At 43.9% G+C, this 72089-nt stretch overlaps 2 protein-coding genes and 1 non-coding gene across 4 annotated transcripts in view; 1 reads left to right on the forward strand and 2 right to left on the reverse strand.

Moving 5' to 3' along the window:
• Nucleotides 1-9197: 9197 nt before the first annotated feature.
• Nucleotides 9198-52126, reverse strand: SMYD1 (SET and MYND domain containing 1). Its single transcript, XM_027129102.1, has 9 exons — nt 49868-52126; nt 34599-34775; nt 31831-32044; nt 29114-29244; nt 23827-24016; nt 16952-17044; nt 14743-14906; nt 13419-13587; nt 9198-12194 (listed from the first exon to the last, which is right to left on the reverse strand). The coding sequence occupies exons 1-9, from the start codon at nt 50002-50004 to the stop codon at nt 12036-12038; spliced, it is 1434 nt and encodes a 477-aa protein (XP_026984903.1). The 5' UTR covers nt 50005-52126; the 3' UTR covers nt 9198-12035.
• A 7283-nt stretch (nt 52127-59409) lies between these two features.
• The window catches only part of KRCC1 (lysine rich coiled-coil 1), a 19480-nt gene continuing 6800 nt past the window's right edge, over nt 59410-72089 (forward strand). The window contains exons 1-3 of one of the 2 annotated variants that reach the window (XM_027129106.1): nt 59410-59543; nt 68847-68953; nt 69317-69489. Coding sequence is in view for 1 of the 2 variants with exons in the window: in XM_027129105.1 (XP_026984906.1) it covers nt 68949-68953 (5 nt within the window). In the remaining variant the exon portion in view is untranslated. The remainder of the gene's footprint in view (nt 59544-68846; nt 68954-69316; nt 69490-72089) is intronic. The other variant, XM_027129105.1, reaches the window with a different exon arrangement.
• TRNAG-UCC (transfer RNA glycine (anticodon UCC)) lies at nt 64004-64076 on the reverse strand. The gene has a single exon. It is a non-coding gene; the product is annotated as a tRNA-Gly (tRNA).

Here is a 72089-nt window from a genome sequence, read left to right on the forward strand (position 1 = left end):
AAATTCCCTCCATGCTGCGGGCAGAAGCAGAATATGGGAGAAGAGGGATTTCTCCAAATGGCACCTTGTACCAGGCTCTGGTAGCTGTGATGGGTTGAGTTGCATCTCTCCAAAGCTCACATGTCGAAGTCCTAGCCCTCACTACCTCAGACTGTGACCTTATTCAGACATAGTCGTTGCAGATGTCATCAGTTAAGTTAAAATGAGCTCATACTGGAGTAGGGTGGGTCCCTAATCCAATATGGCTGGTGTCCTTATAAAAAGGAGAAATTTTTGAACACATACACCCACAGGGAGTCTGCCATGTGGAGACGAGTTATGCAACCACAAGCCGAGGAACTAGCAGAAGCTAGGAGAGAGACCTGGACCAGATCCTTCCCTACTTCTTGCAGAAGGAGCGTAGCTTTGGTCACCTTGATCTTACACTTCTGGCCTCCAAAACTCTGAGATAATAAATGTCTGTTGTTTGAGCCGCCCAGTCGGTAGTACTTGGTTACAGCATCCTTAGCAAATGAACACAGAGCTCATTTCCCATACCCAAAGAGCTACCAAGCTCAAGCATCTCTACCTTATATCTTTCAGCTCTCAGAACGGTGCCCAGACCACAGAAAGCTCTCAACAAAGATGCTTTAATGAATGAATGAATCTGTCACCTTTCCCACCTTCCCTCTTTTGGGGTTGAAACCCCGTTACTCGTTACTTGCATTGTTTCACAGGCCACTATGTCATCTCCCTGCCTCTCTCTCTCACCTGCAAATCTCCACCCCACAAATTGTCATCTTCCCTAAAAACAGCACTGATCGTAATGCATTGCCTTACACATAAGGGTCAAACTCCTCAACCTGCATTCAAGGCTCCGTAACAGGGATCAGTAAACTTCTTCTGTAAAAAGCCAGAAAGAAAATATTTTCAGTTTTGTGGACCACCCAGGCTCTGCCACAACTCCCTAATTCTGCTGTTGTAGCACTGAAGCAGCCACAGAACAATACCCAAACAGGTGGGCATGGCTGTGTTCCCATGAAACTTTATTTATGAACACTGAAATTTAAATTTCATATCATTTGCCTATGTCATAAAATGTTGTTCTTCTTTTGATTTTTTTCAACCATTTAAACATGGAAAACCATTCTTAGCTCCCACACCATATAGAAACAGGTGGGGACTTCCCTGGCGGTCCAGTGGTTAAGACTCCGCGCTTTCACTGCAGGGGCGTGGGCTCAATCCCTGGTCAGGGAACTAAGATTCCTGCACGCTGTGGCAGCTGGATCTGACTCATGGACCATAGGTTGCCGAACTTTGCTCCATTATGTCCTGTCCCACCTTATCTAGCTTTACACCCTTCCTATAATATACACTGCAATCGAGTTAAACAACCTCTCATTCCTCTCATAATTTAAGTGCCACCTCCTCCAAGAAGGCTTCCTAAACTGCACAGCTGAAAGTACTCTTTCCCTCTCTGGCTTTTTATCTGCACCAGTCTATTGGATGAAGTTCTTCCTTCCTTGCTCTATAGTTTTCCTCATATGTTAGCCCTCCTTCTTCCATATGGAGCAGGATCTTGGGGGAAAAAATGGGAGACAATTATTTCAGGAACTAGGGCAGACTTAAGGAAAGTGCTTCAGAGTTTCAGTAAGAACTCAGAGTTGGAAGATACAGGGGGAAATACAACTAATAGGAGACTACAATATGCCATTCACAAAATAAATTCCAGATGAACTAAAGAGCTAAATGAATAAATATGAAATATTAGAAATAGATATGATGATAAATAACTTGAAGTATAGAAGACCATCTTAAACAAGGTGCAACATCCATGAAGGGAAAGATTAATTCATTTTACCACCTTACAAATTTTAAACTTGATATGAAAGAAAGACACTGTAAACACAGTTTCCAAAAAGAAGCTATAATGTGGGAGAATATATTTGTGGCTTACATAACAGAGGTTAATAGACAGAATATAAAAACCTCCCCCAACTCAATAAGACCAACAAGTCAATGGAAAAGTGGGTTGAGGACATATACAGGGAATTCACAATATGAAATATGCTTAGTCTCACTGTTAATCACAGAGGAGAGATGTAAGATGAGATATCATTTTACAAATCAAATTAGTAAAATGTAAAAAGATTGACCACATCCAGTGTTTGCAAGGATGTGATGAATGGCTCTCCCATCAGTTGGTGGAGACGTAAACTGGTACAGCCCATTTGGAGCACCACTTAGCAGTATCCGTTAATATTTTCAATGCGAATTTCCTAGCACCTAGCAATGCCACTGTTGTACATCGCCCTAGAGTTGTGTTTAAACACATGCACAAAGAAGCATATAAAAAATGCAGCAGCTCCAAACTGGAAACAAATGTCCATCAGTAAAAAAAGGATTAGATAAACTGTGCTATGGCCACACTCTGAAATAACCTTTGGTAGATTAAATGGACGAGTAGATCTATATGTACTGTTAATAGGACTATCTCTAAGACCGAGCATTAAAAAAAAAAAAAAAGTAAGTTTCAGAACAATATCAACAGTACAATATCATGTAAATTTTATTAAAATACGAAACAAAATTATCTATTTATATAGATATACAGATATGTCTATGACCATGGATGGCTGGAACACCAGATAATAGCCATGACTTCTGTGGCAGGAACAGGAATTGGGTGGGAGGTCAAGAGAGCTTTTTGCATTATTTTTATTGTTTGAACCTTTTACAAGGAACTAATTTTGTGGAACTACTTTTTTAAAATGAGCAATGACGTTTTAAAAAGCAGATGATTTCAAGTAAAAATAGTGGGCTTGAAGGCACAGTTCTAGTTAACTAATCCATGATTTTGGACCTCAGTTTTCTCATCTGTAAAATGGGCAATACAACACCTTCTCTCATAGCTTTTGTAAGGATCCCATGAAATGATGCCAGTACCATGCAAATAAAACATGTCATCATTGCCACTTGGATTCTTAGGGAACTGCGGTTGGGTTTGACATTTAGACTTTTAGTAGCAGAAGCTCTGTTACTGCCCAGAGAAATTAACCTCTGTGAGCAGATGAAGCACAGAGAGGAAACGAGGTTTGCTTAGGACCACCCAGCTGATAAATGGTGCACCTGACGTTCTTTGACTCTTAAGACACAGGAGGCAGAAAGTAGTAGAAATAAGGTCTTCTCCTCAGCAAAGCCTCTAGGGATCTGACAAACTTCCCAAAATCTCCTCCTAACTGGGAACAGCTCTGGATTTAGGAGGGTGTTGTTTGTATGTTTTTGCCTGAAAAGGAGAATTTATTTTAAATGCTGAATTTGGATTTCGTACAGGTGCCTAGAGAAATCTGGGCCTGAAGCCTGCTTTAAATAAATTGAATAAACGGCTGTTGATGGTATCAGCTATTTTTAATTGGACCCCTAGTCTCTTCTGACCCCTCCCTCTTCCCTCCGCCTGTCCTGTGGGCATCCCACTACCAGAGACGGCTCTTCCCCTGTGACAGCGGATTGACTTGTAAAGAGTCACTTTTAGTGTCTATATCCACACAAAAGTAGACATTTCTGTTGTTGTTGTTTCAACTGATTGTCATTAGAATAAAGAAAGTGATTTTTTTTTGTGGGGTGGGTTAGGGGGTTGAATATAACAGCTCATACTCAATCTTCAGACCATTTTTTCTACATATACTAGAGGCATCTTGACCATCCTATGATTTTCTAGTATTTCTTACCAGTAAAACACAGAGATGTGGAATTACATGTATCTTCTCTACAACCTAGACTCATTCAGCCAGATCAGGGCTGGCCAATGCTAAGCTCTGAGGAGACAGTAATTCCTGGGAGACGTGGTGTCTAGCAGGGAGACCAACCCATAATCCACACGGCGACAGTATGATCCGTGCCGTGATGCTGACGTGTACAATCACCAGAGCCTGTCTGCCTCAGAAAACGTCTCAGCGGAAGTGACGTTTCAGCCGACTCTCAAAGCATCTGAGTGTGTTTGCTTGGCAGGGAGGTGTGGTATAAATGGAGGTTTGGCAAGAGATGAGGCTGAGAAGGACACAGAGTCTCTGTCATGAATATTCTCGTAAGGAGTTTAGACTTGACCCTGGAGACCGTAGGGAATCATTGAAGGGTTTTCAGCTGCAAGAGGAACATGATACTAAAGGCACTGTAGAAAAATTATCCTGGCCATGGTGTCGAGGATCAAAGAGAGGGCCACGGCTGCAGACAGACCATGAAGAGACAGCGGCGATGGTCCAGGCAAGAGAGGTTGGGGACCTGAACCAAGGCAGTGCCTGTGAGGATGGAGCAGAGTGGAAAGGTTCACGAACATTTAGGAATTAGAGTCAATGGGATCTAGTGACTAGGTGTGAGAAGTAAATTGGAAAGATATATGTCAGGGAAATGCTGTATGACATCACTTCTATGTGGAATCTACAAAACACAACAAGCTAGTGAGTGTAACAGAAAAGAAGCAGACTCACAGAGAGAAGAAACTCGTGATTACCAGTGGGGATGAGGCAGAGGGGAGGGACAATATAGGAGTGGGGAAGGCAAAGGTACAAACTATTATGTATAAAATAGGATATATTGCACAACATGGAGAATACAGTCAGAATTTTGCAATTACTATAAATGGAGTATAACTTTTAAAACTTACTCCCTATCTAGTGAATCCCTATATTGTACACCTGTACTTATATAATATTTTACATCGACTATACTTGAATTTTTTTAGAAAAGAAAGATACATGTCAGGGATGTATCAGCAGGAAATAAGCCTCACTCAAAAGGGTTTTCTTGATGAGAATTTAATGAAAGCACCATATACAAAGGTGTGGTTTGAATAAGGGGAGCCTACGGGGTAGGTGAGGCACCCAGGGACCCGCAACCACAGAAAACCATTACCACCCATGCGCCTGAAGCGGCAACCTGGAGGACAGCATTACTGGAGCTCAGTGAGAGCTGGGACCCTTCGAGAACCACCCAACAGGCGCTGGTTAGGCAGGGAGGGGCCAGGGAAGAGGGAACATGGTGGGGAATAACACCCACCTCTCTCTCCTTCTACCATCCCATCTCCTGCCAGTGCCTCCCACTGGCTGAACAAGAAAGCAGAAGTCAGCCCTCCTGGGCGCAGAGCCGGGCAGAGAAGGGTGGAGAAGGAACGTAGGGAAGGGAAGATGGAGACAAACTAGCACAATGGGAATTCCTTTAGCTGCGAATCAAAGGAGCCCACTTAGGACTTCCCTGGTGGCGCTGTGGTTAAGGATCCGCCTGTCAAGGCAGGAGACACAGGTTCAAGCCCTTGTCCGGGAAGATCCCACATGCCGTGGAGCAACTAAGCCCGTGAGCCACAACTAGTAAGCCTGCGCTCTAAAGCCTGTGAGCCACAACTACTGAGCCCACATGCCACAACTACTGAAGCCCACGCACCTAGAGGCTGAGCTCCACAACAAGAGAAGCCACCACAATGAGAAGCCCGCGCACCGCAACGAAGAGTAGCTCCCTCTTGCCGCAAGTAGAGAAAGACTGCGTGCAGCAGTGAAGACCCAACACAGCCAATAAATAAATTAATTAAAATTAAAAAAAAAAAAAGAAACCCACATAAACTGGCTTAGGCCAAAATTAAAGGTGGGACGGGGTAGTTCACAGACTCATGTAACTGTCAAGCAGGAGTGGATCCAAAGCCTTACAAGAACGTCATCAATACTCTCTCTCCTTGTCAACTCCTTTTTCTCCCTAGATGCCAGGTGTGTTCTCCCAGAACTTTCCAGGCAGCAGTGAGTCTGACTACCAGCATCTCTAGGGTCATAGAACAAGAGGTTTTATTCCCAGAGAAGGGCAGGGACTCCTTCTCCAGTTCAGAAGGGCCCCAGCAAGGGGCCGACTGCCTGGCATGGGTGGCATGGGGTACTGGAGGCAGCTAGGACCAGCTCCTGACTCAACATACAGCTTGGGAGCTTGACACTGGCCATGGTGAGAATAGTTACACTGAGAAAAATCAGCGAACGTTACCAATCAGGGTTCTTCTTAACTTAGTTGCCGAATGTTTACCAGCAAACCATTGTGGGTCGGGAAATGCTGCACCATCATAGGTTCAAGCTGGGTGAATGAGGAAGGGAAAGACGGTAAGTTGGACATGGCTGTCAATGTGATGGATGGGAAGGAAGCTTCATTCTCCTCGTGCCTGGAGATCAGGATGCGAGTCCCAAGCCTTCTGCTCAGAGACTTGCTGCTGTGTCTGCATGACTGGTCTGAGGTCTTGGTAACAAGACTGCTGTGCTAGGCAGAATGATGGCCTCCAGAGATGTCCCCATGCTACCCCCAGACCAGTGACATGTGGCAAAAGGGATTTTGCGGATGTGATTAAGGCGAAGACCTTGAAAAGGGAAGATTATCCTGGATTATCCCAGTGGACCCAGCGGAATCACAAGTATTCTTGTCAGTAAATAGGAAGGCAGGAGGGTCAGAGAAGGAGTGGTGTGTTGTTGACTGGGGGCCACAAACCAAGGAGTGTGGGCATTCTAGAAGAAGCTTTTAGAATCTGGAAAAGACAAGAAACAGATTCTTCCCCAAGGGCCTCCATACAGATTCCCTTCTGCATCCTTGAGAAGTAAGCCCTGATCAATCTTCCCAAGCAGTGGTTATATCTGGCCTTTAAGACACATGTCTGTCAATACACAGGTGAGGCAGTGAACAAGTGGGTTAGTCGGAGGGGTAGTAATCAGAGTCTTAGACTTGTTTGTGAGGCCCTGCGGGATAGAGGTTTCCGAATGCAGAGCTCACCCCAGCTGAAGTAAAGATTTCTTTAATGGTCTTTCTAAGTATCTGTTCTGCTACAGTTATGTAGCAAACCCCATATTTATAGATTGACAACACTACAAATTAATGTGTTCTTCTAGAGTTAAACTGATTACCATGATGTAAATATTCCCACTGTGGCTAATGGAGGGCTATCAACATGATGCTGATAGATGCAGAGGTGGGAAGAAGTGTATGCGGTTGGCTATTTCAAGCTGGTCCAGCATACCACTGCTTGTCTCTACCCTTCACCTCCACTTTCTTGGTAGGAGAAGGCACACCCTGATAGAAGCATGGTTGGAATGCTCATGGACCACTGACGATGGGCCAGGCACTGTTCTAAGAGCCTTACATTTTAAAAACGTAATTCTTTATTAAAAATTAATTAATTTATTTTTTATTGTCGGCTGCGTTGGGTTTTTGTTGCTGCGTGTGGGCTTTCTCCAGTTGCGGTGAGCAGGGGCTACTCTTCATTGTGGTGCGTGGGCTTCTCACTGCAGTGGCTTCTCTTGTTGCAGAGCACAGGCTCTAGGCGCGCAGGCTTCAGTAGTTGTGGAACGTGAGCTCAGTAGTTGTGGCTCGCGGGCTCTAGAGCACAGGATCAGTAGCTGTGGCACACGGGCTTAGTTGCTCCGCGGCATGTGGGATCTTCCTGGACAAAGGCTTAAACCCGTGTTGCCTGAATTGGCAGGTGGATTCTTAACCACTGTACCACCAGGGAAGCTCAAAAATGTAATTCTTATAGCAACACTATGTGATAAGCAGAAATAAGGAAACTGAGGCATGGATGAGATAACCAGTCCAAGGTCATCTAGCTAATATCAGGAGAGCTGATATGAACTTAATTTGTGTCAGTGTCCATAATTTTGAGAACTACACTGAAGTATTCTCTAAAACTGCACTGTCTAATACAGTAACCACTAACCACATTAGCTATTATAATTGAAATGAAATAATTAAAAGTTCAGTTTTTCATTCATATTAGAAACATTTCAAGTTCTCCATTGTCACATGATGCTAGTGGCTACTGTATTGGCCACAGATAGAACACATTTCCATCATGACAAAGGGTTCTATGAATAGACTGTTGGAAGGAAAGAAGCCACACTCATTTGCTTGGAAATACAGAAAATTTAATGGCCTCTGTGGACTGCAATAACATAAAAACTCGAGATACACAGTTTCATGTCTCTTCTGCTCTGATCTAAGCGAATTCATTCACTTATTCATTCATTCATTCAATACACATTAACTGACCACCTACTAGGTCCCAGGACCTGTGCTAGGTTTGGGGGATAGAAAGATGAATAAAGGAACGAAGCTCCCGCCCTCCAGAGCCTCATGATCTGATGCTGGAGGCAGACAAGTGAAAAGGCAATTATAGGGCCATGAGGGGAGTGTGATGATGGGAGACTCAAGGATAATAGGACAGACTCCGACAGGCAGCCAGCTGACTCTGAGGCTTTCAGGGAAGACTTCACAGAAGGGGTGATTTCCAAAGTGGGTGTTGAACGATGAATACGAGTTGGCAGGTTTCAGGTATTTTAGAGAGAATGTTTCAAAACTCAGAGAGGCACAGAAGAGCATGGACCACCCGGGGACCCGTGACTGAAGGGACCTGACTAACGTCTCCGATGCGGTAGATACTCAGGAAGTGACTAGAAGTCAATGTTATCCTCAGGGGTGGAAGGAGGGCAGCGCTGAGCAGGAACAGGTGTCGGGGTGGAGAGAAGGGAAAGAGAAAGAGCTTCCTTTTGGACACGCCAAGTTTGATGGGCCTGCAGAATGTCCAAGAGGGTATGCGGGGCTGAGGGTATGCGGACCAAGGTCAAGGGATACAGGTTTAAGGACATCAGCCTCACGGCAGTGATTAAACGAAGGGCCTGGCCGAGCTCATGGGGGAGGGTGTGCAGAGAGAGATGAGGACAAACTGAGAGTGACCCGAATGAACAAAACCAGCTCCAGGAAATGCCAGGGGCAGGAGAGAAACGGGGCCAGGGGAGAAACCTCATTAGAGGATCATCGCAAAGGATGTGGTGCCCGGAAATCATGGGCTGTGATGCCAACTGAGGCAGAGAAGCCAAATCACACGAGGGCTGAAAAGTCCCCCCAAGAGTCAACCGTGGGAAGGGCCACATTCATGGACTCAGGAAGCCAGGCTGCAGTGGGTTCAGGAAGAAATGGAAAGTAAAGGAAGGCAGATAATAACTGTGGGAGACAAAGCCTTTTTTAAAAATACTCAGCCTTGGGCTTCCCTGGTGGCGCAGTGGTTGAGAGTCCACCTGCCGATGCAGGGGACACGGGTTCATGCCCCGGTCCAGGAAGATCCCACATGCCGCGGCGCGGCTGGGCCCGTGGGCCATGGCCGCTGAGCCTGCGCGTCCGGAGCCTGTGCTCCTCCACAGGAGAGGCCACAACAGTGAGATGCCCGCGTACCGCAAAAAAAAAACAAAAAAAACAACTCAGCCTTGAAGATTATGATCAGAGTTTCCCCAGCACATCTATTAACTGCTTTGAAGAAGCCAGTAGACGGAGAAATGTGAATAATCCAAGGTGAGAAGGAATAAACGGGAAGCAGGGCCCCAAGGACCTAGGAGGGGATGGGGTCCAAAGCACAGGGGGAGCATTTGGCTTTGGAGGAGAGGGGCTCTCGTTCCACTGGTGTGAGGCGGAAGCGGGAAGGATGAGCACAGACACAACATGTGTGAACGCGGGAAGAGGAAATTGAGGAACCCCATCTCCTGGCCTCTGGGTGAAGCAGGAGATGAGGTTCTGCTGAAAGCAGAGGACTCGCTCGAGGACAGGAGTGAGGACCTGAAATAACCACTGGGCAAAGGGAGAAGCACAGGGAGCACGCCTGGGCTGCACCCCAAGGCCAGCTGAGGTTGGAGAAGAGGCCGTGGATGCGCCAGAGCTGAGAGGTACCATTTTCCTGGCTGTGCTCAGACCTCCAGGTGCAACAGAGGAACAAGACAGCTGAACTCATCCAGGCCTGGACTCTGCCGAGTAGGAAGGGGGGATGGGCAAAAAGAAAAAGAGGCTGATGCCTTGGTTATCTGGAAGGATGTGAAGACAGGAGGAGGGGGGACACACTGGAGAAAATACGATGCCATCTAGCAATCAGGGGTGGAGGAAAAAGAGAAGTGAACAGATGGGAAGCAATGACCAGAGAGTCAGACATCAAAAATGAAGAAATTGGGAATTCCCTGGCGGTCCGGCGGTTAAGACTCCGCCCTTCCACTGCGCGGGGGCACAGGTTCGATCCCCGGTCGGGGAGCTAGGATCCCGCATGCCACAGAGGGCGGCCAAAAAATGGAGGAATTATGGGGGATGACAGTGTCCAGGGTGTAACTAAGAGAGGGTTTTAATGGGGGAAGTGGAAAGACACCTGGAATTGAGTAAATGAAGAATCTGTAAAACAAGTGGTTTAGATGGTCTGTGAAAGTGGACTTCGAAGACACCGAATCTGAGGAAGAGGGGACAGAAAAGAAGACCTTGAATGTGGGGGAATGACCAGCGGTGTGGCAGGTGACAGTGACAAAGAAGGGAAGAGGTTTGGGGGAAGGTTTCATATGAGGATAGAAGAGAGACCATTTGAACTGGCACAGTTAGGTCCCTGGCAGAGGGCTGGTACCATCCTTACGTGAGCTTAGAAGAACTGTCAGTCTCCCTGTGAAAGTTCTGAAGAAGCAGGTGTCCTCAATGAAGAGCCAAGTGCCAGGTGCCAGTATTCCGCACAGAGGCGGCACCTTTGCAGAGTTTTTGGACAAAGTTTTTGGCACATTGGCAGAGCTGTTGGTCAGGTTACAAGGGAGGCAGTGGATCATTCTGAGGACGAAAGGGAGGAACTGACACTTTAGGCACAGATGACAAATATGGAGCCTGATGGGATCACCTGACCTCAAGATGTTAGCTAGAGCTCTGGGGTCAAGGGTGGCCCCAGAGAGTAGAGAAGACTTGGTGACGCTCTCAAATGGGGGGGGGCTTTTGTCCAGGATCCCCCAAAACATTCGTGAGAAGTTTGGGATCCCAGAAGATAACAGGCCAATGGGACAACTAGATTGGTTGATTCCCAAGACCCACACTCTTGGGTGGAAACCAGAGCAGCCTCCCAGGAGATGAGGGCAAGTTGGTCACACTCCCAGAGAGGTCCTCACCTAGGTGTGCAGAGTCCAGACTAGACATTCCTTCTGGTAAGGAAAGCAGAGGACCCAGGGAATGGACAATGAAAGAAATCAAACAAGGGAAGTCATAACTATGCATTACTAAAAAATAGAGATTTACTGGGGGCCAGTGATGAACTCTAAGCTGGTAAAGGCCACCCAGGCACACGTGACAAAATAAAAGACGCAAAAGCCAATTCCGCTGGACCCATGATCATCAGGTATGTGGGTTTCCAAGTTTCTCCCTCAACTTCACCCTGAAGAGACTTCTCCAATCCTAGGAGGCCAATGGTCAGAAAAATCTCAGCTATTATCCAAGTAGCCCCACGTCACGGGAATCACAAGGCTTGGCAGGGAGAGTGTGGAAAGGAAACACTCCCCCTCTGTGTTCTAGAAGTAGTTTCAGAATAATGCTGGGAACCCAGACTTTAAACTGAGGCCTCAAGTGGTTTGGGCAAAGCCCTCCTTCTGCATACGTGCCCTTCTGAAGAAGTTTCAGTTCTCTGAGTAGGACCTGAAAGGCCCAAAGACAGTCTCTTCTTCATAACTCCACACTCGCCTGAGGAAACTGAACATCACCCATCCCAGTCAGCAAATCCCGAATATTCCAGAGACACCTGCACAGATAGGTGAGTGGCCACCTGAGACTCCAGGTACCTGCCACCCTTAGCTCAGATGTCATCTCCTCCATGACACCCTCACCACTACACACACACACACACACCAGACACATGCCCTCCACTGTACTCCCTCTCTCCATAGAGTTTACCATTGCATTTATTATCACACTGTGCTTTAATTGTTTACATTTTGCCTCTCCAGCTACATTTGGAGCTTCTTTATCCCTATAAATATTTATCGCAATAAATATTTGTAGGAGGAGTTGGACTGGTCTGGGATAAGGTTAAATTGAATTGAACTGAGTTGAAATGAACCGAAATGACACTGGGAAAAAAGAGTAGGACATTCCCGCGGCAACAAGGCTGAGCGTTACGCTGATTTCCTCATCAAGGGTCTCCCCAGAAACCCACCACCTCCAGAATGTCTCCCCAGTTCCCCAGCCACGGCGCCCCTCTCCCACCAGGCAGGTCCTCATTGCTTCTTGTGGAACAAAGCCGGCGCCGGCTCATTGCTGGGTTCAGCCATGACCTGCATGGGCTGGTTGTTCAGGGCGGCCTCACGCATCTTGTGGTACATGAACTCGTTCTGTCGGAACATGCGCAGCTCCATCTCCGTCTGCATCCGCATGGCCTGTGGGACGCGGATACACCGAAAACAGTGAGGACAAACCCCCAGGATGTGTTGGTTTCTGACCTACCTTGGCCCTTTTGGAAATGACAGACTATGGGGTAAGTGGCTCCCAGCCACTGAGATTCAACTGTACCTCCCCAGAGGACACACACACACACTCATACACTGCGAGTCTAATGTCCTGGCCGTGGACTCCATTTGTTAGGAAGAGGGAGTCAGACCCCTGAGAGAGTAGCTTGAGGGAATGCTCTCAGCGGAGAATGTTTGTTCTTAGGAACTGCTAGGTGGGAAACTGGATTTGAACCCTGGTTCCTGAACTTAAGTCCCATCAACACTGTGGGACATCAGGCAAGTGACTTAATCCCTTCAGCCCTCAGTTTCCTCATACACGAAATGGGTGAGATTCCCTTGTACTTTACAACGGCCGGGAAGATTACTATTTCTATGTGACACACAGAAAAACCCTCATTCTCCCGTATGTTAATTCACGAAATATTTATCAAGGGCCAGGCTTCGTTGAGGGGCTGAGGTTAGAGCAGTGAATACAATGACAAACACTTGTATTTGACAAGCTTAATGTACTGACATACATTCTATGACACCAAAGTCTGTCCTCTTTCCCTGTACTACTGCCTGAGGACAGTCCTCTGAACCCCGTCACTTTCAAATAAATCAGCCCTCGAAGCACAAAGCCAGCCAGCAGCTATGAAGAGCATGCCACTCACCAGACACTGTTGAGTGCTTTTCACACATCAATTCATTGAACCTTTGCCACAACCTTACCCTTTTTTCTCCATTTTTCTGATGAGAAGACTGAGGCCCACACACTCAATATTTGTAGCCACAAAGCTGGAAAGTGGTCCAACTGGAATTGGATCCCAGCAGTCTGGTCCCAGAGCCTGTGCTCCCTGACTCTACTCCATGTGGCATGTTTTCTAATGTACGTGCTACACACACATGCACACCATTAGGTTTTCTCAGTCCAGGCCTGGAGCATCCCAGGGTTCAAGCCTCAATGTTGCTATCCACTCGCTTTGTGACCAAGGACAGGTTACTCCCCTTCTCTGGGCCTCAGTTTGCTCAGATGTAAAACAAGGGGAGAGGACTAAGCATTTCTGAATTCCCTTCTGGCCTAGCAGGCAATCTAGGGTCTTTCCAAAAGCAGAGTCTAGCCCTCAGCTTCCATCTTCAGAGAGCCCAGACTCGACCCAAGAAGCCACTTGCCTCTAAGTCCTTGGTGATGGGGTGGGAGGGTCCGTGTGTCACCAGGAGAATGGCGTAGGCTTTGCAGATCATGCCGTGCCCCACCTCAATGTTGCCAGCGTGCCAGTTGGTCAGCCCTGCCCGCATGATGGCCATGCCCAGCTGGGCATTGTTGGGGTGATACAGCTTCCTGCAGGGGCAGAGCAAGTAATGATGACACATATTCCCAACCTACCTTTTATCTGCACAACATTTGACAACTTATAAAGTGACCTCACTGATGAAGTCCATATACTCTCCCACCAGCGCTGTGAGGCGTCAACCATCAGGGGAGACTAGGGCACACAGAGATGCACTGAGATGCCAAACACCCCACGCAGTGAGGCTGCAAGAGCTGAGGCTCCGACCTAGGCTACTGAGGCAAGTCCTAATGGGGAACCGGGGTCAGGATTGTACTTGGAACTTGAGTACAAGGAGCTGGGGGCCTTCAGCCCTCCTTTGAACGGGCTAGGAAGTTCAGGGGAAAAAAAATAATTCGAATGTCCTTCTCGGGACAGGGTTGTATCTTCACCTCCTTGGCACTCTCTTAACAGGACTTCCTTTCGCATGGTGTACAGGTTTCCCAGATTTTGTTTATGAGTAACATCCACTCAAAAAAATGCAACTTTCTTACGCCAACATATTCATTTGGCCAGAAATACAAATTCACATGCCCATGTGGACACATAAGGCAAGAGAGGACATTAGCAGAGGGAAGGCAAAGGAGCTGCCTTTTACAATTTATAAGCAAGAATGGCTGACACCTCTTTTTTTTTTTTTTTTTTTTTTTTTTTTTTGCACCTTGCTGTGCAGCATGTGGGATCTTAGTTCCCAAACCAGGGATGGAACCCATGCCCCCTGCAGTGGAAGCACGGAGTCTCAACCACTGGACCACCAAGGAAGTCCCTCTTTTTTTTAAAAAAAAAATAAAATCTAAAGCTGACAAGATTGCCTCTGTTGATTGTTAGGGGGGAGAAACTTTTCTAAGCACTTAAAATCAAGCCAGATTTAGCCTTAAGGAAACCACAAGCAGAAGATGCCTCCCAAATGATAGACAAGCTGGAGGATTTGGGGAAGACCGGGGATGACAAATAGATTTCATCTCAGGTAGCAAATCTGATTCTTTGGACATTATTGCTCAGAACACCACGATACAAAGACTCAGTTATAAAGAGGACAGTTATCAATTACTGATGCCTGCTGTGGGCGCAGGAGGGAGAGGTAGCGACATGCGTGCCATCTCTTTGCCATCCCTGGAATAGACACATTTCCAGGAGACTACCTGAGACCCAGGATCGTCACCTACATATAGCCGTCCACCATCCTCCTGGCGTAGTGTGAGGCCTCCTCAAAGGCCTGCAGGTAGGAGAGGACCTCGGAAACGGTGCTCAACAGCCGCAGCGTGTAGATGTTGGTGTCGGCAAACACTGGCTCCTGCTTCTGCAGGCACTCCCGGCATAATTTCACAACCTAGGAGACACAGGCCCTGTCTGTTATCCCTGCCCCAGAGCACATGCTTGACTCACATATGGGAGCATCACGATGGCATTGGACGCTCACTCTTCGAAGCCTGAGGAAACTACCGGCAGAGAAGGGAAAGCACAAGTTTGTGATCTGAATAGCAAAATGGCCCTGTTTGGCTAAGATGTAGGGATGGCAAGGGTAACAGTGGGAGACACAGCTGACATGGCAGAATGAGGAGTTATCACAGAAGTCAGCAGGGAGTTATGAAAGCCATGTTCCTACATATATATGTACTTCTTCTCAGAACAACACAATGAGGTAGGCACTACTAATATTCCCATTCTCCCAGACGAGGAAACTGAAGCACAGAGCGGCAAGTGCTTTGCCAAAGTTACACAGAAAGTGAGCAATGGAGCAAGTATTCAAATCAAGCAGTGGAGCTTTATCTTAACCATCATTCCCATGATTCTGCATCCTGGCTGTGCTCTGGAGTCATCTGGAGAGCTTTTATAAATCCCGACGTCTGAGTCCTACCCCAGACCAATTGAAACTGAATACCAGGGGGAGGGACCATGGCATCCTTCACATCTGCCCCTGGGTGGCCCTTATGCACAGTGAGGTTGGACAGTCATGCCCTGCTCGAAGGGTACGGGAGGGATTGGCAGAGAGAGAGGCCAGGCGACCCATCAGGAGGAGACCACATGGGTCCTGGTGAGGAAGAAGACGGGCCCGACCACAAGCGGCTTTATAGTCGGGCTTTTCCAACTGATTCATGTGTAGACGTATCTTCAGTTACACCCTACAGAGTCAGATGGTCTCTAGATTTTAGTGGTTCACAGTTCTCCCCTCCTTCCCTTGCCACACTCACGGGAGAAATGTCACACAATTCTTTCCATTTCAAATGCGTGGAAACCAGTTTTCTCTGAGACTCTCCCAGAGGCCCATGAGGCAGCCAGGTAGGGGCGTGGCAAACTGTGAGCTGGCAAACAATCTATCCTGAAGACAATCCTTGTAAGCCCATGAGCAGCGTCCAGCCCTGCACCCGACCCTACCAAGCGTGAGCAGAGAAGAGGACAAACGAAGAAGACGACAGAGGAATGGAATCCGGAGCTCCAGCTCCTACAGCGAGCCTCTGCCATAGATTTTCCGGACTGTACAGCAACACTTTGTTCATGGGACTCTCTCCCCGCAAGCTGACAGAACTCCCGGGAGGCAAGGAGCATGTCGTGTGTTGGTCACCCCAGTAAGGGCTCAAAAGTGGGCAAAGAATGAGTGAGGAAAGGAGGCGAATGAAGATCAGAGAAAAGCAGATAGAAACGAACAGAAATTAATCTCCCACCTTGCCATGCCCTCGTGCCATCCAAACCTAGCTACCAAATTGTCTAAAGAGCTTGGGGGGAAAAATACTGCTTCATGGTCCCTGTGTTCTGTTGCAGACTAGACGGATCACACCTTAGGGGGTGAGACACGGGAATCTGTACTTCCAACAAGCTGCCTTTGTGAATTCAGTGCAGGCACGTGCTCTGCAGGTCAGTGTTGGCCGTGGGTCTCAACTCTAGGTGCCTGTTGAAATCACTCGGGAGCTTTACAAATCTTGATGTCTGGGTCCCACTCCTAGAGGTTCTGGAGGAATTGTCCTGAGCATCAGGATTTTTTCAATGATTCTTGTGTACAGCCAGTTGAGAACGCCTGGTGTTTCTAGAGCCAGGGTTGAATGCACAGTTAGTAGATCTGGACACTGTAGCCAGGACGCGAGAAAGCAAGACACCCACTGCCATTTCCATTCCTCCATCCCTGATATCACAGACACCCCCAGCCCCAGGACATTTGTCAGGCTGCCTGTGCTCTCCTCAAACCCAGTTTCAGTGAGTTGCCGATGCAGGGGACACGGGTTCGTGCCCCAGACCGGGAAGATCCCACATGCCGCGGAGCGGCTGGGCCCGTAAGCCATGGCCTCTGAGCCTGCGCATCCGGAGCCTGTGCTCCGTAACGGGAGAGGCCACAACAAGGAGAGGCCCACGTACCGCAAAAAAAGAAAAATGAATTCTTACCTCGTGGTACAAACCCTCAGAGCGAGCCTTGTCAATGTTTTCGAGCGTATCCTTGGAGAACTGTATCATCTCCTTCACCACCTCCTGAGAGGGCTGGGAAAGGGAGGGACATTCAGTTGGAGACCCCCTTGTGAGGCAACCCACTGCATCTTTGAACAGCTGCCCCCTTTGACATTCACTGTAGTACAAGATTAATGCCTTCTTCATTGAATGCTTCAGTTCTGTAAATGCCATGCAAGGTCCCTATAGCTCAGGACTTCCCTGGTGGTCCAGTGGTTGAGGACAGAGGCCGGGGACTTGACCAAAAAATATCATACTCCAGTTTGCCGTTGGAGCTCATTAAAGAGGGCCCTGTGGCTATGGGCTGTCAACCCTTCCAAGTGTCTCTGCAACCAGTCCCTATTTCCCTGTCTAGACCAAAAGGATATCCATGAGAGAACTTGTCAGCCGTGAAATCTAGACCTACCAGGCTCCCTATGTTTATGTTTGCCTAAGCAGTCTAGTGATCTTGTTAAAAAAAAAAAAAAATGAGGTTTTGATATTTGAGGTACCATAATTAAGAAGCCAGTTCCCGTGAAGGCACGATAATTTTGAAGAAAAAGTGCCAAATTTCTCAAAGACCAAAGGAAAAGTTTGCTTGCTATGTTTATCCATATCAGAAGCTCTTTTCTGGGGGGACTTCCCTGGCGGTTCAGTGGTTAAAACTCCTCGTTTCCACTGCAGCGGGCACAGGTTTGATCCCTGGTCAGGGAACTAAGATCCCGTGTACCACGTGGCAAAAAAAAACCCAAGAAACTCAACAGCAAAAAAAAAAAAAAAAAAAACTAAAGAAAGAGAAGTTTTTTTCTGAAAAAAAGATTTTTTTTTTTTTTTGCTTGGGCAAATCTAACTTTTTTCCAAAATAAAAATACCTTTATTATTTATTCTGACTGTAAAATTAACATATGCAAACTGTAAAAAATTAAAACAGTATGAAAAAGTACGGAGAAAACAGTAGAAATGCCCAGAACCCACACGAAGATGGACACAGCACGTTGAGGAGTATTTTCCAGTGAGTATACAGAGGAAAAATATTTAAACTATGTAACAACTGGTATAGGAAAGGCACCGACCTATCAAAGGCACAGACACATCAACAAAGAGTATGTCTGTATGACTGTATCAGTGTGTTCTGGCTGAATTGCAGTCCTGCATGTACACACATGCATGAGGGTGTATATGTCAATAGCATCAATCTTTTTCTAACTGGAATAATAACATATTTCTGTCTATTGCCTACTTTTTTTCACTCAGTAGATTGTGGATATTTTCGCATGTAAATATAAAAATACCTATATCGCCTTTTTAGTAACTAGAGTTTTCCACCGTACAAAACTAGAACAATTTAATCAGTTCTCTGGTCGTCCAATTTTTTCACCACGAAGAATCGGGATCAACAGCTGTGTTTATATCTGCTGCTCACATTATTTTGTGAGGTCACCATCACTAAACTACCAAAAAGTTACAGGAGAATGGGCATCTGTTCCCTTAAAAATACAGCCCCCTAATACGTGGAGATCAAGGGTCTTCCCTCAGGCTCCCAGCCTGTCTTGAGCCAGTTCCACAGTGTCCATCTTGTAATAGGAGAACCCGAACCCAGCACAGCTTGCCTCAGGGTCGAGATCACTTAGGGAAGTGGGATTATATTTATGCTTCTCCCCACTTCACCTACTTTGGCTTCTGCAGAGTTCTTGATCATCCCTAAAATTCTGACTACCTTCCTTTCCATATCCTTCTGTATCTGGGCCTCCCTGCAATTCTTCTGTATTTGTTTCTGTACTTGTCTCACAGCCCGGCTCCAGCATCTGATGCATCCATCAATGCTCTGAGTTCTTCTGGCAGGTCTCACTCCTGACTTAACTTTCACCTTGACCTTTGATTTGTCTGAGATTCCTGGCTTCTGGCTGCCTTCCTGCCTGACGACCCGAATGTTGGCTTCCCGCCCGAGCGCTACTCAGCATTCTGCTAGTTAGCAGACCATGCCTTGGTCCCAAGACCAGTCATTTCAGCGTGCGTCTGCTTTCCTTAGCCCGTTGGAATCAAGCACATTAGTGAGAGGAGTCCATATCTTGCCTGGTTGTGTAGAGTTCTGTGACTGGTGGTTCGGAGGTGTGTCACCCATCTATCAAACGTACATCTTTAGTTTCACCTATAGTTTGTTGCCCAAGTGTTGGCTCATAAAATCACACTAGTCTCCAACCCACTGTACGTTCCATTGTCTTTAAAACTCAAAATACTTAGTGAATCTTCTGGGGTAATCAATATCTTGTAGGGTAAATTCAGGGAGTACCAAGCTGTTAGGTGTTAATGAAAGCCTTGCTCAGTTTGATGTTGTAAGGAAGAGTGTTACTTTAAGCTCTGGAAGGGAATTAAATTTTTTCAAGGAGGCAACTGCCAATGTTCTCAAAACAACCTGGCTGAAAGGTTATTAACTGACACATGCAACATGGGATAAAGCTATTCGGAGAAGGGAAATGGGCGGTTCCACTTGGCTCCCTTTTCGGAGTAAAGGCAGGAAAACCTGATCTGCAGATAGGATGTAAGGAAGCCCACAGAGAGAGGCTCCCCTCTCGAGGAGCACACCACAACTAATAGAAAACAGGGAGGAAGAGAAAGGAACCGGAGGAGAGGGGTAGAAGCCAGAGGAGGAATCAAAAGAGGAGGGGAAGGAAAGAGGGACATTAGCTCCCCAACCTTGAGAAACTGGAACATTCCTATTGTAAAAACCATAGCTGAAGGCTGGAGAGAGAGAGAGAGAGAGAGAACCAAACAGCCTAAACAAGGAGGGTCCAAAGCTACAATCGGGGGAAATTGGTGTTATGGTCTCATTTTTAAAAAATTTGGTTTTTATTTTTATGCAGGTCTATATGTGTATGTTTTTATTATATTTATTTAGTTATTTATAATATATACATAGGAGTCAGAAACAATTTTGATGCCAATTTAAGGTTTGAAGATGAGTCACAAAGGCTGGTGTATAGAAAGGAGCTTGTCAGGCTGGGATAAAGCATTATTTAAATGAAGAAAGAAGAGCAACTGTGATGACATCGTAGATAGAAAAGCTTGAAGGAACTGTTAATAAGTTAGTCCAATGCTCCACTTTACAGATGAGGAAACTGAGACCCACAAGGAAGAGACGTGCCCAAGCTCAGACATTCAGGGTCACAGCCAGAACTAGAACACAGGCCTCCTAATTCTCCAGTATTCTTTCCACTACAATATAATGGCTTTTTATTATGCCTTCAGATGCACTTGCCTTTAAAAAGTCATACTCAATTCTTTTCTCTGCTTACTTGTTTTGGTTGAGTCATTTTTATTTTGAGTTATTTCTTTATTTTAACAGAGAAACCCAATGTGATATAAAAATAATAGACAGTTTTCGCTTTGAATCAAGGTCGGTTCAAGCAGAAATCATCGATGTTTTTATATCAAGAGAGATGTCAGCTCTGCTAATTCAGACTGAAAGATGTCGGCATACAGTCACCAGCTGGTGAGCGTAGCTAAAGTGAAGGGACAGGAGCTAACAGCCACACATCACCTATTTAACTATTGGAGTTGCCAGGTAAATATTGAAAAATTTAGAGAAATGACTACACAGTTGTTTCACTTAATTTCTGAAGGGAGAAAAGAGGGTCTGGCCTCTTTGAAAAATTAGGTAGTGGTGGAAGCAAGTTATGAAAAAAATACTCAGGGCCAGGCACCAGGAGGGAAGGCTGGCTGGCTTGCTGATAAGACACATATTATCCTGCAGGTTCTGGAAGGTCAGGGTGAGGGTGGACACAGTAGCTTATTCTTTTCTGTAGCTCCTGTGGTACTGTGTTCAGTGCCCCACACATAAGTGTCAGTACATATTTCCTGGAAAACAGAACATTTGATTCTGTGAAAATGGGGTTGTTCCTATAAGGAACACATTCCTGCTTTGTATCCTGCCTGGGAGGGATGACTCTCAACTTCTCCACACTAGGCATCGTTGATCCACTGGTTACAGATTCCTCCTCCTACTTCTGTCTGTTTGGAGACTGACTCTGCTTGCACATCCAGGTGGGGTGAGCGAATTTGTGTCAGGGCATGTGTCCCTTTTAATTGAAATAATTTAATAAATTTAATTTTCAGAAATGGTAGCATACACAGTGTTATGGGTTGAATTTCATCCCCCCCAAATTAAATTCCTATGTTGCAGTCTTAACCCCCAGTACCTCAGAATCTGACCTTATTTAGAAATGGGGTCATTGCAGATGTAATTTGTTAAGATGAGGTCATACTCAAGTAGGATGGGCCCTTAATCCAACAGCACTGGTGTTCTTAAAAAAACAATGTCAGGTGAAGAGAAAGAGACACATGAGGAGAAGACCATGTGAAAAGGCTCAGGGTCAGCTACAAGCCAAAGAAAGAGGCCTAGAACAGACCCTTCTTTCACAGCCCTCAAAGGGAACCAGCCCTGCCAAGACCTTGATTTCAGATTTTAGCCTCCAGACCTGAGAAACAATACATTTCTATTGTAAGCCACCCAGTTTGGGGTACTGTGTTACGGCAGCCCTAGGAAACGAATTCGTATGTCAATGTTCAGCCCCTTAACTCTTTTCCCTTAAGAAATAGAGCTCAACTATTTACAATTACCAAGACATGGAAACAACCTAAATGTCCATCGACAGATGAATGGATAAAGAAGATATGGTACAATGGAATATTACTCGGCCATAAAAAAGAATGAAATAATGTGATTTGCAGCTATATGGATGGACCTAGAGATTATCACACTAAGCAAAGTAAGTCAGAAAGAGAAAAACAAATACCATATGATACCACTTAGATGTGGAATCTAAAATGTGACACAAATGAACTTATCTATGAAACAGAAACAGACTCACAGACATAGAGATTTGTGGTTGCCAAGGGGGAGGGGGATGGGGGAGGGAAGTATTGGGAGTTTGAGACTAGCAGATGCAAATTATTACATGTAGAATGATAAACAACAAGGTCCTACTGTATAGAACAGGGAACTATATTCAAAATTCTGTAATAAATCATCATGGAAAAGAATATGAAGAAGAATATATGTATGTATGTATAACTGAGTCACTTTGCTGTACACCAGAAACTAACACAACACTGTAAATCAGCTATATTTCAATTTTTAAAAATAGTAAATAAAAAAAAGAAAGAGAGCTCATTCCATGTCTGTACACAAAGATCTACCTCATTAGTTTATTTTCTTAACTTAAATATTTCCCTATTGGTGGTTATTTAGCTTTTTTCCAATATTTTGCTGTTCCCAACAATGCCGTAATGTACTATCTCTTTACACATATATTCCTATGCACATACGCAAGTATATCTGCAGGGTAAATTCTTAGAACTGCTTGGCCAAAGGGTAAAAAATATTATATATTGAGAGTAAAAATAAGTTAGTGGCAAAAGAAGCCTCGAAGAGCCTGAAAATGAAAGAGAGGTGCATCAAGTGGGGGAACAGAGCTATCTGGACAGTAGCACTGACACCACTGGGTAATGAAGTCATTGAGAGGGGTCCCTCCATATGAACCTAGAAGTCAGTTTTGCTTGTAGCCTTTGCTCTAACCAGAGACAAGTTTCTGCCCACACTTAGGATGCAGAAGTTAATTCAGAAGTATATTTGTATCTTAAATGCTCTGGTGAACTGTGAATTATATAGAAGTGCTGGGTTAGCCTCCCCGAGGAGAATGGCTCCCGGTTAAAAACCTACGTGTGATTTTTCAGACCTGACCATAGGCAATTCCAAAGGCTCTCCCTGGCAGGCCTCACGGGTGGGGGGAAAGCTGCCCTCCCCACAGGGGATTTGGTGCAGGGCCAGAGCACCGCAGTCTGTGAAGGGAGATGCAGCCAAGGACTCAGGTCCCCCGGCAGGTCATGCTCTTCGCATATTTGCATTCCTGGACCAGGTGCCTTCGTTCCTAAGTCTCTCGCTCTCTTTTATTTTTTTTTAAATTGAAGTATAGTTGATTATCTGAGGTCTTGAGGTCTTCTTCAGGAGCCTCTACGAAGGCCTGCTTATTGTGAAGGGGGCGCTGGGGGACATCTCCCTTGGTAAGACTTCCAGTGCTGAGTGGTCTCACCATCAATTAGGCAACAGTTACTCAGGAATTAAGCATATTAAGCAATCCAAACATTGCCCCATCTCCCCATTGCCCATTTCCATGGGACTAGGAATATGTTTGTGATAACCCGACAACAAATCTCTTTGCCCATCTGGTCTCTCTATATGGAATTCTCAGCATCACTTAACCTGCAAAGGGGCAAGAAGAGGAACTTAAATTTACTGAGTGTCTACTCTCTATGCGTCTCCTTTAGCGTCTACTCTCTATGCCTCTCCTTCAGTGTCTACTCTCTATGCCTCCCCTTCAGCGTCTACTCTCTACGCCTCCCCTTCAGCGTCTACTCTCTATGCCTCTCCTTCAGCGTCTACTCTCTACGCCTCTCCTTCAGCGTCTACTCTCTACGCCTCTCCTTCAGTGTCTACTCTCTATGTTTCTCCTTCAGTGTCTACTCTCTATGCCTCTCCTTCAGTGTCTACTCTCTATGCCTCTCCTTTTACATATATCATCTTGCTTAATCCTCATAACAACCCCTGTAGCAGGTGCCATCATTCCTATCTTACAAATGAGAAAACAGAGTAACTTCCCCAAAGTCAGACACCTGGCAAGCAGTGGTACCAGGACGCTAGCTGGGACCCATCTGCGTGCTCTGTCCACCACCCGCTCTGTCCACCAGGGCAGTGGCACCTTGGTTAGCTGTGGAATCTGCCCTCGCCTGGCTCCTGGGGAAGATGCCCAGAAGCACCCCAGTGGTGGGGCTGCCTGTACCTTTGGGTCGTCTTTCACACCCAGGAAGAGGTCGTCCTTCAGCCCTTTCTGGCAGTGCTCACACGTACAGTCAAAGTAGTACTGCTTCTTCAGCTGCTTCTTGCGTTCTTCGCTGACGTTAAGGAAGTCGATATAGGACACGGTCAGCTCCTCTCCTTCTGAGATCTTGCCCAGGGCCCGGAGTTCAATTCTGGAGCAGGGTAAAGGAGAAGAGTCCATCAGATCCGGGGTGGGATGTACGCTCTTCAAGGTTTCAAGAAGTTGAGTCTCAAAGACAACGACCTCCACTAACACTGAGAAAACTCCATTCCCCCCCAAAGGGGGAGATGTGGTGTAAAGGACAGTTTTCTGGAGAGTTCTACTCTACTCATTATAACAATCAAATCTGCTCCATTCAGCTAATTGCTCTGGAATCAGCTCAAATAGACTCCCAGTAGAGGTCTGGGCTCCATCACAAAAGCACACAAAGCTTCCACGCCTGCAGGTCTCCCAGTGCATTTAGCTACTGATTGTCTGTAACAAAGGAATGGAGAAATAATAAGGCAAAAACTCCAAACAAGAGAAGCCTTGACAGTCATTTCTGGTTAGTTTGGAGACTGCTTCTCTCAGAAACACGCACATTCAGTTACCCAGAAGCTTGGCCCGTTCTGTGTCTAATTATAAGCCCCCTCTTACCTTAACCTTTGGTCCAATGGTTCAGACCTAATTTATGTGAGGAGACTTATGCCTAGAGATCTCTGAGGCAAATAAAGGCTAGCTCTTTATTAGCCCACTGCATTGTTCACTTTTGTGTTTACTGGGGGACATGGCTTTGGGGTTGAAGGTGGTTAGTGAGAGAAGATGACATTGTAACCCCCTTCCAGCCTAGACCTGACCCTCCAATTACTTACAGCACTACACACCTCACCATGTGATAGATACAGAATGTACTGAAGACAAAATCCCACTGCACAACTGACACCCAGCTAAGCCAAACTAGCTGAGACCAGCCTGTGGGCCTCTCAGCCATGCATCTTCCACCCAGGAGTCCAGAAACTACAGAAAGAGTGGTGAGCCCGGCAAGCTGGATCCTAAGCTATGCCCCTGTATCCCCCCAACATCAGGGGGCCTCCCTGCCCAGAGGGAACCCATCACCCAGAGAGTGAGGGGCAGGATGCAGAGGGCTGGGAAAGCATCTACAGAGAAGTCCATGGTCATTTCCTTTACCTCCCAGAGAGGCTGATTCAGATGCCACGTGAAAGGCAGGAGAAGATTCCAGCACCAGAGAAAGGTCCCAGTCAGAGGGAGCCCCTTCCACGTGCTCGGAGGTGACAGCCAAGCGAGGAACAGCAGTGACTTGCATGTCCAGGCCCCTGAGGTGACCGCTTAAGGTTAAAGAACCTTCTCTCAAAGTGGGGTACACTGCCTTGCCCAATATATGTGATAATACAGGATAAGTAAGCAATTCTGCTCCCACTAGCCCTTTCACAGAGGCAGCTCACTATATTGACATGTCCTCGTTCAACAGTGAATCAGTGACCAGTTGAGTTGGCCAGTAGCTTTGCTTCGCACCAAGGTTAATCCATTTCCCACAAGGTCTCAGAGTATCTCAAATTATTTCAATGATATGAGAGAGTTTTCAAAACCAAATTAATGTCAAGTCACTTAGGTATAAGAAATGTACATTTATATGCCCCATTTTACCTAACCTGGCACCGGGAATCAGGGGAGGAATAGTGACCACTATTCTGTTTTGGATCCCAGACCTCTTCCATCTCTAATGCTCTGCAGTTCTACAGTTCAGCCAATTGAGCCACAAGTAGGCAACTTAAGTATTTCTTGTAGAGAGGTCAGGAGCAGAGTCCAGGGCCACAGAGACTTAGAATTAGGAAGGTCCCTAGACACGCTCTCACCTTGACCTTTGCTCTACAAATATAGAACCAAACGCCCAGGAGATGATGTGAATCGTCCGAAGTCCCTCGCAACGCACATCAACACAGACTCAGGTGCACCGACCACTCCTACCCCTGCCCTCCCAAGGCCCAAACTTCCACACAGCATTTTGTTGTTAATCCGAAGATCATTTCAAGTACTTTCAAGCCCACCTTGAGAAAAAGGCCCACTGGGGCTGTGGAGTTGTCATTAAGAAAAGTCCCAAGTAAAATCTAACCTAAACCACTAATTCATAGTTGGCCAGAAGCAATAAAGAGAATACTATGAATAAATATTTTTCAAAAACATCACAGTTATGGGTACCATTTTCAGAACCAGTCTGAGTGAGAAGTTGGAGGTTATAAACAAACACAGAGTCCTTGGGCTTCCCTGGTGGTGCAGTGGTTGAGAGTCTGCCTGCCGATGCAGGGGACACGGGTTCGTGTCCCGATCTGGGAAGATCCCACATGCCGCGGAGCAGCTGGGCCCGTGAGCCATGGCCGCTGAGCCTGAGCGTCCGGAGACTGTGCTCCGCAAGGCAGAGGCCACAACAGTGAGAGGCCCGCGTACCGCAAAAAAAACCCCAAAAAAACACAGAGTCCTTTAGTAGGTCAGTAATATCAACAGTGCTCATTTCACGATAAGCAGGGTTTAAAGGGAGAGTGTGGGTTTTTGCTAAGATGATGTGGACTGGAAAGGACCTTCACGCTTTGAGGTTGGAGGAGAGAGAGAAATGAGGAGTAAGAGAGGGAAGCATAGGCACAGCAGGTAGTGGGTGGGTGAGGAACAAAATGATTAATATAAATGCATTAAACACGCAGCATCCAACAAAGACAAGATTCTGGGGAGCAGAAGGACATTACGGACAGACAGCCAAGGAGTCTCGTGAAGGGGCAGCCCCAGCAAACCAGGCAAGTGAGGGAGATGGGTCAGAGCAGCAGGGATGTTTCCAAAGACTGACCCACCTCATCTGGGTGTGAAACATGGATTTCACTGCCTCATGACTGAAAAACAAAACAGACACCCAAATGGAAATCATTACCATTGGCTTATCCCGTACGGCTAGCAAGGGTGCACAGCACTCCAGGTTATGCCATCAAAGCTTTGGTCATCACAACCATCTCTATCCCAGCCGCTCCTAGCTGGGCTCCCTTGACAAGAGGCAGCCTGCTATAGTGGAAAGTGCACTGGATTTGGAATGAGAAGTTCTGGGTTCAAAGGGATTCAGTCTGGACAAGTTGCTTCACTTCCCTGGGCCTCGGTATTCTCATCTGTAACCTGGTAATGAGACCGTCATGAGACAACGCATTGAAAAGTAGAGTGCTACAGTATTTTTCAATGGCAGGGCACAAAAAGTATGGGAACCATTCATGAAAGATGCTCCAGGTTGCCTAGTCCTGTTTGAGCGCCAAATCGTGGGCAAATTGGGCTTGGAGTACCCCTTCAGAGCCTTGGGGTTTTCTGAGTGGTACACTAATAAGGGCTTCAACTTAGAGTCCCCAGCTGTGTGGCCACCAAGAAGCAGCATCAGGCGATCTTTGGATGATTCAAACCCTGGCTCAGCTTTCTCTTCTACTGAAATAAACCTTCCTTCAGGCATTCTTTTCCAAAAGAATAAAATAAAAGTAGAGTGCTAAGAAAACACATGGGAGGCTATTATTGTCCCACTAACAAGCATCTTGGACAAATAAGGGTGGCCTCTTTGAATGTCTATTTCGGGAACAGTTTGAACTGTGTCTGGAGACCCATCACACAGGAAGTATGCAGAAATTACTGGGGTTAGAATTGGGCTCCTAGCACCGCGTCCAGTGTTCTTTCCACTATGGCAGGCAGCTAGACAGTGACTGCAGTCACCTCTTGCACAACATCCAAGAAGCTCGGGTACAATGTGGCTGCTTGAAATTAGTGGATGCGTGGAAGCCAGAGCGGGCACTGGTGATGATCTGAAGAAAGGGCCCCCGGGTTCTTGTGGCTGCTACATGTGGTGACAAGAAGAGCTCTGGGTCACCGCCACTTAGGGGAGTGGTGTCCAGAAAGACCAGCCCCACATGTGAATCTGATCTTCTCTGCCAACCAGGGTAACTCCAGACACCAGCTCCTCTGGGGAGGATTCCATGAGGTCCAGGCCAGTGACCCCAAGAGGCTTACAAAGGGAAATACAAATGCTGGGGAAAGATAATCATCTGGGTGCAAAATGAACTGTCCTGTCTTGAGTGACTTTCTCAAGTGCTACTGTCATGCACGCCCTTGCTTCCAGAAATAGGAAGGAAGAGGGAAATCAGAGCCCTCGCTCTATTGGAACTTAAGCTTGACTCTTGGCTGAGAACCAGAAACCATTATCTTTGGGGGGAAGCCTGCTCCTTGTTGATGGCTTAGAGTCAACTTGCACCTGTCATAAGAGCTCGTCTCTAAGAGCAAAAGAAATATTGTTTAGGCCTCATTCCCCCAAAGCCCCCCAGCCTAAGCCATGGACAACGAGGGGCTCATCCTGTTTGCTGACTCTTCTCCATTTGCGTTCCACCCCAAATTCCATTCTCTGCCCTTCTGTCCCCTGACCTGTGCCTTCCAGGGGCGCAGGGCTGACCTCTGAGGGCTTCATCACCCAGATTCCTTGGCCCTCTGGCTTCTGGTTGGGGTTTGGCCCACGGGAGGAGATCAGAAGATGGGAGGAGAAAGAGGTTGGGGTATTTAGTCTCTTGGCTCTCCCTCTGCCACACCACGGTTCTAGCAGTGGCTGGTTTCTCTACAGGTACAGCCAAGCTGTTGGAGTGGCGGGGGTGGGCAGGGAGAAAGGGCCCCCTCCCATGGCTACAGCTCTCACCAGCTGCAAGAACCGTACTTCCTCCATTGCCCCTCCAGGTCAAAAGGTGGTAATGGTTTCATTCTGTCACTAGACCCTGGACATTTCACCATTCTTTGTCAATTTCTTCGACTCTACCCACACTTCCGTCAATTGTGCTTTTACTAACTTCTCTTAGGGTAACCCCTGCATGTGCCTTCTGACTTCTGCTGGGAACTTGACTGTTCCTGCCAAGCGCCTTCTCAGTTGATGATGTTCTGCAATGACCTCTAGATAGAAAATCTCAGGCTTCAAGTTCTAAATTATGTAGTAGTTAGAGGTTTATCTAACATATCTAGGCAACCTCAAGAAACATACAGAGACTCCAAAATTACTCACGTGGAATTCTTTGCCATCTTCCTCATTATGTTTCTCCTATTCACAATTATTCTAGAATAAAATTTCTATGTTCTGTCCATTTGGAGTCCATGCTAGCTCAGGTTCAACAGGTTACTTTTGGTTTAAATCAAGGGTAGAGACAATACCATAAGGTCTCCCCATCCCCAACATACCAACCCAAGTTGAAGACATACTCACTTGCCGTTGTTAAATATGACCGTGCAGTTGGGCCAACAGTCATGGTTCACCAGGCCCAGGTTGGGGAAGATGCCCACACCCACTGCCTGCAGGCCTCTCTGGTCACTGAGCGTGAAACCATTGCAGTTAATCTACCCAGGGGAAAAGAGGAGAGTCAGCTAACATAGACTTGGCGCAGAACACCCTCCAGCTGTTGAAAGTTTTTTAAAAAATAGAAAACCTGGTCTCATCCTGGAAATGCTTAGAGAGTCTGGAAACGAGACAGTCAGTCTCCTGTTCTCTGTGTGACTCCAAATGACCCTCAAGATTAGCACCGTGGGAGAGTCTCCTATTTGCTAAAATGCACCACCACCTTGAAAGTTTTGGGTAGCTGTATTCTAAAAAGGCCCCAAATGGGAATTCCCTGGTGGTTCAGTGGTTAGGACTCAGTGCTCTCACTGCTGGGGCCCCAGGTTCAATCCCTGGTCGGGCAATTAAGGTCCCACAAGCCGTGTGGCACAGTCAAAAAATAAAATAAAATAAAAAAATAAAAAGGCCCAAGATGGAAATGTTGGTTCTGAGAAGTTTCTCCTTTTTCCTGTATCTGGGTCTCACGAGTCTTCCCCAGCGTCTATCTTGGTTTCTCTCTCTGTGCCCTTCTCTGCTTTGCGTGTGTGTGTCTCCTCTGCTACCTTTGACTACTCTCAACTCCTATAACTATTCATAAAATAAAATTAACATCTGTTTTTGTGTCTGGTGGATACCTTGTACTCCCTGTCCACAATTTTAAAATCTGATGAGTGCAACATTTATTTCTGAATGCCAGGCATATCAAATTGGTTACTGCTTATACGGCACCTGATTTCTTTCTTTTTCCTTAAAAAAGGTTATTTTTTTATAGAAATAGATTCCAAATGTCTGCTCTCAGGGTATAAAAAAATGTATAAGAATAAATATTACCTAGGATACATTAATATCTGCACACAAGTTTCTGCCAAATGTAAAAATCATATATATAAATACATGCTATCCATAATATTTATAACACAATATACATTTATTGATATATACTGATCTGTATAGCACATAGCTATTTGTTATTGATACTAGAGGACAGTCACTTTCTCCATCAATCTTATTGGTCATTCAGCAAGTACATGAAGTTAAGCCCGTCAGTACCACTAATAAGCTGTGTTACCTTGGGCAAATTTCTTTTTTCTCTGAGCTCTTATTTTCCCATCTGTAGGTTAAATAAGTTAGACTAGATGATCTTCATGGGTCCTTTCAGCTCTACGCCTTGGTGATTACAGCATCCTTGGCTGTAGTCCCCAGACCACCTTAGAGATACTCAAGATAGTCTATGACACCCATTCACACCAAGGCTGTGGAGCATAGAAACTCCACATGTGAGAGTAGAAACTCTGGCATCAGACAGACTGCTTCTAGACCTTCCTTGGACACCAGCTCACTGTGTGACCTTTGGCAGTCCTGTAACCTCTCTGGCCCTAGGCTTTCTGTTTTATAAAATAGGAATGTTAAAACCACGGACTTCATCTTGTTTTGTAAAGACTGCACAAAATAATATCTGGAAGGCTATGATGGTTATCTTTCTGTCAACTTGGCTGGGCTGTGGTGACCAGATATTTGGTTAAACATTATTCTGTATGTTTCTGTGAAGGTGTTTTTTGGATGAGATAAACATTTGAATTGGTAGACTTTGAGTAAAGCAGATTACCCTGCACAATGGAGATGGGCTCATACAATCAGTTGAAGGCCTTCCAGAACAGAGACTGACTGCCCCTGAGCAAGAAGGAATCCTGCCAGTGGACTGCCTTTGAACTTGAACCGCAATTCTTCTTTGGGTCTTCAGCCCGATGGCCTACCAGGAGCTCCCACCAACACAAGAGCCAGTTCATTAAAATAAATCTCCTTCCCTCTCTCTCTCTCTCTCTCTCTCTCCATATAGAATATATATATGCTAAGAGTATAATATACCATATATATATATGTATGCACATACATGGACACACACAGTACATCCTTGTGGTTCTGTTTCTCTGGAGAACTCTCACTATTACAGAAGCACTGGCACATGGTGAGAGATGCTGCGTGTGATCATGCTACTGTTATCACAATAACAGTAGCCCACTCACCAGCACCCCACAAGGGGCCGGGCCTGCCAGATGGGAAATGTGCCCCCATAGCCCACGGCCTGAGACTGCTGACCCCCTGGGCTCCCACCCCGTCCTCCCGGACCCTCATGGCTTCAAGAGGCCTGGATAGGTTGCTCAAGGCAGTGCCCTCCAGAAAGCCCCTACTCTCCTCTCCCTGGTTGCCCACGATCAGCACATCAGATGTGGGAAAAGGAAGAGTCTTACTTCCAAAGTGACTGGTGGGCAAGAAGGGATAGTGACTGGGTCTTCGTTTTCAATGTGGAGAAGAGAAAATATAGGAAGTGCAGATGAACGAGAAGGTAAATCACCATCAAAATCTACCGCTCAGAGCTAATGAGTAGTTTACGCTTGGGGTGCTGACTTCAGCCATGCAGGCATGACCTCAGAGTAAAGGAAGACCGGAAAGAGAACTGGGTGAAAGTTCGTCATGTGAGGTCTCTTTCCCCCGTCCAGCACTTCTCTTGGCCCCCCCTTCCACACGGACCTGGCAGCATCTGGAAGGTCCTTCGTCGGACAATCCCGGGCGCCAGCCCAGCCCCAAGGCCACTTTGGGAGAAATCTTACCACGCCGAAGATCCGCGAGATGTACTGCATGCTGAACTGCTGGCTCTGGGGCGGCCAGTACTGCAGGAAAGTGTCCACGTCCCCCCGCAGCTCTTTCAGCGCCTCCTCCTCGAAGTGTTCCACGTGGCTCTGCAGGTCGTCCACGGGGACCAGGCAGCCCTCCGTGAGCCCGCCGCCCTCTCTCTCCACCCGCCACATGACGCGCGCCGCCAGCCTGCGCAGAGGGGCGGGGTTAGAGAGGCCTCGCTGCGCTCATTCATTCATTCGACAAACGCTTGCTGAGAGTCTAGTACACGCCCGGCACAGGGTCGGGCCCAAGACACCGTTTTGAACTAGAAGGATGGAATTTCTTGTAGCATGAAGCTTCTCAGAGTGGGGGAGACCTAAGTTGAAAAGATAATCTAAAGTACTGTTAAGTGCTACGCCCCAAATCAAACAGGGTGACCTGATAGGGAGCGGTTGGGGAAGGGGAAACCAAGGTGATGGGGGGAGGCTTGACACGGCACCCCCTGGCTGCCAGCGGAGTGAACAAGCGCCCGCCCTGTGCAGTTGGGGAAAGAGCAGCGAGTACAAAGGAACAGGGAAAGAGCTTGGCACGATTAGAAACAGCAAGGTGCTGGAGCTAGGGAGCAAGGAGAGGAAATCACATAAAGGTGGAGAGGTGGGCAGAAGCCAGGTCACATGGGTCTGGGTAATCATGGAAGGGGCCTGGGGACACAGTGAGGTGCGGCAGCCTGGGTCTCTCCTGACTGTGCGGCTAAGATGAGCACTGGAGAAGGAGTCTGACGACTCCACTTCTTACTGTGTGACCCTGGGCAAGTCACTTGACCTCCCTGAACCTCTCCAGTGGCAAGTAAAGTGAGGGTAATATGTATCCCCTGCCGTGCTAACCTGCAGAGTGTTGGTTCACAAACTGGCCCCCATCCACAGAGGGCAGGAAGAGAGGCAGACCACTCCAGATTGGTGGGTGTCAGTTTGAATCAGCAGGGGACTTACTTAGGAGGCTTGTCTTGGGCGGCCACAGATAAAAAGATCTTGGGGGCTTCCCTGGTGGCGCAGTGGTTGAGAGTCCGCCTGACGATGCAGGGGACACGGGTTCGTGCCCCGGTCCGGGAAGATCCCACATGCCGCGGAGCGGCTGGGCCCGTGAGCCATGGCCGCTGAGCCTGCGCGTCCGGAGCCTGTGCTCCGCAACGGGAGAGGCCACAACAGTGAGAGGCCCGCGTACCACACACACACACACACACACACACACACACACAAAAGATCTTGGCCCCTGCCAGCTAAATTTTAGAGTTTATAAAGAGGCCTTCACTGGGTTCAGTCATACCTTCCAGGTGATTTCAACACCACATTGTTATCTCAATGCCACATTCTTGGGCAGCTTCTGGGAGGCGGGGAAGGCAAGCGAGCACATTCCAAGGACAGGGGAGGGGATGAAGACCTGGGTCCAGCTTGCAGGTCAACCGGAAGTCGTGTCCTCTCAATGCCCTCCTCCAACACAGAGGTGTTTAGGAGACAAAGTGAGGTAGTGGATGTCGACATCATGTGTGAACTTATTCACATTCTTAATGATTAGATAGAGAGAAGGCAGAGAAGACAATCTAAGAGGGGAAACAGTATAAGCAAAGGCCCTGAGGCAGCCCCAAACGTGCATATGCAGGGAGCAGGGGCAAGGAAGGCCTTGTCTGGAAGGAGCAAAGTGCTCTGGAGGAGAAGGGGGGTGGTTAACGTGGGACAAGAGGGAGGGTCCTAGAAAGCACAGAACTTTGTTTTTTGGGGAGTTTTTTTTTTTTTTTACATCTTTGTTAGATTATAATTGCTTTACAATGTTGTGTTAGTTTCTGCTGTACAACAAAGTGAATCAGCTGTATGTATACCTATATCCCCTCCCTCTTGGGCTTCCCTCCCACCCTCCCCATTCCACCCCTTTAGGTCGTCACAAAGCTGATCTCCCCGTGCTATACAGCATAGAAAGTACAGAACTTTGAGTATGAGACAGAGGGCCTTACTTCACTCTGAGGGCAGAGAAGGCCCACTTGTTAACCATTAGGCAGCCCATGCCCACAAGATAAAGCCTGTGACCAAGGGACACTTTGGTGACTCTCTGCCACTCATTAATTTTTTGACACAGGCAGATCAATTTTTAAAAAGTAAACATTGGGGGGCTTCCCTGGTGGTGCAGTGGTTGAGAATCTGCCTGCCAATGCAGGGGACACGGGTTCGAGCCCTGGTCCGGGAAGATCCCACATGCTGAGGAGCAACTAAGCCCGTGCGCCACAACTACTGAGCCTGCGCTCTAGAGTCCACGAGCCACAACTGCTGAGCCCACGAGCCACAACTACTGAAGCCCGTGAGCCTAGAGCCTGTTCTCCGCAATGAGAGAAGCCACTGCAATGAGAAGCCTGCGCACGGCAGCCAAGAGTAGCCCCCGCTCGCCGCGACTAGGGAAAGCTCGCACACAGCAACGAAGATCCAACACGGCCAAAAATAAATAAACAAATAAAATAAAATTTTTTAAAAAAATTAAACACTGGGGAGCCGCACGGAACAAGTCTGCAACCAGCTCCACCAGTGGAGAGCCCCTCATAGATGGGCTTCCCAGACCAAGGGAGAGCACGGAAGAAGGGACCATATCCTGTCTCTTTGGGACTCTTTCCTGATTTGCACTCATCCCAGCTTGCTTGGACCTGGGCATACTGTCCCTGCCGCCATCCCCCGCCTGACATTTGGGAATCCCAGTCTCCACCCCGGGGCCCAGCTCTGACCTGATGTTCTCATTGGGCACCTTCCCGTATCTCTTGATGGCCGAACACTCGTTCTTGTGGTTCTGCCAAGCATCCTTCTGGCAGGTGCGGTCACAGTAATGGGCAAACTTGCACTGCCCGCAGCGGTGGAGCTTCTCCTGCCTCTTGAAGCAAGTGTGGCACACAACGTTCACAAGGCTGGAAATGGAGGGAGAAAACCTGTGATTGGGGGACACCACACTGGCTTTTGGGGGACTGGGGTTCGGGTGCTGGCTGTCCTTGTCTTTCTAAGCTTCAGATTCTCATTTTTCAAAATAAGGGGCTTGGGTTTCCAAAGATCCCCTCTAGCTGTAGCTACGCTTCTGGCAGATATTTTTCAGTGAAACCAATGTAGGGAACTCTACTGTGCTCTTCATATAAGCCCTTCAATTTAATTCAGCAAGAGGTCGTAGAGTTACAACCTTTATGCGTTAGCCACCGGGAATACCACAAGTTGCTGGATGAACACTTGAACTTGAGATCACCATGCAGCATGAGCACCCACTAAAATAGGGGGGCCACAGGATATTCCTGGATCACAACGGAGGAACCAAGGAAGTCTCCTCTAAGTCAAGGGAGTGGCTGGAAATTCCTCCCAATCCTCTTACCAAAAGTCACTTGTCATTGGCACCGTGGCCCGGGAGAGGGCATACTGTGCGACATATCCTTCTCATTGTTGAAATGGAATGTCCCTTTCCCCAAAGAATAAAGATATTGTAACTACTTACGATATGATGGGACATGAAACATGGCATGTTTTACACAAAATGAAGTCTACACGTTATGATGTATGTCATAGTTCTGCGTGTTTTGCAGGAGTAAAGATGGACAAGGTTACTGATGTCACAGATGTTATCTGATGTATTCTCCTGGCTCAGAGAGAGAGTGGAAGTGATGGGTGGCCAACTCCACAAACTGCTGTGTCCCCATCTGCTGTGAGGTGTGATGCTAGTAATTTGTTACTAGTCATGAAGTACTCAAGGGCATAAAAGGTTAGTGCTTATTTATAACTTACAGTAGATGAAAGGTTATTCCCATAATAATGTCTTCCTCTCTCCCTTGCATTCCCTTAAGCTTTCCCAACGAGAGAGGAAGAGTAGAACTACCCTGACATACTTACAGTTGCACAGAATCCGCAGCGCATCATAATTATGCCACTACTGCTGCTTTGACCAGGAGAAGGCTGGGGACAGAGCCCCAAGATGCTGCAGTATAGATTTCACCCCAGTCTGGGTGATGGAGAGACCTTTACAGTCATGCATATAATCCCTTATGAGGCTTGACTCAATGCAACTATCAGTTCAATAATATCTCACCTTCATATTGTCTCATGAGAGTCTTTACAATCACTTTGCTGTAATAAACGTTTAATTACTTTTCATGAAAAGAAAACGTGATCAATCTGAAATGATTTTTCTCCTAGTGAACACACAGTGGGTTCCAAAGGTTAACCACCAAATTATTTTCTACAGGCTCACACACCTGTTTAAATCTCATTCCACAATTTTTTTAGGACTTAGAGTCAATTTTTAAAAGCTGGTGAAATCCAGGAAGTATTATGAGCTATCTCCTAATTTAGACCTCCTTGAGATGAGGCTGACCTTTCTCTCCATCACCCCACCTACCATTAAGGCTTGGCCACGAGGCTGGAACTAGGAAGAAGGAAGAGGGTGGGTCTGATGCAGAGAGGGGTTCCTCAAACTTTAGTGTGTGTGCACATCTTCAGAGATCATGTGGTTCTAATTCAGCAGGTCTGGGGTGGGGCCTGAGATTCTGCATTTCTAACAAGCTCCCAGGTGATACTGATGCTGCAGCTTTAAGTAGCATGAATGTAGATATGAGAGATAACCTAAATTCCTCCCTTTCGTGGGGGGCGGGAGGGGGGCAGTATGTATGGAAGTATCAGGTAGGCGGGAAGGGGAAGTTTAAAAAAAAAAAAAAAAAGCTTGTCTTTCTGGTCTCCATCTCTTTTTGTTGGTGGTGGGATGGGTATTGCAGAAAGTCAGACCTGGAGTAGGTCAGAGTTGAGTTCAGACCCTGATTCCAGTATCTACTGACTGTGTGACCTCAAGTAAGTACCCTAACCTCTCTGAGCCTTCGTTTTCTTATGTGAAAAATGAGAATGGCAACACTTAGATCTTGATATCATTTAGACAAATGACTATACCTTTTTAAAATTTTTAAAATTATTTATTTATTTTTGGCTGCGCTGGGTCTTCGTTGCTGCACCCAGGCTTTCTCTTGTTGCGGCGAGCGGGGGCTACTCTGTTGCGGTGTGTGGGCTTCTCGCTGCGGTGGCTTCTCTTGTTGTGGAGCATGGGCTCTAAGCACGTGAGCTCACGGGCTCTAGAGCACAGGCTCAGTAGTTGTGGCGCACGGGCTTAGTTGCTCTGCCGCATGTGGGATCTTCCCGGACCGGGGATCGAACCCACATCCCCTGCACTGGCAGGTCGACTCTTAACCACTGCACCACCAGGGAAGTCCAACTATTATTTTTTAATGAAACATACTTGGTATCTTAAAAAACTCAAGCAAGAAGAAAATTACAAAGAAGTTTCAAACTTCTCCCACTCTCAGAGTGATTCGAGGATTAAATGAAACAACGTGTAAAGTAGCAGCTAAGAGCCTGGCACAGAACAAGTCCTCAGTAGGTGTCAGAGTTTGGGCCAGGTGATCTCTGAGCACCTGCTCTCCTCCAGCACCCACTAATTCCGAGGCAGCCGCCACAGAGGACGACTTCCCAACTGGAAGAGAACCTATAGGTAGGGGGCCAAGGGTACTTCCATGATAGAAATACCACCCCTTCTTTACTTCCCCACCATGAGAGCATCTAAAAGATGTGATGTCTTAGAGGGAAGTGATAAGTGAAATAAGACAGAGAAAGGCAAATACTATATGATATCACTTATGTGTGGAATCTAAAAAAACACAACCGGGCTTCCCTGGTGGCGCAGTGGTTGAGAGTCCGTCTGCCGACATGGGGGATGCGGGTTCGTGCCCCGATCCGGGAGGATCCCACGTGCCGCGGAGCGGCTGGGCCCGTGAGCCATGGCCGCTGAGCCTGCGCGTCCGGAGCCTGTGCTCCGCAACGGGAGAGGCCACAACAGTGAGAGGCCCACGTACCGCAATAAATAAATAAATAAATAAATAAATAAAAAACACAACCAACTAGTGAATATAACAAAAAAGAAGCAGATCACAGATATAGAGGACAAACTAGTGGTTACCAGTGTGGAGAGGGAAGGGGGAAGGGGCAATATAAGGGTAGGGGAGTAAGAGATACAAACTATTAGGTATAAAATAAGCTACAAGGATATATTGTACAACCCAGGGAATATAGCCAATATTTTTTTTTCCAATATTTTATCATAACTAAAAATGGAGTATAACCTTAGAAAATTGTGACTCATTATATCGTACACCTGTAACATATAATATCATGCATCAACTATACGTCAATTAAAGTTCTAAGACCACTTTTTAATTTATTTATTTTATTGAAGTATAGTTGATTTACAACGTTTCAGGTATAGAGCAAAGTGATTCAGTTATACATACATATATATAATATATATTCTTTTTCAGATTCCTTACCATTATAGGTTATTACAAGATATTGAATATAGTTCCCTGTGCTATATAGTAGGTCCTTGTTGTTCATCTGTTTTATATATAGTAGTGTGTGTCTGTTAATCCTAAATTCCCAATTTATCCTCTCTCCCACTTAAAACCACTTTTTAGATTACAGGAGAAAGAGTGCTTCTTCCAGCCAGCTTAGCTAGTGACCTTCACCAAGCCTCATTTCTCCTCCTTAGTCTCATTTTCCCAGTCCCCACAAGAGTCCCATTCACACAATGCTTTGCAATTGAAAGAGATGTTTTTTAGCAGTTCTCTTGTGTTAAACCTTCACAACAACCCTTTAGAGTACAGGTCATCACTATCCTCACAGGGACAGTATTCTCATAGGGGTCCCTGAGGGCTGACACTGCTCCCAGCACAGAAGGCAGAGGAAGCCACCGAGCCTACCTGCTTTGCCTGCAGCCCTGAGTGTGCCCTGCCCCAGCCAGTGGTCCCCGCTCACTTTTTGCTCTGCAGCCCTGGGCTATGTCATCTGTCAGAGTCAAGTGGGATGGAAAGGCAGCTGTTGCTCAGCTCCTTGTATGGAAATAACCAGTTACTGGACAGATAAATGCAAATAGAAGGTGTCTGCAAGGTGGATGAGTCCTCCAAGAGCACAACCAGAGAGAACTGGACCAGCAGTGCTGGCTTCCTGGGCTGCTTAAAAACTCCCATCCTGCAAAGTGGTCTCCCCTCAAAAATCGAGGGGGAGGGCACATGTCTTAAAGAACATCACATCCCTCAAGTACCCAGAGAACTTTACAATATTTTCAATTCTGTCTTTCTTCCTTGTTCCTTCCCCTCTTTCTTCTTTTACAAGTATTTATTGGGCATCATTTGCAACAATGTGGATAGACCTAGAGGGTATTATGCTTAGTGAAGTAAGTCAGAGAGAGAAAGACAAATACTGTTTGTTATCACTTATATGTGGAATCTAAAAAATAAAATAGACGGATGAGTATAACAATACAGAAACAAATTCATAGATATAGAGAACAAGCTAGTGGTTACCAGTGGGGAGAGGGAAAGTAGGAGGGGCAGGATAGGGGTATGGGATTAAGAGGTACACACTACTATGTATAAAATAAATATGCTATAAAGAAATAAACTGGGCTTCCCTGGTGGCGCAGTGGTTGAGAGTCCGCCTGCCGATGCAGGGGACACGGGTTCGTGCCCCGGTCCGGGAGGATCCCACATGCCCCGGAGCGGCTGGGCCCGTGAGCCATGGCCGCTGAGCCTGCGCGTCGGGAGCCTGTGCTCTGCAATGGGAGAGGCCACAACAGTGAGAGGCCCGTGTACCACAAAAAAAAAAAAAAAAGAAAGAAAGAAATAAGCCATAAGGGTACAACACAGGGAAATATAGATTATTTTGTAATAACTTTAAATGGAGTATAATCTATAAAAATATTGAATCAATATGTTGTACACCTGAAACTAATATAGTAAATCAACTATACTTCAATTTTTTAAATTTTTTGTTTTTATTTATATTCTTTTTTAACTATACTTCAATTTTAAAAAGTAAATTAAAAATTTTTAAGTTTATTAAAAAATATTTCTTGAGCTTCTATTATGTGCTGTGCATTGAGCTAGGTGACAGAGGGCCTTAAAGACAAAGAAGATACAAACTTTGCCTTCAAGCAGTCCCAAGGCTGGGCTGGGGCATAAACATATATAAGCAAGGTGAGGCATGCCATCCAGGAGTGCTGGGAACCTGCTGCAGGGTTCGAGGTGAGGGAGGGAGGAATCTGGTAAGGTGATCACCGAGGAGGGGGCGACGCACTGTTCTGACCCTGTAAAGATGAGTTGAGTTGTACTCAGAAGGTCAAATTCTTCCACCATGGAGAGGCACTGGCACGAATCAAAGGCTTCCATAGGGGGAGGAGTCGGGGTAGGCACATATAGGAGAGAGGAGGAGATGTTTGACCAGATCATAGGATGCGCCGTATGGGGAAAAGATGTTGGAAAAATGACCGGACTGTGGGGGACCTGGAATGCAACTCTCAGTAGCAAGTCCTTATTCTGCAGCAGAAGGAAGCCACTGGAGGCTTCTGCAAAAAGGAGAAACACGGCCAGAGTTGGTACACTCACTTTCTTTTCCCTATGGCATCTACCTAATGTCCTTTTTAAACGGCCCGCATCAACACTTAAGGGGTATCACTGGGTTCACATCTGCATGATTAGTTACCTTAGCAGAAGAAGTTAGGTGGTACTGCATCCCTAGGTCAGACCTAGGGATTACCTATTTATTTTAAACATCTCTTTCATTAAAATAGCACTTCTCAAATTTTCTCTGCCGCGACTCCCAGGACAAGGTTCACACGCCCCACTCAGACCTGGACGCATCTCCCACATTCTACCTGAGACCAAACCCCTCTTCCCAGGCTCAGAACACATCTTTAGAGGCAAATGAGTGAAGGTGACATTGTTATGGGGACAACATGGCATTTGACCTAATCTATGTTTAAAAGGCTATTATCCCCAAACTTCTGCATTTAAGGATTAGTTAACAAAATTTAGCAACACAGCTCACAACGGGTCATATGACATTTCAACACATCTGACCTCCACAGCTAAATTAAAGCACCAAATTAAAAGCATATTTCTAAATCTACTGTGGTTACCCTTAAAATCAAGTGCCAATGTTTAAGGCTGTAACCTGAATACTTTCACAGTTACTCATTTTCTGAACTATCTGTTCAGGAATTTCTCTAATCCCTTTATTAAATTATTTCCATTTATAGCATCATTTATCCCCCACCACCTACCCACCAGCTGTTACCAGATTAAAGGCTACACTTGTGTTTGTGCATATGCCATGGTTAATTCTGGTGTTCCCATGGGCCCACATAGAATTACATGGGCTGAAAGCCCAACTCTCTCCACGGGACCTGAAGAAGCTCATAGTCGGTTTGATTTTCAAACAAGTCCGGCTGACAGTAATTTCTTTTAAAATACCTTTCTTTTTCTCATGTTCTCATCTTTATTTTTCCCTACTCAGATAGATAGATAGATATTCTCATATTCTCTTGGGCACTTCCAACTCTTTAAACAGAATCATTTAGGAGCTAGTCAAGAACTTTAAAAAAAGTCCACTATCCTTGCCACTTCTTAACATCTTTGGTGATAAATTGGATTAATAGGAAATTCATATGATTGGTTGTGATAGGCTGTAAAATAGCCCCCCCAAAATGTCAATGTCCTAATCCTGGAAACTGCGAATTACCTTACATGGCAAAAGGGACTTTGCAGATATAATTAAGATTAAGGACCTTGAGATGCGGAGATAATCCTGAATCATCTGGGTGGCCTAACGTAATCACAAGCGTCCTAATAAGGAGGCGGCAGGAGGTCAGAGGAGGAGAAGGTGCTACGTAGCTGCTTTGAAGATAAAACCCAGGGGTGCAGGCGTTCTGTAGAAGCTAGAAAAGTCTAGGAAACATCCTGTGGACCCATTTCAGATCTCTGACCTCCAGAATTGTACAATAATAAATGCGTTGTTTAAGCCACTAAATTTGTAGTAATTTTTACACCAACAGTAGGAAACTAATACATTGGTTTGTTATTATAAACACTTTTTTTTCCTGTATAATCACATGTATAGTTCTATTTCTTACCTATGAGTTTTTGGATCTAACCATTCTCAAGCCCCAGAACCAGATGTTTATTCTTCTGAAATTGATGGGTGTGTATTCTTTCTTTTATTAAGGCTAAATAATATTCATTGGACTGACAAGAACAGAAGAAAATTAAGTAGGCAATGCTGGGCCCACTTGTGTGTCAGGGCATGGGAGGTAGTGAGAAATGATGACAGACGAGATCCTGGGAGATTCATACCTGCCCTATGACTCACTCCTGTGACCTGGCGAAAGCCTCAGTTTCCTCATCTGTAAGAGACGATTGTATGAATTCAATGGGTCTTGACCTTCTTCTGGGTTGAGGATCGTTTTGAAAGAGATAACTTTCTCCCCAGAAATAAAAAGCATGCATGCACATCCACATAAACTTTGACCCTCCAATTATAGGTGTTTCCTTAGCTAAGGATCCGTGGACTCAGGTTAGGAACCAGTAGGCTAGATATACTCTAAATTCAAGACATCTGGGACTGTTAAAAAAAGAATAATCAAATTGTATTTTTGGCTTCTAGAGATGCCCACAAGCACATTTCCTATGCCATATCTTGTATTTGATGCTAAAATAAAATAATAATCAGAACAAGCTTTATTCCTATATTAGCTTAGCACCCTTCTCTTCCTGAACTGGAGTCCTTTGCATGTACTGAAGAAATGGTGCAACCCAGAAATCTTCCAGGCTGGAAGAGATCCTCAGGGTCATATGACTCAATTCCCCTCTATGGCCCGACTCTTCGTGTACATCATCTCTGCCAGGTTGTCACCAGGAAATATACAACCTTGAAAATAGCACTTTCCATCTCCAGACTGTGCCTACAGCCCTGTTCTACCTATCAGGCAATAGAAGCTCAGTGTCAAAGGCCTAAAAGCTTGCAGGTGCCCCAGGAAAAGGATTGGGACTGATAACACCTTTTAATAGTTCCAATTTTTTTAAAACAAAAACAAAAATGCAAACTGGAATTTAATAACAATTTCAAAAGCAGCGTTATGAAAGTCCATTCAGAAGTGGTAAGCAAAACTACACTTTGACGTGTTGTGAGTTGGTGTCTCTAAAAGTAAGGATATCTAAGACCTTCTTAAATGGCTTGAGCTCTGGCTAGGACATTTTATCTCTCCCATTTTGACCTGAAATATGACTCTGTATCTTCTGCTCGAGGTGCCCATTTCTTACTCTTCTGTCAATTAAAAAAGAAAAAGTTCAGAACCCTCTTTCTTGCAAATAACAGTTTGGTATCGGTAGATGGCTATTAGGAGAAGTTTTTCAATGTTCCTGTAAAACATGCTTCAAACTCATGCCCCTGGTGAATTCTTTGGAATCTATTCCAGGCTGAGCATGTATCTTTTGGTTGTGGGTATTGTTTGAAGGTGATGGTGATGATGTGACTTTATTCATATTGTAATAAATTGTGCCCCATGGACCTTAGTCTGTGGGTCAACTGGGTTAACCAACTGATTGATTTTACAGTTTGGAAAAGATGGAGGTTGTACTTCAGAGGGCTGGAAGGGTCCTTCCAAGACCAAGCACAGAAAAGATAAGGATCCAATCTCCTAGCTGAGGCCTGAGTCACACTTAAGACTAAAACCATTTATCTTCTCATTCCATTTGATGTAAAATGAACTAAATAAGCTAAAAAAGGAAAATGAAAGATGCAATGACAATAAGTAACTGGAATAAAAGTAAACTAAAAGAAAAAAAAGAAACTTAAAGCTTAGACATCATTTTAAAAGATACATGTAAAATGAGAAAAATGGATAGTTTTAAATATAAAAGACATGAAAAATTAAAGAAAGTCAAAACTAATTGAGGACTATAAAAGAATTGAAATCCAATGAGCTGGGGACTTCCCTAGTGGTGCAGTGGCTAAGATTGCACACTCCCAATGCAGGGGGCCTGGCATCAACCCCTGGTCAGGGAACTAGATCCCACATGACACAACTAAGAGTTTGAATGCCACAACTAAAGACACTGCCTGCCACTACTAAGACCCAGTGCTGCCAAACACATAAATAAATATTAGAAAAGAAAAGAAAAGAAATCCAATGAGCTAAGAAACCAAAATGATGCAAAAGAATTTAGAAGTCTTGAACATTAAGAAGTAATAAACAAATGAGCTACACATAATTTTAAAATGAGGGCATCAATATAAAATAGACAAATCACAAAAGAAGAAATGTAACGACCAATAAACTTTTTTTTTTTTTTTGCCACACTGTGCAGCTTGCAGGATCTTAGTTCCCCAACCAGGGACTGAACCTGAGCCCCCAGGAGTGGAAACTCGGAGTCCTAACCACTGGACGTCCAGGGAATTCCCCAATAAACATATTTTTAAGGACCTTTCATCTCCCTAATAATAATAAAAAATTTCAAAACAAAATAATGCTAAAATAAGTTTTAAAGGTTAAGGTGGAAAATACAAAAGTAAAAGATAGCTTTCCACGCTGGCCAGAGTTGGGAAGGAGAGGCAAATGCTCTACTACTCATGGAGAAAACTGGTTTGATCCCCTCTGGTGGGGTGATTTGGAGATCTATAATAAGAGACTTAAAAATGTCTTTTGAATCCAAAATATATACATTTCTAGTTCATTTTTAATAAATAATCAGAGACATAAGGAGAGATCTACTAGGAAAAGTAGGAAAGAACCTTGATACCCAAAATATAACACTTGTCAAATTGATGGACAACAGTCAACAAAAGGAATATTATACAGTCATTAAAAATGCTTTGAAAGGATAATCAAGGTTTGGAAAGTTGCTCACAATATATCATGAAGTAAAGAAGACAAGTTGCACAATACTTCCACTTTTGTGTAAAGAAAAAATGTATATGTTAATTACATTGAATCTAAGATATCATCAATTATTAAATGCACTACTTTTTTTACCATTAAGAAACAACAGCATCAAAATGCTCCCAATTAAATCATAATGAGCCATAGATTTTAGGATACATCATGATTTCAGAGGTGTTAAAATGAAACGTGTATTCCAGAATTGATAAAATACTATATTGTGTCACGTTCCTTTCATTGTAAAATAACCTCCCCAAATATTTTAATATCTTGAATTTAGGGAAGCATTTTATGATCAAGGTATACATTTAATACAGTGTTTCTCCCACCACTACCCTCCACCTACAAATCGCTGGGATCAAGAAAATATTTTATATGCATCATATTTGCATAAAAGAATTGTAAGAAGCCAATTATACCTCAATTTTTAAAGAAAAAAAAAAGTTGTAATGATATATACCAGAAGGTTAACAGTAGTTTTCTGTAAATGCTAAGGTTGCAGAGAATTTTTATTTTCTTACTTTGGTTCTCCTATATTTTCTAAAATAAGTTTTTAAAAAATCTATACAAGAGAGCATAATGAATTTCCATATTAGCCCCACCTCATGCAGAAATAAGCAAGATCAGTCAGGCTAAGGAATCATGGAGCTCCTATTCTCTGTCCTCCCTGGAACTGGGAACCCTCAAAGTACAGAGCTAGAAGGACAGAGAGAAACCTTGAACAGCCCCTTCACCACCCCTGGGGTCTCATCCATTTTGAAAGACCAAATCCATGTAAAACAACTCCTTGGTAAATTGACCTTACCCACTTACTTTGCCTTCATCCCTTTCCAGCACCCAACCCAAAATACCTAAAAGGGACGGCAAATAGGCTTTCTTTTAAATACCAGTTTTGGTTGATTAGCAGTGGCTCCCTGGAGTACCCTGCTAGAAAGAACTCTCAGGCCAACTTGGAGTTCAGAAGAAAGGAGTTGCCTGATTGATTAGCCATGTCTGCCAGGGATCATGGTAGCCCAAGTGCTACACATTTGCCAGGTCTAAATGGATTATCTTTCTTTTATTCTTGCTCCTTTATGTTTAAGCAGACCAGCTGTTTTTCCAACAAGCAAAATTAAAGAGATCCTAACCAGACTAAGGACTGTATTATAAAGTCCTGGATTGTTGCTCTTAATGCTAAGCCCAGTCTATTCTAGCAAAGACGCAATTCAACTTGCAAGTCAGCATGACACAGTGCAGCATTATATTTTATTTATTTATTTATTTATTTGCGGTACGCGGGCCTCTCACTGTTGTGGCCTCTCCCGTTGCGGAGCACAGGCTCCGGACGCGCAGGCTCAGCGGCCATGGCTGATGGGCCCAGCCGCTCCGCGGCATGTGGGATCTTCCCGGACGGGGGCACAAACCCGCGTCCCCTGCATTGGCAGGCGGACTCTCAACCACTGTGCCACCAGGGAAGCCCAGCAGCATTATATTTTAAAGCTGAATATCACATATATTATGAACCAGTAATTCCACTCCTAGGATACTCACCTCACGTATCTGTTCACCAAGAGATACAAACAAAAATGGCCATAGCAACCACTTGCAGGAGAATGGAAAAATAAATTGTGGTACCTACACACACAGAGCTTATTCGTTTTTTTAGTAACACAAAACCATATGGATGAATAAAAGAACTACATTTGAATGAAAGAAGCAAGAGGAATAAAACCACATATAACATTATACCATGGTTTAAAAGATGATAAATAGGGACTTCCCTGGTGGCACAGTGGATAGGAATCTGCCTGCCAATGCAGGGGACACGGGTTCGGTCCCTGGTCAGGGAAGATCCCACATGCCGTGGAGCAACTAAGCCCGTGCGCCATGACTACTGAGCCTGTGCTCTAGAGCCTGCAAGCCACAACTACTGAGCCCGCATGCTAACTACTTAAGCCTGCGTGCCTAGATCCCGTGCTCCGCAACAAGAGAAGCCACTGCAAGGAGAAGCCCGCGCACTGCAACGAAGAATAGCCCCCGCTTGCCACAACTAGAGAAAGACTGCACGCAGCAACGAAGACCCAAAGCAGCCAAAAATCAATAAAATTAAATCTTAAAAAAAAAAGCTATATAGAAAAGATGAAAAATAAACTATAAAAACTAAAGTATATATTGTTTAGGACTATGTACATATGTGATAAAACTAGTATTCAAAAGGCAGGGGAATAAATAACACAAAATTCAGGATACTGCTGTAGCTACCTTTGCAACAAGTATGAGACAGGATAGGGAAAGATAGGGAAGATGCATGTATTGAATGTTCTAGTTAAGTAGGATGGTGGTTTCACAGGGGTTCCTTTGTTGTAATGCTTCATAACATACATATATACGTACATGTACATGTCATGTATCGTTTGCAAGAAGAGATTTTCATTTAATGCAGTACTCAACTAAAGATAAAATCTTTCTTCACGTTTGTGTTTGGAGGGTAAGGCAGAAATAATATGGCTTGCAATAACATGGATTAGAAGGTGCCTCTTTTATAGAGTGACTTTTGTGGGTCACCTGGTCCTACCTCTCCAGTCAGTTTTCTCCTCTACAGCGGCTGAGTCTCCACAGGAGCCTAAAATTGGAGTGAAGACAGGATGAGCAAGGCTTTTCTCTGATGCCTCTCTGGGCTGTCTCAGGTGCGCCCGAGCAGGTCCCTCATCTGTGCAGTGATGAGTTTGAGTATACCACTTTTTTTAAAATTGTGAAACAGTAATTTGAATATCTATCTTTCTTTTTTATTGAAATATAGCTGATTAACAATGTTGTGTTAATTTCAGGTGTGCCGGGTAAATCACTTTTTAAAATAGTCTTTTAGATTGTTTTTAATCATTTTAAAGATTGTTTACTCCAATCATCCTAATTTTTATTAGTGTTGTAACAATAATATAAGATTTTATTAGAATCTTATCCACAACATACACTAAAGTTTTTTAGAGTTATTACTTCAAATGAATGATGAATTCTTTATAGTAAGAAAAACAGGTAAACAACCTAAATGTCCAGTTATAAAGGAGTGGTCAAAAAGCACGCAGCCGTTAAATACTATCTTTATGAAGAGACTATAGTAACGCAGAAGGTACTTAAATCATTAAATGAAAAGCCACGATAGTTTATAAGATCCCAGCTAATAGTACAAATGAAACCTATGTTTTAAAATAAGCTGGAAGGAAATAGACAACAGTGTTAATGTTAGCTTCGCGTGAAGATACATTTTTTTTCTTCCTAAGTTTTACTCTTGTAATGAAAGGAAAACCTGCTCAATTCCAAACGCTCTTGAAAACGAAACGTGATTGGCTATATTGGCTTTTAGGGAATTGGAGACACCCACAGAGGTGTTCCATAAAAGGCAAGGTAGCAACTCAGCAATAGTAACAAGATCATTGTTCAGAGTTCCTGTGTTTCTAGCTTTTTATGTCTTAATTCTGAATCCAACTGACTCCTCAACTGCCCCCAACACACACACACAAGTAAATAAAGACACGCTCCCCTTGAAGAGGTATTACTGTCATCTCAGCCCCCCTAAATTCTTCAGCTGTAGCTAGCCGTGTACTCTGTTCACTGCCTTTTCCCTGAAGGTCTTGGTAAACTGGAAGAAATGAGAATTTGAATGCTACTCAAATTATCTCTGAAAAGCCGTGCCTATTCTCAGGATGGTCATACAGTGAGCCAACCACAAAGCCTAGATTATCAGAAGCCATCTTAATTCAGACCACTTCAACGTCAGGCAGGTCACCCCAGTTCTGGGGCTCAGAGGATACTGTCATGATTTTATCACAGTGCAGGGTTTTGTTTTGTTTTGTTAATAAAGAAAGATTTAGTACTACTTTAAAAGTTTGGTGGTCAAGTATGGACAGGATTGTGGGGAAATGGGGATGTAATTTAATAGAGCCACTTTGGAGATCCTATTAAAATGGAAAACAGCACACCCTATGGCACAGTGATTCCTCTTCTAGCCATTTATCCTAGAGAATAATCACACATGAATACAAGTGGACACGGTCAAGGATTTTGATCACAGAAATGTTTGTTTTTATGAAAAATTGGAAACCACCAAATGTCTCTCAATAGGGGAACAGATTTTCAAAAGTTCATGTATTTATAGGTTAGACAGTCCACAGCAGTTAAAATCCACAGCAGTCCATACAGCACATATATCAACATGGATAGATCTACGTGTGGCAGGAAAAACACAGATCTTCGAGGATTTAAAAGAAGTGGCTATAGACTTATAATTCCCATAAGGATATATATCAAAACATGTCGCTGAGTGAAAACAGCAATTTCCAGAATGATATCCAAAGTATGATACCATTGCGAGTTCTCTGATGGCCTAGTGGTTAGCATTCCAGGCTTTCACTGCCACAGCCCGGGTTCAAGCCCAGGTCAGGGACCTGAGGTCCCCCAAGCTATATGGCGCAGCCAGAAGAAAAAAGAAGTATGACACCATTTCTGTTAAAAAGAAAAAACAGACAAACGACAGCCATACTTCTTGATAAGTACGGATATACATAGGCAGGCAGGTACATAGATAGATACATAGATACATAGATACATAGATAGATAGACAGAGATATATGTAATAGTACAAGAACATTCTAGAAGGAAACACATTAAAATCATAACAAGGGTTACCTCTGAGGAAAGACAGAGGGGACTGGGACATGGGGTGGGAAAGGTGAAAGGGGATTCCAGTTCATTGGAGATATTCTAATTTTTAAAGGTAAGTGGATTCCAGATTACTTGTGTATCTACAATTACTTTTTTAAAGTCTTAGCAATGACTTAATCCTCTAATATATTTATTACACCTCAGAAACTAAAAACATGGAGGCTTCCATACGAGAACATTACCTAGGGCAACACACCCACCTCTCCACTCCCTGTCCCTCCACCCTCTCCACACACAGCACTCCCACTCGGCCAAGTTCACTGGTGTTCTGAGAGCGTGCCCCAAAGCTTTTGCTCACCTTTGCAACCCTCCCAGGCACCAGAGCGAACCCCATTGGCCATGACTGTTTGCAGAAACAGTCATGCCAGCAAACACTTAGCTGTCCGAGTGCCCTGCGTTATCAATGGTCACATGGATTGTATCCCTTTCCCTGCTGATTTTGAGAGCAAAGTATTCGAGAATGCGGCACCGGCCAAACCAATGGGAGAAAAGAAGACAACCCACATTCCGTACCTGTCAAAGACCACTGCGGAATAAGCCCGCTCAGCAAAGATGACGTCAGCAGCCCAGAACTCCTTAGTGGCCTTCAGACCTCTGCCTTTGCCCTCAGAAGTGAAGACCTCCACGTTCTCCATTCCCCCTATTGTCATCTCAGAAGCTTCGGGCAGCTCGGCCGATATTTAACACTGAGCCAAGTCCCTTGTCCTCGCTGCTATTTCAGCACCTTCAACATCCCAACAGCAAGACTATAAATGGACAGGCACCTCCCCTTCCCTACCCCCTCTCAGCCACCGGGCCCTCACCCTCCCTCTGCCTCTTTTCCTGGAGACGGGGATGGGCCAGGCCAGAGGACAGTGACCTGGGAAGGGTCCCATTCACCGCCCAGCAAAACTGACAAAGTCGAAAATGACCATGGGCTGGTGTGCTTCTCAAATTGGGCCTGAAAACTTTGGAAAAGTTCCTTTGCAAGGAGTCGTGAAGTCCTGGATTGCAGTCATGCCCAGCTGTAGTTGGAATAGGCAGCCCTTGGTCAGTAGGGTATTTTTAGAAGCCAGATGCCTCTGTCAATCCAAAGCAGACAGCTGACATGGTCCAAGAGAAGAGGCGAGGTGATGCTTGCTGCTCTGGGACCCTTCAGCTGTCAGGCTTGGACTTTCTCAAGTCAGATGGGCCCCTTGTTTCCCTACTCCCTCCCCCACGGGTAGATTGTTGGCAGAGAGCAGCAGATGCTAAATTGACCCCTTTGCCGTGTATATAACAGTACTATTTAGGCTCCAAGGGACATCCCTCTTCTCCAGTATTACCTGGGGCTCCCACAACATCCCCACCTGGGGCATGGAGGTCTGAGCGTTCCCTGATGATGTATTACTCAGACTGTATTATGAGAGGAGGTAGGCCTTGAAAATGAAAACCCTCATGTCTATCATTCTATCAAATCTCCCTTAAATGGGTGTCCGCTGCCAGAAAAATACCAATACCTTGTTCTTTCCCAGGAATGAGGACATTGGAAGGATTATTCTAAAATCTCTATTGAACTAAATGCTACTCATCTCGATCTCCAGGCAGCTCTCACTGATGTTGAAAAGAAAGACATTTGCAGATCTGGAGCTATGGCTTACCTTCAAGGTAATATTTTTAGTTTCAGGGATGCATCTGTGTACAGATTTCTGTGCTCCGGGTTTCTGTGAGTGTAGTAGTCTACAAGCACTGGCTTCTGAGTCAGATAGATCTGTGTTTGACTTTTGAGCCTACTAGAACAACTTTGAGATAGTACCTGTAAAACAAGAGTGATAATTTCTACCTCACTGGTAAATGAGATAATATATACAAAGGACATAGCACAGCACTTGGTACTTAGTACAGAACTTACTAAATGATAGCAAATTTATTTTATTTATTCTGTCACGTTATCTTCCCCAAACCATCAAGATATGCTAGAAATTCTGATGTGTCTTTAACCAAATTACATCTCCTGAGACTTCTTTGACTCTTGGAAGCAGATGCAGAATCCTCTGTCAGACCACGTATCCCAATTTTTAGGTCATAACGCATAGCCCCTGGAACCAGAGGATAACTCAGTGACTTCTGATGTATCCGAAAGACCAAAACACGTTAAGACCTTTAAAACTGGGTGCCCCCCAAAAGTAAACATCACATGCTCTCAGGGGAAAAAAATGATTAAAAAGGAGTTCTTTTAGTTAGTTTCAAAAGAATGGCTGCATCCACATTGCCTGGCAACAGCCAGAGTCCACCCTTGGGAGCTAGCAGCTCAGCCTGGCAGGGATGGTGTCGTTCTTCTCTAGACACTTATACCCCTGGAACAGGTTCAGCCCAAGCCAGGGTCAAGGAGGAACTCTACCTGCCACAAGTCAGAAGGAGAGAGGGAGCATCAAACCCAGTGCTTTAGCTTCAACTAAGTCTCAACCTTATCAGAACAACAAGAATTATATTATTAAAGTGTGGTAGACAGAATAATGGTTCCCCAAAGATGTCCAGGTCCTACTCCCCAGACCTGTGAATATGTTACTTTACATAGCAAAAGGGACTTTGCAAATGTGATTAAATTAAGTATCTTGAGAGAGGGAGATTATCCCTGGATTGGATTGTCCAAGAGGGCCCAATGGAATCACAAGAATCCTTATACGAGGAGGTTAGGGGAGTCAGAGTCAGGTGGAGATGTAACAGTGGAAGCAAGAGGGTCAGAGTCAGAGAGACAGTTGAAGATGCTATACTGTTGGCTTTGAAATTGGAGGAAGGGGCTATGGGCAGAGAAATGCTGGCACCCTCTAGAAACTAGAAAAGGCAGGGGTACAGCTGCTCCCCGAAGAGCCCTCAAAGGAAGCATGGCCCTGACGACACCTTGATTTGAGCCCAGTGAATCCCATTTCTGGCTTCTAACCGGCAAACTTTAAGATAGTAAATTTGTTATTTTATGCCACTAAGTAATTTGTTACAGCAGCAATAGGAAACTAACACATAAAGTATTATACTTAGTTTCTCATTATAGTAAGTATTATATAAAATCCCTTTCGCTGGGCTTCCCTGGTGGCCCAGTGGTTGAGAGTCCGCCTGCTGATTCAGGGGTCAGGGGTTCATGCCCCAGTCCGGGAAGATCCCACATGCCGTGGAGCGGCTGGGCCCGTGAGCCATGGCCGCTGAGCCTGTGCGTCCGGAGCCTGTGCTCCTCAACGGGAGAGGCCACAACAGTGAGAGGCCCGCGTACCGCAAAAAAAAAAAAAAAATCCCTTTTGCTGCTCTGAAATAAAATTCATACAGAATTTATCAGTTCTTAAACTTAAAAAACATAAATTACTAACTCCTATAGTCTGAACGTTTGTGTCCCCCACCAAATTCATATGTAGAAATCCTTACCCCCAAAGGTGATGGTATTAATAGGTGGAACATTTGGGGGGTACTTAAATCATGAAGGTGGAACCCTCATGAATGAGATTACATAGCACCTTATAGAAGAGCCTCCAGAGAGATGCCCTAGGCCCTTCTCTTCTGCCATGTGAGGACACAAGGAGAATCCTGTGACCTGGAAGGGAACCTCCAGCCAAACGTGCTGGCTCCCTGATCTAAGACTTCAAGCTTCCAGGAATGTGAGAAATAAATTTCTGTTGTTTACAATCTACCCAGTCTTTGCTATTTTGTTATTGCAGCTCAAATGGACTAAGACACTGGTCTAACATAATAAGGGAGAAATAAAAATGAAAGTTAAATTATAATAAAAGTATATATATTCATTGTAAATTAAATATGTCAATGTGCTCACAAGACACATGCTCGAGTACAACTACACTAGAAAACATGATAAAGTAGTCAGATGTTTGCACCTCTAAGTAGAATCACTACGATGGTGAGAGCTAAAGATGTAGATTGATTTGGGGAACACAAATACCACACAAGGCATTGTTGTCTGTGACATGATTTTCTGAAATGGTGAGTGACTCCTAGTAAGCTCTGAATGAAAGAAAGTATAATCTTTCTTCAGTTAACAAGAAGTTGCCTTCCTGGAAAATTTACCATGCATTAAATAAAACTTTATAAAAACTGCTCTAAGATTACATAAAAGAGTTCTAGACTCAGATAAATATAAACAAGATTTTGAAAGCGGCTCTTTTGCCCCTTTCCTGTTTGCCCATTTCTGTTCCCCTCTAACCTTGAAAGAACCTAATTATAGGAATGAGATCACCAGGCAATTTAACCTAACTCCTGACTTACGTTCTCCTGAATACACACCATGCTTTGTCTAATCTGTTGATATTTTCCCTAGATAACAAGAGGTAAAAATGAAGAATTAAACAGCTAACAAATGACTAGCTCTCTACCCCCAACAGCCCCCTTAAGCAATCCTGCAGGTAGATCATGCAGGCAAGATCACATCTGAAGAAAGAGTCAGCCAGTCTACCTAACCGAGAATGATGCAGAACCCAACCTCCTGCCTCGATGATTCACTGAGATTCTTCCCCTTTTTCCCCTTTAAAAACTGTCACGGCTGAGCAGAATCTTCAAAGTTGGCCTCTGGACGTGAGTCCAACTTTTCCCCAGATTGCCATCTTTTCTGATTAAAGTATCCTTCCTTTCTACTGACACTTGCCTCTTAAATTATTAGCTTTTGAGCGGCGAGCAGTCGAACCTGAGTTTGGTAACAGTTTTACATAAGTGAAATACACATCTGGATATTTGAAGTTGTATAGGATGGGCAGAGAAACTTTAACGTACAGGGCTGTCCCTTGCTTCCCAGGACATCCAGCCTCTCTGGCCAGGACCAGTGAGACAGGGGATATCGGCTCTAGTTATCAGGCTGGTGAGAGGGAAGGGAGCACAGGGCCCTGCTATATTACATATTAACACAAATCCTATGTAAACGTATTTTGCTCATCTGCCCCCCTCCAGTTCTTTTCTTTTCCCCACTGGGATCCAAACCTTTCTTGCTGGTCCTAGCCCTGCCCACAATACGTGAGTAGCAGCCCTCAGTCATCGTGACAACCAGAAGTTACCCCCACGTTTCTAAGATGCCCCCTAACTAGTGGAACTGCCTCCATTGAGAATTGCTGGTCTTCGTCCTCAGGAAAAGCACATCTAGAGTTTTGAAAGGTTTTCTTATTGCTCTACTGGGGCTGTTTAGCCAGAGAAGAAAAGATTCAGGAAGGACATGAAACCTTTCTTCAACGTCATTCATCACAGTAAGGAAGAAGCAGTAGATTCATTCTGCATTTCCTGAGAGAGCAAATTAGGAGAGCAGAGTGGACATAACCATATGGCAATGTGGTTTAGCTGTTAAGATCGTAAACTTGAGATTCACAGACCCCCACAATCATGTTTCTGTTGAGCCCTTTTCTGCTCCAAAAAGATGGAAAATTGTTCCATTGTTAATGATTTTAATAACCATCCGGTCTCTTTCTTTGGCATGTCTGGATAAAGAAGGGTGGTGAGAAAAGAAGAAAAATGAGACTGTTCAAGTCAAAGGACCCCTGGTCCAGGAGAGTGGTCTGAGCTGGGAGATTCCAGACAAGGGGTGACGAGAATGACCATTACGGTCCCATTTACCTCTATTTTAGCTGAACTTCCCTCCCGACTCAGGCCACACACACACATGCCAAGGACATTACTATGGCTACTGAGTACTCCCATACCCTAAAGGGGGTGTGGGGCAACTGTTGGCAGCAACTGTTGGCAGCAAGGGTAATGCTGGATCCCCAGTCGTGCACCTTAAGGGCAGAAGGTTAGACTTCCCTGGCAGTCCAGTGGTTAAGAATCCGTGCTTCCACTGTAGGGGCACGGGTTTGATCCCTGGTCAGGGAACTAAGATCCCACAGGCTGCGCTGTGCAGCCAAAAAAAAGGGTAGAAAGAGGTGCTGTGAAGAGGACAGGACTGAGGGCCGTTTTGGAGAGAGTTAGTAGCGTAACATCGCAAGACTAGACATGGGTTTCAAGTAGCCCTTACTATAAGCTCCACTGGTTAACTTTCATCTTGGGTAGAATCTGTTCCCGGATTTCACATTGCAGCCCTCAACTCTTTAACCATATTCTGTATTTGTATTGTCCTGGATCTTCAAGCAAACAATCTCAGAGGTCTTAAGAGAATGATTGTGTTCCCGTCAGTTGGATATGCTGCAGTTCAGGGAATATGTACAAATAAGTGTGAAGGTGGAGAAATGAAACCTCGAGTAACCGTTTTGAATCATTGAGACAGTCTGTGTGCCTGTGTTAATACCGCACTGGTTGATCTACCACAACCTGGAAAAACTCCAATCATCCTTCTGTTGAAAGGCTCACTGTCTGAGTCACACATCTGCAGGGACCACCATCTGGTGGCAAATCAAGGGAGCTGCAAGATTTTAAATGTTTTTCTAAGGCCTTTTTCAGTAGAAGAACAGCCCTTTATCATTGGATTCGACCTTCCTTCGTACCCAGAGCTAAGATTCATTTAGGCCAGGGGTCAACAAGTTTCCTTTGGGCCTGTGAACTAAGAACGGTTTGTACCTTCTTTAATGGTTGGGGGGAAAAGTCAAAAGAATATTTTGTGACACATGAAAATTACATGAAGTTCAAATTTCAATGATGACAAATTAAATCGTATAAGAAAACAGCCATACTCACTTGTTTACATATTTTCTATGGCTGCTTTCACGCTACAACAGCAGAGTTGAATATCTGCAACAAAGACCATAAGGCCCACAAAGTCAAAAATATTTACTGTCTGGCCTTTTACAGAAGATGTTTGCCAATCCTGCTTTAGACCTGGCAGTGTTAAATAAGCCAGGGGTTGCTCATTGCTTTCAAGTGTATTCACTGGCTGATTTAGTCATTCATTGCATAATCACAGGATCAAAGAAGTTCTTGTGCACACCTAGCACTCACATTCCAGAATGACAGGAGCAGGCTCCCTCCTGAATAGTCCATTATATCCTGTATAATTACATCATTGACAAAACTTTACACTCTCTCTGGTCCCTGTGTTCTTACTCAAGCAGCACAGTTGCTTCCATCGTTCTTCCTTTGCTCTTAGAAATCCTTAGCTCCTAACTGCTTTCCTCCCAAGAATTCCTAAATTCACTCATTCCACATGCATTTATCAGCACATGTACCAGGTACTATACTCAGTGCCCCGATACAAAGATGATTAAAACATAGGCCCTGTATCTAAGACATTGACCATTTAGAGAGGATTATGGAAAAGCATATAAAGATGGTGAGAGAGATGTAGGAGGCAAAGGGGAAAGGGTACTTAAGGCAGCCTGAGGAATCAGGGAAGGCTTCAGAGAAGTAGCAGACAGGGATAAGTGCGGAGGGGGAGAACCAGAACTGGAGGAGACCATTTCAAGCCCAAGGACACAGCAGCAGGAGCAGAGATGTGGAGGTGAAGAAACAGCATGACATGGGCAGAAAATTACAATCAGCTAGGTATTCTGGGAGCTACAGAAGCACATGTATTACACTTCTTTATCATTCTGGCACCAGACTATCACCCTTTATGTCCCAGCTTTTCATATACATTTGAGAGATAGTCTAACAGCAAGAATTCATGTTTGAATGCTTGAAATTGTGCTTTATTTGCACCACCTCATAGGTTTTCACAGCACCCTTTGAGGTGGGTATTATTGAGCCCTCCTAGTTAAAAAGCAGCAGCATCTCCTAAGTATAAACGCCAGAGAAACTCTCAGGTGTGTACACAAGGAGACTGCCCAAGAAGGTTAAAGCAGCACTGTCTGTAAAAGCAAAAATGGGAAATAAGCTCATAGTCTTATGAAAGGAGAAGGGATAGCTCATGTGCATTCATTCAATGGATGTTATAGAGATGTGAAAGGGAATGAATTAGAACCTCACATCTCAGCAGAGGTTAACATCAAAAAACAATGGTGAGGGGCTTCCCTGGTGGTTGAGAGTCCACCTGCCGATGCAGGGGACATGGGTTCGTGCCCCGGTCCAGGAAGAACCCACATGCCACTGAGCGGCTAGGCCCGTGAGCCATGGCCGCTGAGCCTGCGCGTCCGGAGCCTGTGCTCCGCAACGGGAGAGGCCACACAGTGAGAGGCCCGCGTACCGCAAAAAAACACAAAAACAAAAAACAAAAAACAATGGTGAGTGAAAAAAGCAAACTGTAGGGGAATAAACAGCAGGCATAATAACATTTATATAAAGTTTTAAATCATGTAAAGCAATACTTCATGTTAGTTAGGGATAAATACGTATGTAGTAAAAATACACATATAAAGAAAGGCATGGGCTTCCCTGGTGGCACAGTGGTTAAGAATCCACCTGCCAATGCAGGGGACACGGGTTCAAGCCCTGCTCAGGGAAGATCCCACATGCCGCAGAGCAACTAAGCCCGTGCGGCACAACTACTGAGCCTGCGCTCTAGAGTCCATGAGCCACAACTACTGAGCCCACATGCCACATCTACTGAAGCCCAAGCGCTCTAGAGCCTGTGCTCCGCAGCAAGAGAAGCCCGCGCACCGCGATGAAGAGTAGCCCCGCTCGCCACAACTAGAGAAAGCCTGCGCACAGCAGCGAAGACCCAACACAGCCAAAAATAATAAATAAATAAAAATAAATAAAATTTTTTTAAAAGGCATGAGAATGAGAAATACTGAATTCATGATAGTATTTACTCCTAAGGGGAGGAAGAGTTCTTTAGGAAGTAGGGAGAGGGTGTTTCAGGAAGAAGTAGAAGATACAATAAACTGAGTTATGCAGTAGCTTGGCATTTAGGGGAATCAATAAAGGTTTAATGTTGCTGAATCGTCAAGTGAATGCAGGATGGGGAGGTGAGAACAGTAGGAAGATAATGATATCAGGCAGGCGCACAGAGGTCCAGGAATAGCAGTCATGTTTGACTTTCTCCACCAGAATACGGGGAGCCAGGATGACGTCCAGATGGAACCCTTCGGCAGTATGGAGAGTAGATTGGAGGGGGGAAATGAGAGGAAGGATAAGTTAGGCAGCTGTTGCCATGGCACTAACAAAAGATGATAAGAACCTGAAATTGGTCAACAGTAGTGTGACAGGAAAGGAGAGCATACCCAAGAGAAACTTTTGCACAGTGCACCCAAGGACACGCCCATCAACAGGAAAATGGGTGGAATTTGGTACAGCAATTAGATGAATAAATAACACCTATATGCAGCAGCCTGGATGAACCTCAAAGTGTCCAGTGAAACAAGTTCCTGAATACTTCTAGAGAAAGACATAAATCTTATGAGATTCAGAAACAATCTAAACTTTTTTTCATCACACATATATATGATAAAGGTATATACATACGGGGATTCCCCTGGTCGTCCAGTGGGTAAGACTCCATGCTCCCAAGGCAGGGGACCCGGGTTCGATTTCTGGTGGAGGAACTAGATCCGCATGCATGCCCCAACGAAAAGATCTCGCGTGCTGCAACTAAGACCCTGCGCAGCCAAAATAAATAAATATGTATATTTTAAAGATACGTATATACATATGAAAGGAAATGATGACTACAAACCATGGTAATGATTTCTTTGGGAGACAGGGAACGAAAGGATGAATGTGTGTGTGTGTATATATATACGCATATACTGAGGGAGCCAGAAGGAGAGAGAAAAACGTCACTTATGGAGCAATGATGACAACGTATTATAACCAAGGATTTTGCTCAGTCTACTCTGTGTATTAAAGGTTCTAACAAAGAAAAGAAAAACAGATAAAACAGGAAAGCATATATTTTTCAGATATTTTGGAGGTAGAATCCGTAGATTTCCTGACTGTTTTTCTTAGTGGTTTGAAATTCACTCTCCCAAGGTCAGCGGCCCCACGAGCGTTTCCTTCCTTCCAACGGAGAGACCCGGAGCAGCCGAAGAACAGCAGGCGCGAGCCAGGTTAGAACCGAGCTCCGGAAGTAGCGGACGAAGGGGGTGGGGTAAACAGGAAGGCGGGGCTAAACGGGGCTTTCTGGGAGCGGGGCTGCTGGGCAAGCGCAGTAGCGCGCCTCGCCGCCATGGGGGCGGTGCCGTCCAGTTAGCCGCTGGTGGTGGCGGCGACTTCCCCTCCGGAAGTCAGGTCTCCGCCTCTTGCCCCCACCCCGCTAGCTCGGCTGCGGAGGCAGCGGTTGTCCCTGCCTCTCCGCCTACTCCACCTCGGCCTACCCACGGGCCGGCGGTGTTGGCGGGGAGGGGGACAGTAGTTGTAGACGGCCGCCCCTGCCTCAGAGAAGGTGAGTTCCCGCCCCGGCAGCGGGGGCGGCCCAGGCGTTCAGCCCCTCGACCCCACGGCCCGGGAGAGGCCGGGCGGGCCCGGAGAGTACGCTCCCCTCTCCACCCGCCACCCCCGGAAACGGGCGCCGGGGCCCCCACACGGATCGCTGCCGGGGAAGCTGAGGTTGGAGCGGGAGAGAGGCGACCAGGCCGAGGCCGTGGATCTGAAGCGTCAGGGAGAGGGAAGGGGGTGATGAGGACACTCGGAGATCGAGGGGACAGAGACGAGGAGAGAAAAGGCTCCAGACGTGGAAGGGCGTAGACCTGCGCAGGGTGAAATCAACATCCTGGAAAGTAGCGACCTCACTCACACGTGGGGAGAAGTGGAGTTCGGAGTTCCGGGAGAGTAGGAAGTAAACACGCGAGCTTAAAAGTGCCGGGCCCTAGAGGAGAGAAGGGGGTGAGGCTTTTGAGGGATCACTTTGTAGAGTTTGCCCGGGTTTTTGAGGATAACGCCGTGAAAAACAAGCCTCTAAGATTTACAGCCCTATCTTGACAGTGGTCTGAGTTTTAATATGTACCTGCCCGCGTCAAAGCTAATAAAGCAGGACATCGAGGCGGCGAAAACAGCTTTTATTCAGCAACTACTGACAGTAGGAAAAGAGCTGAGCTCCATTCCGATTTGCGCAGAGGTGTCCGGGGGGGTTTAATGAGAAAATGTAGGAATGGGGCAAGGTGGAGCTCAAGTAGAGGCAGGGACGTGCAGAATTACAAAGGGTTGGGTAGTGTCCTTGCATCAGGCGAGCTGTGTCAGTTTGCTGGCAGTTACGGAAGTGAGGATTCTGTTTTCCCACAGGGACTGGGAGACAGAGGCCCTGTCCTTCCTGATGATTACACTGCAAAGGAATGGCTTCCAGATCCTTGAGAAAGACACTCCTAAGTTGTAGGAGGTACACACATACATCTCAGAGGGACAGCAAGGGTTCACAATCGTAATCCCTTTTTAGTTAAGTACTAACGAGCGGCCAGGGACCTGTCATCAGGTGTTGGCTAGAACAAACAGTAAATGTCTTTTGACAGCCCCAAGTTTTTCCAGATCTGAGCTCAAAATGGGGCTGGTTCATCCGAGGGCCGTAGCCACAGGCTGCTGGAGGCCAAGTTAAAGTTTGGTCAAGCCTTTGTGCAGAAGTTTGGAAGGAGTATATCTGCCTAGAGTTTTCACCAGCACATTTTCCCTAACACATAAAGCTATTTCTTGATCATCTCAATCTAAGAGATGTTTGAGTTTCTACAGTTATTGTATACCTGCAAACAAACTGCTGGTTCCAAACCCTGAGTTTAGGCTTTAAGGAAGTTTTGGAAAGGATTTTAGACGGTGGAGCTTGATCCCACTGCAGAAGATCTAGTAAAACATTACGCCATCTTCATAATTAATTTCTAGTATTTGCAGTGTTGCCTTATGTTGCTTTTTGTCTCCAGAGAGAAAGATGGTGGAAGCCAGAACATTGTTGGATAATTTAATTTCTTTTTTCCTGAGGGACAACAGTAAATATAGTAACTTCATTAAAATAATTTTTATTTTCATCCTCTTCCACAATATACTCTATTTTTGTGTGGTATTCGGTAATCTTTTATACCTTTCACTTGGAGGAATGGCAAACAGTAAAGTATTATAAATTTCTTAAAACATTTTGTAAGAACTTTATATAAATTCCATTCACTAAAAATGGAAATTAGAATTTCATTGCAACCAAATGATGTTCCATTAAGTCCCTTAGTGAAGACAGCCTTTGGAAGACTAGATTTAGTGCCTTCAATCAACCTGGGTTAGTATGATTGTTAGGATATTAAAAAATAAAATCTCTTGAATTTTCTGCTTTCGTACCAGATTTCCTGCCTTTCACTAACAAGTAAGCCTGAGCAGTTTATATGTGTCAAGACTACAATTCATTTTAGCTCCCATGGCCACATCACAGGAAGATTTGGAAACAGTTTCTTACGAAAAAAAAAAAAAATACAGCTTTCTGCCAGACTTGGTTTTTTGCAATGACTTTGAATATGTGCAATTACTAAACACTTTAAATCAGTTCACACGATGCTAGCAGTTACTTTTCTATACTGCTTCAAGGTGGTATGAGAATACTGGAATAGGAGTCTTGACTGTTAAGTTCTAATGCTAATTTCTTAACTAGCTGTATGACCCTAAGTCCCAAACTTCCTGGACTTGAGTTTTGTCATCTGTGGGGAGGGGAGTTGGACTAGCCCAACTGGGTGGTTCTCAAATCAGGGGTGCTTTTGCCCCACCCCCTCCTCAGAGGACATTTAACAGTGTTTGGAGCCTTTTTTTTTTCCCCCTTGGTTTTTGCCACTGGACAAGAAAGGGCTTGGTGATTACAGGTGCTACTGGCATCTACTTGGTATAGGCCAGAGCTGCCGCAAACAACCTAAAATTCACAGGCCACCAACACAAACAACAAAGGATTATCCTACTGAAAACGTCAGTAGTGTCGAGGTTGAGGAAGTCTGCACTAACTAAACTGACAGCTCTAAAATGGTGAACTGATTTTGCTGCTCCATACTGGTATTCTTTCCATGGCCTGGCTGTGTACTAGAACAGCAATTCATAAAACATGAAACTTTGACCTCTAATGGCCATCAAATGACATTCAAAGACTAATGAAGTCTGTTGAGTTATGCTTGAGACCACTAGGATTTGAAAAACAAAATACAACTTGTTACCTAAAAATTACCTCTTGTCGCTTTGAGTAAATATCCTATTAACTTTTCAGTTAACTGCTACTTAACACATGGTAAATATTTGATATGCTGTTTAAAACACTAGTAGGAGTAGGACCCAAGGTATTTTTAGTTTAGATATTTATAAAAGCCTAACGTAATTGCCAATATAATAGTACATGAACAAGAAGAGAAAAAAAAATTTGCTTAGTACTTGGCCAGTATCTTTTTTTTTTTTTCTTAAAAGACTATATTAGGAGATTCCCCCAAAAGGTATCAAAGAGTTGGCATGCTTCCAGTTATTAAAATTCCACTCTCACTTTCAAGATCCTGATACTATTAAAACTGCAGATCCATTTTCACCTATAGCTGTAACACTCTTATAAGGAGCTCCTCTGTATTGGGCTTGATAATAAACAAAGGTCAGTAAGGATTAAAAATTAGCAATCAAAAAAAAATTAGCAATCAGGGAATATATAGACGGTGTAAGATTATAAATAGGAAATTGAGAAATTAAACTCAATCACAAAAACCCAAAGAAATACCACATGACCAGACTTATATGAAAAGAAATATGCATTGCATTTATAGTCAAGGGAAAGATTTTCCAGGACACTTTGTAATTCATTCAGTCAAGTTTCTCAGATATTTTTGATAGTTAAAAATGTTCTATTGAGGGGCTTCCCTGGTGGCGCAGTGGTTGAGAGTCCGCCTGCCGATGCAGGGGACACGGGTTCGTGCCCCGGTCCGGGAGGATCCCACATGCTGCGGAGCGGCTGGGCCCGTGAGCCATGGCCGCTGGGCCTGCGCATCCGGAGCCTGTGCTCCGCAGCGAGAGAGGCCACAACAGTGAGGGGCCCGCGTACCACACACACAAAAAAAATGTTCTACTGAGTAATAATATTCCTAAGAAATCAGTAAAAACAAAACCACAGCAAACAGTTCTTGCTTATCTGCTTTTTAGGGAAAAAAATTAGACTCATTTTAAGAATGAAGAACATTTCTGAATTCTTATTGAATCATAAATCCATTTACATAGCAATTGCCAAAAATGTTCCTTTGTTTTCTTGACAGTAAGCAGAGATTCGAGTCAACTGACAGAAAATCTAGCTAACAGCCCTTCTTACAGTTATTCAGAAAACAGTTAGAGCTCCTACTATGGACCAGGTACTGTGTGTTAGGACAAGAGCATTCACAGACCCATTCACGTTTACTGATCTTTTAGGAGGACTGGCATGTATTTGGTGGCATTCTGACATAGGATGTCTGCCATGGGTCCAAGTAAAACTAATTTCACAAGCAAGAGCCTTGAGCTAGCTAGCCATAGATTACATATAATTATTGATGTTCAAAGGTTTAGTTTAAGTTAAGACATATTTTATGTTAAGTATGTAACTAGTGCCTGTAATTAATGATTTTGTTAATTTCTTTGTATTTTGTCATTGGAAATATGCCATAGTAAATCCTCAGTTACTTTTATGGTTGTAGTATTAGTGTAAAATAGCTAGAGCTTGGCAAACCCGTAGGTCACATACTAATCTCATTTCCTGAAAAGGTAAGGTTAATAACTAACACAGTTAAGAATATTCATGATGCTAACAGGTACACGCTGCATCTCTCAAAACTTCTTAAATGGGATTTGACCCTCAAAGTCAAAACAAAAAGAAATAAAACAGCATACTTTGGTTAATGGTTTCTTTGGGGGTTTTTTGGCCGCACCACTCAGCATGCAGAATCTTATTAGTTCCCCAACCAGGGATCGAACCTGTGCCCCCTGCAGTGGAAGTGCAGAGTCCTAACCACTGGACCACCAGGGAAGTCCCAGCATACTTTGGTTAAGATAACAGAATCAGTTACCTAGTCTCCTAAAACTTAGTGCTGTGTTCTACTTAGTCTTTCCTAAGATTATAATGGTATTAAAAGATTGCAAATCTCAAGAGCCAGGAACAAGGCAAGGATATCCATCCTTACCACTTCTTTTCAGTATTGTACTAGAGGCCCTAACCAATATAGTCAGACAAGAAAAAGAAAAACGTTTACAGATAGGAGAGGAAGAAATCACACTGTCTTTATTTGCAGATGCTATGATCATCTATGGAGAAAACCCCAAGGAATTTTGAGAAATGCTACTAGAATAAAAAGTGAGTTTATCATAAAGGACACGAAATACAAGGTCAATATACAAATCCAATAGTATTTCTAAATGTTAGCAACAAGCAATTAGACATTGAGATTTTTTTAAAAATACTATTTACTATTGCATCAAAAACCAAAATACTTTTGGATAACTTTAACAAAGTACAGTGAATGCTAGATAACATTGCTGAGAGAAAGAAGATGCAAATAGTGGGGAAAATTGTCTTTTAATGCTTCTTAGTGAACTAAGTTTAAAAGTATAGGACCACGCCATTAATTTGGTATATTTATTAAAGAGGAAGAATTTATTAAAGGGAACCTAATTACACCTAAAACTTAGCAAATTAACATTCCTAATTTTGCTCAAACATTTTTTTCTTAAGTGATTAAAGATATTTAATAAATATTTTTAAAACCTTTATGCTGTACTATGTTTTAATACCATGTCACAACACAAATCAAATAATGTGCTGTGGGCGTGAAAAATTTTAGTAAATTTTTCACTCAAATTGAGTTGATTTGCTCGTTCAACCTATTAAACCTATTGAGGCATATTAAAAACATTTCATACAATGCAAAAGTTAAATTCAGGTTTTGCTATTTCTAAAAGGGTGGTTGGAATGTAACAAATTCTCTCTGACAGGTCTAGAATTAGGAAAAGTGGAGTGGTTCTTAGTATTTTATTAAGATATGAAGCATTTTTTAGACAGTTTGGAATTACGAGTAATTCATACTCTTCATGTGTTTCATATTTAACTCAGTAGTTCACGTGCAGTGTTTTTATTACTTTAGCTTTTGCAATGGCTTTAGCTACTAATATTGAAATAAAAAAGACCAAACCTTGTACAGCAATTGAATAACAACGTGCATAGTTTCATTTCTCCAAAATAGAAGATTCCATTTTCTTTCTCTTTCCACTATGATATCTTTCCTGGAAGTAAATAGCATTGTGAGTGTTGGTCTATAACTAGGCTTGTGGTGTACAAATAGGAATGTCAAGTTTTCAGAATTTTGCTAGATTTTTTCCAAAAATTTTAGAAGGTACAACTGAAAAAATACTCCAGATTAGTTTCAGAAGAGACAAACTATTTCTTGCTTGAGACCTAATACCAGCTTGTAAATAGCCTGCGTGTTTCTGCTTGACACTCCATATTCTTTTAGACATTGTATGTAGCAGACATTAACACAGGACGTAAACTGAAATCTTTATAAAGAGTTGGTTTAAAATCAGAGCAATCAGAAAAGGTAATAAGGATCAAGTTGAACTTTCAGCTTTCATTAAAAAAAAAAAAAAAAAAACAAAAAAAGTCCCTCTGAAACATGAGTTAGCTTGAAATACAAAGAATAGATAGGTACTCCTGTCAGGCACTCCTGACCTGTTTACCCATAACCTTTTCTACTTTCTGTAGTTACTAGAATAATTGGTTGGAAAAACATTTCATTCTATCAGTTAAGTAGATGAAATCCTGAATAGCAATAAAAACAGCTCAGCTGTACAGCACTCAGTATGTGCCATGCACTCTTCTAAGCACTTTACATTTACTAATTTCCTTAAGACACACAACAACTCTGAGGTGTATGTTATATCCTGTGTTAGAGGTTGAGAAACTTGACCAAGGTCATATAACTAACAAATGCCAGAACTGACTCCAGAGTCCCTATGTCTGGCTCCTAGAAGCAGTGAGATAATTAACATAGTATGACAACCAGTAGTTCTGCATAGGTGACTCGAGCTTTGTTAGGTGGGTGATCTTTCTAGAAACAAAGTCAACACTTAAAACTCCAGTTTAACAAATTAAGGTAGAATTTTTTTTTCAAAACATTCATTATAGATCTTTAAGGTCCTCTCGTACACTTTACTGAGGTATACTTACAATAAACGACACTTATTTAAAGTGTACAGTTCAATGAGTTTTTGACAGGTGTATACTCCCATGAAACCACCTTCATAAACAAAATGCTGAATGTTTCCACCAACCCCAGCAGTTTCCTCCTGCCCCTTTACAGTCCATCCCTCCCTCCACCCCTGTCCCTGGCAACCACTAATCTGCTTTCTATCACTATAGATTAGTTTGCATTTCTAGAACTTTTTATAAGTAGACTCATAGTAGGTACTCTTTTGTGTCTTACTCAACATGATGATTTTGCGATTCATCCATGTTGTATGTCTTGCTATTTCGTTCATTTTTACAGCTGAATGATTCTGTTGTATGGATATACCACATTTTGTTTACCCATTCCCTTGTTGATAGACATTAGGGTTGTTTCAGTTTTGGGCTATTACAAATAAAGCTGCTGTGAATATTCATGTACAGGTCTTTGCATGGACATATGTTTTCAGTTCTCTTGGGCAAATACATATGAGTGAAATGACCGGATCATATAGTAGGTATTTAACTTTCAAAGAAATTGTCAGATTGTAAAGTTGTACCATTTTCAATTCTAACTAGTAGTGTATGGGAGTTCCAGTTGTTCAGCGTCCTTACCAACACTTGGTATTTTCAGTCCTTTTAATTTAGTCCTTCTGATGATGGTGTAGTATTATCTTCTGGTTTTAATTCGCATTTACTTGGCTGTTTCTTTATTTTTTCTGAAATGTCTGTTCAAATTGTTTGCCCATTTTAACTGAGTTTGTCTTATTATTGAGTCATAGAGTTCTTTATTTATTCTAGATATAAGTCCTTTGTCTGATGTATGAAATAAGAATGCGTTCCACCATTTTGTGGCTAACTTTTCATTTTTTTAAATGGAGAGCTGTGTAAAGCCCTGGAGATCAGAAAATATTTCAGGTTTTGTAAAAGCGGAGAAGTGGATTCCAGACGTGGAGAAGTTTTACATCAGTTGGAAAGGCAGCCAAGCATATCAGTTAATAACAGATTCTGGAGCCAGACTGCTCCTGTCATTTATTAACTGCAATCACAGACATGTTCCTCAACTTTTCTATGCCTCAGTTTCCTCATCTATTAACTATGAATCATAACAGTACTTAGCCCATAGGCTTCTTAGGAGGATAAAATTAGTTACTATTCTTAAGTGCTGAAATAGTACCTGGTACATGGTAAGGGCAATGCTGGGTAAGTGTTACAGAACAAATTATTAATAGGTGACTTGTAAATGTAATACTTTGAAGTGACCATAAAAGGCAATTTCAGGTTTACTAAAAGTACAAGTGATGCCATGCCTTATTTTCTTTTGTGAACCATCTGGTAGATCAGAGGAATGTTGTGGGATCATATTCTTCAGTGAGGACACTCAGTTTTCCGTGAGATTTTGGGGTATCCAGCAGTGTGCCAGGAGGTACTTGAAGTTTAAATGGCACATTTTATTTAAAGATTAAGTTAAAACTTTTACATAAAATGGATGTTTTAAGACTAGAATTCAAGAAGTTCATGAGTTTTTAAGGTTCATCATGAAACTTGAAATACATCTTTCTGTGATTGATCTCTAGGCTGTATACTCCCTAGACCTCCAGGCAATAAGAGTTCACTTGTCTGACTGTATAGAATGCTTTGGTCAAAATGGTTGAGATTGAGAACGATTGCTGTAGAAAGAATAGTTACAATTTAGGAAGACATGTCATGTATTTTTCAAATATTAATAAAATGGAAAAATAAGACATATAGTACAATAGATTTGAATAATCAGACTCCTAAGAAGGAAGATGGTGGGGAGCGCAGTGGAGAAGCATCGAGTGTTCACATAAAGATGCTGAATTTAATTTTGGAATAAACTCAGATTCTATGAAATTCTTAATGTCTTTCTTATTGGGAATGAATAGATCAATCCTAGATGAAGGAAAGAGGTGAATGCTTTGTAGCATGCCATAGGTATTATCTTACTGTCTTCCTACTTAAAGTTTTCACCAGTAACATGGATGAACACATAGACTGAATGCATATAAAAACTATGTGTGGGAAAAGTAGCAAATGTCAAGATTAAAACAATTTGAATTTTAAAGATCGTCAGAGGTAGGAATGGTGGCCTAAACCCATTACAAGATGAAGTGTAAAGTCCTGCATTTAGAGAAATTAGTCAATTACATTACGTACCAGATGGGAGAAGACAGCCAATGTGGGGAGAGAGATGCTACCTCTGGGATTTTAGCGATTACAGAGGTCAGTAGAAGTCAGTAACATGTCTGCTGTAAGACATGAAGTACTAAGGCTGGATGCCCCAGCTCATTTCCATAAAGTCCAGAGTTCTACTGGCGCCCTAATAACTCCTCCTTCAGAATGGTATTTTCTGGACTAAAAAATATATTACCATAGTAAATATCAGAGGCTTACTAGATGTTTTTATACTAAAATTGTCATTCTAATAAGCAAAAAGCCAGTACTTTAGCCTTGCAAGCACTTAGGAAATTAAGGTTTGAGATGGTATATGAAATGATATTCAGTTGAAGATTGAAAATATTACCCTAAATGTCTTACCTCCCTTTATTTTACTCATAGATACCACGTTGAATGAGCAAAGACTGAACTTTTTACAGATACCTTTTGTAAAAGGCTTGTAAGGAATAGTGCCATAATTTGAATTGCAGTGGATTTCACATTATGAGGTAGGTTGAAAATAAAGGGCTTCTAAATTGTTAGTATTTTTTATACTGAAGCTGGTACTTTGACTTGAAAGCAAGCAAAACTCTTAAAAGTGTGAATTCAGATCAGATATATTAAAACTCATGAGTGGTATCTTCAAATTCAGAGGTGTAAACTTTGGATCACTTTCTCTAAAATAAACAATATTATTTATTTTTCAAGGGTAAAATACGTACTCAAAAAGTTAGCTTTACTTTCAGATTTACAGGGAGCAAAATAAGAAATTGAAGATGCATTTTATGCGTTTTCAGATGATTGATCTATGTTGATGTAATTCTAAACTTTGAATTATTTAATTGTTATAACAAGATTGTGTTTGGTTTCAGGTAAATGGGAGTGGAGTATTGGACAAAAAATAGATTTTTAAATCTCTGCATCATGGTTTTTAGCTCAGTTGTTGCACCGTGTCACTATTTGGGGAAAGTTCATGCTAAGAAACTGAAGCAATTAATGGGTGAATATGATCAAATTTCTCCACCAAGTTCTCAACCTGATAAGGGTAAGGTTCCATTCACCTCTTCATTGATCTCTGCACCATCTGTGATCTTTTGGGATTGGATTCTTTCACTCTGCATGTCTTCAAGGTTCATCCACGTTGTACTATTTATTAGTATTTCATTCCTTTTTATTGCTGAATAATATTCCATTGTGTGAATTGCCACATTTTATTTATCCATTCATCAGTTGATGATCACTGAGTCATTTCTGCCTTTAGCTGTTAGGAATAGTGCTGCTGTGTACATTTTTGTACAACTTTTTGTGTGGACATAGATTTTCAGTCCTCTTGCGTTGAAACCTAAGAGTGAAATTGCTGGGGTTACGTGGTAACTCTATGTTTGACACTTTGAGGAACTGCCAAACTGTTTTCCAAAGTAGCTGCACATTTTATATTCGCACCAAGAATGAATGAAGTTTCCAGTTTTTCCTCCTTTTTGTCAACACTTATTATTATGTCTTTTTTTGTCTTTTTTTATACAGCAGGTTCTTATGAGTTATCCATTTTATACATATTAGTGTATATATGTCAATCCCAATCTCCCAGTTCATCACACCACCACCCCACCACCACTTTCCCCCCCTTGGTGTCCATACGTTTGTTCTCTACATCTGTGTTTCTATTTCTGCCCTGAAAACAGGTTCATCTGTACCATTTTTCTAGGTTCCACATATATGCGTTAATATGTGATATTTGTTTTTCTCTTTCTGACTTACTTCACTCTGTATGACAGTCTCTAGATCCATCCATGTCTCTGCAAATGACCCAATTTAGTTCCTTTTTATGGCTGAGTAGTACTCCATTGTATATATATACCACATCTTCTTTATCCATTCGTCTGTCGATGGGCATTTAGGTTGCTTCCATGACGTGGCTATTGTAAATAGTGCTGCAGTGAACATTGGGGTGCATGTGTCTTTTTGAATTACAGTTTTCTGTGGGTATATGCCCAGTAGTGGGATTGTTGGGTCATATGGTAATTCTATTTTTAGTTTGTTTTTTTTTTTGCGGTACGCGGACCTCTCACTGTTGTGGCCTCTCCCATTGCGGAGCAACAGGCTCCGTATGCACAGGCTCAGCGTCCATGGCTCACGGGCCTAGCCGCTCCACAGCATGTGGGATCTTCCCAGACCAGGGCACGAACCTGTATCCCCTGCATCGGCAGGTGGACTCTCAACCACTGCGCCACCAGGGAAGCCCTATTTTTAGTTTTTTAAGGAACCTCCATACTGTTCTCCATAGTGGCTGTATCAATTTGCATTCCCACCAATAGTGCAAGAGGGTTCCCTTTTCTCCACACCCTCTCCAGCATTTGTTGTTTGTAGATGTTCTTATGATGCCCATTCTAACTGGTGTGAGGTGATACCTCATTGTGGTTTTGATTTGCATTTCTCTAATAATTAGTGATGTTGAGCATCCTTTCATGTGTTTGTTGGCCATCTGTATGTCTTCTTTGGAGAAATGTCTATTTAGGTCTTCTGCCCATTTTTGGATTGGGTTGTTTGTTTGTTTTTTAATATTGAGCTGTTTATATATTTTGGAGATTAATCCTTTGTCCGTTGATTCGTTGGCAAATATTTTCTCCCATTCTGAGGGTTGTCTTTTCATCTTGTTTGTAGTTTCCTTTGCTTTGCAAAAGCTTTTAAGTTTCATTAGGTCCCATTTGGTTATTTTTGTTTTTATTTCCATTACTCTAGGAGGTGGATCAAAAAAGATCCTGCTGTGATTTATGTCAAAGAGTGTTCTTCCTATGTTTTCCTCTAAGAGTTTTATAGTGTCTGGTCTTACATTTAGGTCTCTAATCCATTTTTAGTTTATTTTTATTTATGGTGTTAGGGAGTGTTCTAATCTCATTCTTTTACATGTAACTAGCTGTCCAGTTTTCCCAGCATCACTTATTGAAGAGACTGTCTTTTCTCCATTGTATATCCTTGCCTCCTTTGTCATAGATTAGTTGACCATAGGTGCGTGGGTTTATCTCTGGGCTTTCTATCTTGTTCCATTGATCTATATTTCTGTTTTTGTGACAGTACCATATTGTCTTGATTACTGTAGCTTTGTAGTATAGTCTGAAGTCAGGGAGTCTGATTCTTCCAGCTCCATTTTTTTCCCTCAAGACTGCTTTAGCTATTCAGGATCTTTTGTGTCTCCATACAAATTTTAAGATTTTTTGTTCTAGTTATGTAAAAAGTGCCTTTGGTAATTTGATAGGGATTGCATTGAACCTGTAGATTGCTTTGGGAGTATAGTCATTTTCACAATATTGATTCTTCCCATCCAAGAACATGGTATATCTCTCCATCTGTTGGTATCGTCTTTAATTTCTTTCATCAGTGTCTTATACTTTTCTGCATACAGGCCTTTTGTCTACCTAGGAAGGTTTATTCCTAGGTATTTTATTCTTTTTGTTTCAGTGGTAAATGGGAGTGTTTCCTTAATTTCTCTTTCTGATCTTTCGTTGTTAGTGTATAGGAATGCAAGAGATTTCTGTGCATTAATTTTGTATCCTGCAACTTTACCAAATTCATTGATTAGCTCTAGTAGTTTTCTGGTGGCATCTTTAGGATGCTCTATGTGTAGTGTCATGTCATCTGCAGGCAGTG

Source organism: Aethalodelphis obliquidens, unplaced genomic scaffold, assembly GCF_003676395.1.
Source record: "Aethalodelphis obliquidens isolate GAN/ISIS:26980383/991018 unplaced genomic scaffold, ASM367639v1 scaffold35, whole genome shotgun sequence".
Classification (NCBI taxonomy): Eukaryota; Metazoa; Chordata; class Mammalia; order Artiodactyla; family Delphinidae; genus Aethalodelphis; species Aethalodelphis obliquidens.

Bases quoted from the DNA above. Each gene is read 5' to 3' on its own strand.
- SMYD1 (XM_027129102.1), bottom strand. From the start codon at position 50,004: ATGACAATAGGGGGAATGGAGAACGTGGAGGTCTTCACTTCTGAGGGC. The intron at 29,245-31,830 runs GTAAGATTTCTC...TCCCCTGGGTAG, and splicing joins TCTCGCGGATCTTCGGCGTG to ATTAACTGCAATGGTTTCAC. The intron at 12,195-13,418 runs GCAAGTGGCTTC...CGCGTCCCACAG, and splicing joins CCATCACCAAGGACTTAGAG to GCCATGCGGATGCAGACGGA.